This window comes from Lissotriton helveticus, chromosome 5_1 (genome assembly GCF_964261635.1).
Source record: "Lissotriton helveticus chromosome 5_1, aLisHel1.1, whole genome shotgun sequence".
NCBI classification, from domain to species: domain Eukaryota; kingdom Metazoa; phylum Chordata; class Amphibia; order Caudata; family Salamandridae; genus Lissotriton; species Lissotriton helveticus.
The window spans coordinates 1574967270-1575039358 of NC_136065.1; the positions used below are offsets into that span (position 1 = coordinate 1574967270).

The following is a 72089-nucleotide window of genomic DNA, read 5'->3' on the forward strand; positions in this document are numbered from 1 at the left end:
GCCACATGGAGACCCTTTTGGGTTTTGGACAGCAACAGGGTGTCGTGACATTAACAGGGGTATTTTCCTACCGTTTATAATTGGAGCGTCGGTAGGATAGTTCTCAAAATAATTTGTAACCCTGTTAATGTATAGTAAGAATAAAGTTGGAGCCAATACGCACCCCTGTCTAACCCCTCTTTCTATTTTGAATCTATCAGTCACCTGGCCAAACTGACCCCATCGGACTGGGGCAAAATTGCCTTCTTGTAACTTAATCAAAAATGCCAACAAGTCCCTTGGCATCCCCTGATCGGCCAGGACTTCCCACAACCTAGATCTAGGCACCAGATCAAATGCCGTTTTAAGATCTACAAAGGCGGCATAGATTCTCCCACCGTTAAGGAGGACTACATGCCAATAAATTAAAACAAATCTAAAAACCTTGTCTATGGTACTCTGGTGTGCATGGAACCCTGCCTGTATGGGGGATAAAATACTACATTCGTCGATCCAGGCTTGTATGCGACTCTGGACCTGCCTGGCGATTACCTTCTGTAAGCAATCTATCAGGCTTATGGGCCTGTAATTACCTGGGTCAGATTTATCCCCTTTTCTAAAAATAGGTAAAATCTCTGCACCTTTCCATGCATCTGGAATGGGGGCACCCTTGGTGATGGCATTTGCCAGGATCTGTATATACGTTGCCCAAACCTCAATGTTATACAGAAACAGATCAGCAGGGACACAATCGATCCCGGGGGCTCTACCATTACGTACACTGTTAAGGGCAGCTTCTACTTCCTTTCTAGTGAAACTTAAGTCAAGAGTGTCGTTATAGTTGACCACGCACCCTTGGGATGAGGTAGATTCATCCAGACCCATAACGAATAGTTTTTTGTAATGGGACACCCAATTCTCAGGGGGAACATGGTTTATTGGCGGTTTACCGGTACTGCCCCTCCCCCATTTTAGGAGGTGCCAGAAGCCTGCCATGTTCCTATCTAAGCTGGCTCCAAATAATTCTAGCCAATATTCTTCTTCCCATTCTTTTTTGGCTATGTGTTGGACCCGCTTATATTCTATACGAGCTTGTAGGATAATATCCCTATTCTTAGTACGGATGGCCTGGGATAATGCTTTATAGGCCACCCAACAGGTATTACCGTACCATGACTCTACAGGAACTTTAGCATTACATTTATTTTTAGATTTATCTACAGTAAAAAACATTTCAGTTTGTTAAAAAGATTTTTATGAACAAGTGCAACCTTGGACACATAACCCGGTGTGTCTTGACAACCTGAAAGAACTTCTATAGCTTTGGATGCCAAGGCGTTAATAGCCACTAGCTTATCCTCCTTTAGAATAATTTTAGACCACTTGACCCGTCTCATATCGTTACTTTGTGTAATTTCAACCCCCGAAGTGGGAACCACATCGGGGGATTTATTCAAACAGGCCATCTATAATAGCAGAGGATTATGGTCACTCTCTACCCTTTCCTCTATTCTCATGTCTACGAGATTTGGCCAAAATTTCGTTATTACCAAGAATGTAGTCAATTCGACTATTTCTTTGACCAGAGCTAAATGTTACAGAGCCTTCCTTATCAGACACAGTTCTACTGTTAGCTGCTCTAAGACCATATTCCACACACAACACTTTAAGTTGGATGGCCGCCTCCGACCATTTCTTTATAGGAGCCAAAGTTAGTTGGGGAATGTCCCATAAGGCTTCTTCTTCCTGCCCCAGGTCTATGTCATTTGAATCTAGGGGTTCAAACGTGCAATTAAAATCACCAGCAACCACTATGTCATTTATTCCTGTGTGCTGATTGAGAAAAGAATCCAGGAGGGTGATGGTACTAGAAGCTTTCCCACCAGGTAAACCTCTGGGGTACACATTAATGATTATTAGGTCCCTGGCTCCGGGTCTTCTAATCCTAACAGCCATTATGTCCTTCCCTTCCATATCCAACTCTTTGACTGTATACCCATCTGACATCCTAATCCAAATGACGAGACCCCTCATTGGTTTCCCTCTATGTGCTGTAGTGGCAGGTTTGTAAAAATTAATGTATCCTGGTCTGAATGTCGGATCAACTAACCACGTCTCTTGAAGGCATACAATATCATTAGAATCAATTAGGGAGTGCCAGTCCAGTGACACTAGTTTGCTCTTTAGGCCAGCTACATTCCAGGAAATAAGACATGAATTACCGGCTTCCTTTACATTATCTACACCTTGTACTGGTACACTCTGTCTTCCTGTTCCACTAGAATCGGACTCTCCCCATACTAAGGGGAGGGCCTCTTGTAAAAAATCTACGGGACGTACTACTGCTTCCAGAGAATTGGTTGAACCCCTTGCATACCGTAAGACAGTCACTTCCTTTCCCGAAGCCTGTGCCTCTAAATGCGGGTTTTTTGAGCAGAATGTAACATCCTTTACAACTGTCTCCTTACCCTTAATACCCTTAATGTCCTCTATGCTAACATTAAATCCCCTAAATTGGGTATTCTGTTGATATCCCGGCTGGACATAACCATCTTTAGGCTGACCCTTCACTACCCTTCACTACTGCCACGGCCAGTGGTGGGGGCTAGGGTTACATAACCCAGTCAATCATTAGCATCCAATGTGCTCAATCCCTCGTATCTATTAAATGTTGGAATATTGTAGCTAGTATGGCCGACCCCTAGACCCCTCTAGTTCCTGGACAGGTGCTATAGAAGTACCCCAGCGGTAAAACACTTATAGCATCTTCCCTAACTCTTGGAGGAGCGGCCTTTTCTAGGATACACCCTACTAGCTTGGGGGACCTAAGACTGACGACTATGCTGTCCCCTTCCAAGCGTTTAGCTGATTTACTCACCCAGGCCACCCTTCTAACCATCAAAAAGTTTTCAAATAGATGGTTTCCAAACCCCGTTTTAGTGTCCAAATAATGTAGGGCCTTATTTTTTAATTTGGCCCAGTGCTCGTCCTCACCTGGCCGTAGTTGGGGTACATTTGCTAGCACAATAGTATGGGGTGTTGCCTCAGGAGGGAGATCGAGGAAAACCCTTTGTGTTTTTTCTCCCCTACCCTCCTCACCTGCTCCTAATCTTGTGTTAAGTGTTGTCAATTTGGTCCTTTGGGCTTCAGATGGCAAGGATGACGGGGCGGATGTACTAATTAGTGGTGGCAATAGAGGGATACTGTTAGGGGGAACCCCACAGGCCTGGGATTGACGGTGGGGGTTCACGGCTACTTGGTTTCCTACCCTTTGATGATCTGTCATTTCATGGAGACCCCCCCTGGAAGATCCTCTGTTGGTTTTATGAGGTAATCTTCAATTTTATTAAGCCTTTTGTCTATGGCGTTTAATCTACACAGTATTGGTTCCATAAGTTCAGTGAATAGGGTTTTATGCTTTATTAATGTGGTGATACCTATCTCTCCAGTGTCCAGGACTTCTTCCCTTGTGTGTACTAATGCAGTAGTTACCAATTCAGACCCTCCCCTCCCTATATCTGTACTATTGAGTTTGGCCAATTTCGCTGCTTGCGCTCGTTCCTGGGGCTTTACAGGCTTTCCTTTTCTTATTATCTGTGGCTAAGCTAGGGGTAGGTGGTGCCTTCCTTTGCCTGGTTCTAACTTTATTTTCAGGTACCTTGGCTTTACTTATAGATCTAAGGTCTGTTGGAGTGGCTAAACGAGAGCCGCCGCTTGACATTATTGGGGAGTGAGAATACCTTGTGCTGCCTAAAACAGGGTCATCTAGTGTAAATTGTCCAGGGGGAAGGCTTAGTGGATCTAATGAGAGCCTCCTTTCGGTAGCCTGAATTTCCTGTAATAACACACTTTCCACCTGGGTAAAAAAGGCATCCAGAGTCCCTGCCACTCCAACCCCCCCTTTACGTGTTAGTTTACTCATAGGTAGGCCACTTAAGCCTAAACACCGTAAGCAATGAATAGAATTCAAATAGTCAGCTCAGAGTCTTACTTTATGTCCTTAGGGAAACGTTAGGGGGATGTTCCAGTCCAGTCTCTGTCGGGCGATGATGGGCGTGGGACGGGCCCGCCCTTGGCCCGCGCGCGTCCCGCGCTGCGGGAGGGCCGGGCCAGTTTTGAGGGCCTCAGGCGCCCTCTCGCAGCGTCACTTCCTGTGTGCCTACCCCACAGACTTCTGGGGTTTGTAGTTGGTCTGCCTTGGTCCTGCCCACACGCGGCCGAAGAACACGCCGCGCCGTTCCCCTCACTGCTTCTGACTGCTACGGTGGCGTCTCTGGTCTCTAGGCTCCCGCTTCCTTGGTCCAACTCTCACTTATTCACATTACAACTGGAGCAATTCAACAATAACAATATATGTCTTTTGAAACTGTGCACAAAAATGGAAACAGAAAACATTAGTATTTATACATGCAACCCACTTGTTTATGGGGACTCAAATAAGTCCATCTGTTTTGCTTAATGTTTCAAAATAAAGGTTCAATTCAAAAAGAAGCTCCTGCTTAAAAACTATTTCCGTTTGTTCCAAGGAATAGATTCTTCCTTTATAAAGGTTCAATTCAGAAAGACGCTCCGGTTTTAAAATAATTTCTGTTTGTTCTAAGGAATAGATTCTTCCTTTATAAAGGTTCAATTCAGAAAGAAGCTCCAGTTTTAAAATTATTTCCGTTTGTTCCAAGGAATAAATTCTTCCTTTACACCTTGTCCATTTTTTATTGAACTTTGTCCGGTCTTTAAATGTTCATCGATCGATTTATTAATTCAGAAATATTAGTTAACCTTTTCCATTATTCAGATATTTATGGATTGCTTTATAAACTCACCGAAATAAAAAAGAAATGAATTGACATAACTGAGGAATGCTTGTATAAACAGTCACAAGCCGCTAATGCTGAGAAATACCTCTTTACACCTTGTCCTCTGTTTCTTTCTTTTATTGCCAGGCGGAATCTGGATATGGTGTGGGACTCCAGAAAGTTGCCCGAGTAACTGGAGCCGAAGACAAGAAGAACGAAGAGGAAGCTTAGTCGGGAAGAATGCAGCCAAGAACTGGAGCCGAAGGAAATCCGAGACAGAGGCTTGTGTTGTGTTGGGGGCCCTAGGCCCACATGGTCGTAAATGACTGGACGCAGGCACACACTAGCTGGTGGGTTAATGAGCCTAGAGCACGTGCGCTCGGCTCCTTTTATTATCTGTGTCACGTGCCTCGTGACATCAGTGGTGGGTGGGTGCTTAGTGTAAGATTACACGCTGATCAACTAGAATGTGTCCAGCAGGACACAACATTCCTCCCAAAATTTAATAAAAATTAAGGAAAGACAAAAGTCCGAACCTGTGGGAGGAAGTACATGAATATACAATAATTACAGATTTACATTGCGTCTCTTCAGCTGTTTGCTTGATGACGACGGTGGAAATTGCTGCTGAAATATTTATTCTTCTTGGCTCAACGTCCTGGTTCTCAGTGGGCGTGCTCTTCTGCACTTGCGCCGTGGAAGTGTGTTGGTCAGTCCACTGAGATCTTGCTTTTGAGGGTGCGCCAAACAGGATGACCAGAGGTAAGACTTGAAGGATGTTGTCTTCTACTGGTCCGTCGGTTTCTTCACTGTAGGCAGTTTGGCTTTACATTACAAAGGATGGAGTGTTTGAAGGACATTCTTCTCACTAGGACGCCCCTCTCTCGGGTGTTCTCCTTCCACAAGATGTCCCGGAGGCCCTTTTCATCAGGTTTCCGCTCGATCCCAAAGGTGGGTGTTTCCAATGGTCCGGCCTGTGCTCTCCTACCGTCGACGGGTTGTCGGGGTCTTGTGAATAGGTGCCTGTTCTGTTCCTGGTGCCATCAGTGTTCTCCTGGACGTGTGGGTCACTGTACACGAGGTTGTGGTGTGTGTCACCTCTTCTTCTTGTAAGTGTGTAGACTTATCACACCTCTCCTCACCTTTTCCAGATGCTGTTCTTGGCGTTGTGCCACATGACTTCTTTCTTCATGTTCCTTTTCACGACACAGTGCTGTCACCTTTCTGTCTTTGTCTTCCTGACCAGGCTTCTTCAAGCAGCATGCACTCCGCCTATTTCCCTCTGGTCTTGTCCTGGCTTTAGGACACTATCTTCTTCTCTTCTGTGACTGGACCGGTCGTTACGATCTTTTCTCTTGCCTTCTCGGGCGACCATTTGACTGGTCGGCTTTTCTTTGGGTACGCCTCTGGCTGGTCGGATCATCCTTTTCTTCTTAGGCGATCTTCCTTGCTACCAGAAGGGGTGGACAGCTTCCTCTTTGTGAGTCTCCTTGCTGTCCGCGATCGTAGGGATCGCAATTTACTTCTGTTGCAGTGCTTTTGCGTTGGCGCAGTATTGTCTGCGCTCTTCGTGTGCTCTGCTGTTTCAGGAGGGTTACTTCACTGCTCCATGAACCTTCTCCGGTGGGTGCACTTCTCTTGCGCAATGCCGGTGAGGCTCTTTTGCTTCTTGGCGTGGTGATCTTGCGTCACTCTTTCATTGCACGTCATTGTGCATGGCAGTTGCAAGTTTGTGCTTCACTTTGTACCGTCGTGGTACATCTTCAGTGTCGCTTTGTTCCTTGCGTTTCTTTAGCTTCTCTGGCATCATCGCTCTACTCCAAGTGCGTGCTGCACTTCTGCTTCTTCCAGTACTTTGGGTACTTGCTGCGCACTTCTTCTAGTACTTGAGGTGTGGCTTCCTTACTGTCAGGCGCTGTCCTGTACCGTCCGCGTCCGGGGTACACTTGCGCTCTTCCATCAGTTGCCTTTGAATCTTGCTGCTTGCGGTAGACTTTTGACTCTCCCTTACTGTCCAGGGTAATGCTGTCTTCTTCTGCGGTTGCGGTGAGCACCTGTGGCCACCAGGCGTCACTTCAGCAGTGATGATGGGTCTCTGTCTACATCCGCGTCGCTGCAGGTTTGCTTTCCCTTTGTAGGCTTTCCCTTGGCTTGTCTTGTGCTTGTTTGCTTCATTGGCTTATTTTCTCTTGCACACTTCTCTTGGCTTGCAGTGTGCTTGTTTGTCTTGCAGGCTGCAGTGTTGACTGTTGGCCACTGGGTGGCAGTGTTGCTCGAACTAGCTGCCTGCAGCCTTGCTTTCACTCTGCTCCGTGTTTTTCCTCCGAGGCACCTCCCGGTCTTCACCCCGGATCGCGCTGGCCTTGTGCAGCTTAAGCTCCCAGGACTCCTGACGGTCTTGCAGTCATTACCCCCTGGGCGGGGCACGTCATCAGATGGCCGCGCTACCACTGAATTCCCGGTAGGTCCATTATTGTTCATTTTATCCCCAGACATGCAGGGGGCTCATTGCACATTCAGTGCTTGGGGGGGGGGCTGGAGTTGGCACCTGGGGCTTCTTGCCCCACTTGGGCATGGCTCATCCTCTTCGCGGAGTGGGGGAGCGGGCATGCACTCCTCTTTTCACGGGGGGGGGCACCTCATTACTCTCGGCGGGTGGCAGTCATGTTCTGGGCTGCGCAGTCTGTCCTCAGCGACCCGTCTCACATTGCTGCGCCTGCCTCCCTCACACGTGCAGCGCTCTCACTCCTCCAGGTTCGGTTGGGGCCAGCTGCCCCTTGAGCTATTGCCGCAGTTGCTGGGCTCGCCTCTTGCCCCACGGGCGTCGCAGATGATGCGGGTAGGCTCCGCTTGAACAGGGGCTCATTACACGCCTCGTGTCTCTTCTGGCCACAGCAGCGGGTGGGCTCCGCTTGCGATGCTCTCCCGCCCGGCAGCTCTCCTACACGCTGCGGGCGCTTCGCTTTTAAGTCCCTTCACCCCCTCGCCGCGGCAGCCTCAGTCACTCGCTGCGCGACGGGGGACAGGGGACGCTTCAGGCAGGCTCCGCTGGCCCTGCTTCATGTCAAGTTAATTTTCGGCCGCATCACGCGCGGCATAGCGTCCTGACTATGAGGGTGGGCTCCGCTTCCATCACTTTAGGGGGGGTCGCTTCATGCTTGCGCGGCCCCCCCAGGCACCTCTCTACGCCCGGGCTCACCTCCGGCCCACGGGCCTTATCATTAGCTGTGGCCGTGGTGAGTGGGCTCCGCCCGGCCAGCACTCCTCTCCGGCGGGGGTCCCTGCTGCTGCGGCCGACTCGGGTGGGCTCCGGTCGGTCCGCTTCCTTGTCCGGGGCTCATTTGCGGCCGGTGCAGGTGGGCTCTGCCCGGTCCGCTTTTCCTCCTGCACTGGGGGTCTAGGTGCGGGGTGAGCTCCTGGTCACCTCGAGATGGACCTGTGGGCCCGGGGCAAGGCACACGCCCCGCGGGCCACTCGGCAGGCTGGCGCCGATCCTGGGGGAGGGGAGGGGGCACGATGTCGCCCTGCTGTTCTCTCCCCCTTTCACCCACGACGAAAATGGCTGTGGCACGCGTGGGCACAGCCACCACCCCTCGTCGCCATTGTTGTGTTGGGGGCCCTAGGCCCACATGGTCGTAAATGACTGGACGCAGGCACACACTAGCTGGTGGGTTAATGAGCCTAGAGCACGTGCCCTCGGCTCCTTTTATTATCTGTGTCACGTGCCTCGTGACATCAGTGGTGGGTGGGTGCTTAGTGTAGGATTACACGCTGATCAACTAGAATGTGTCCAGCAGGACACAACAGCTTGAAGACACTGGATTCCAGGTAGGGGTAGAAAATAACGAGGACAAGCGCTTCTGTTCTTTAGATGCGCTTATTTATAGCCCAGGAGTGGTTGGGGTAACGCGTGGAGGGTGCGCCTGGCTGTCAACCGGCAAAATTCTCAGAATCAGCCCGTTTGCGAGCGGGAAAAGGCCTTTTGGGATGTATCATCCAAAAGGGCATCGCAAATTAGAGAATCGCAAAATTTGCAATTCTCTATTTTGCAATTGCATTTAAGGAATCGCAAATTGCGATTCCTTAAATAAAATGTATGAAGCACAGAAAAAGTGCAATTTGGCCATAAGAAATCGCAAATTACCACCAACTTCAAGTTGGTGGTAATTTGCGATTTCATTGAAAAATACAATTTTTTGCATTTTTCAAAGTGCCATGTGGTGCACATACATGCCCTTAGGGCATGTATGTGTGCCACATGTGCACACATGTACATTTCAGGGGTGCAACAGTGTGTCTTTTTGACACCCTGGCACCTTTGAAATTGCATTCTCAATTTGCGATTCTCTAAATTAGAATCGCGAATTGAGAATGTCTTCCCATTCATTCCTATGGGCCTCTAGGCATGAAATGATGAAAAATAATTCATGACATGAACAAAGTAAAGGTTAAATAAATACCCAGGTCCAATGAAATTGGGTATTGGCCATTTGTCTGTCTATGTAGATAGCAGCATTCAAAAAAGGTAGCTAACTTTCTAAAAGTTACCCCAAGGGGGCAAGATCTCCAGGAAGGACCGCCCCAACCGCCCGGGAGGAGGAATCGCCATCGTCCACAAATCCACTCTCCACCTGCCACACTCCCTGACAAGCCCACAGACCTGATGGAACACCTTCACTTGAAGATACTGGCCAGCCCCACCACCACCCTCCGAGGACCCCTCATCTACCTGGACCCTGTGGACCTTTTGCCGAATCCATCACGGACATCATCTCCCCACAGGCCATCGCATCCAGCAACTACACCCTGCTGGGAGACACCTCGACAACCAACAGGACCCCAGCACCACATTCCTCCTGGACAACCTCCACAACATTGGACTCCGCCAGATCGTGATCGCACCCACGCACTCAGCAGGACACACCCTCGATCATCTATTCAGAACAGGAAACTCCATCACCTTCAGCCACATCACCGAACTTCCATGGACCGGCCATTGATGCGTTCACTTCACCTTCAGAACACCCACCATCCACAGACATCAGCACCTGCTCCCACAAGAAATTGGACCAGAATCCCCGATGACCAGCTAACCTCATCGCTCAGCAACTCCACCCTGAACGACGACCCCAACGCCGCAGCCCGAACCCTGCACAGATGGATCATCAACAGCGCGAAAACACCCCCTCAAGAAAAACAACACCCACGCCAAGAAAGCTAGATGGTTTACCACCAAACTTCGAAAGTCTAGACGCACTTGCCGCCACCTCCAAAAGGACTGGAGGAACACCAAATCTATAGAAGCCCAGAACAACTTCAGAGCCGCGACCAAACTCCACCACCAACAACTCATCAGACTCCTCCCAATCCGGCTTCAGAAAAATCAAAGCACGGAAACCACCCTCCTCGCCGCAACAAACGACATCTGCACCCTACTGGACAAAGGAGAAACAGCAGCCCTCATCCTCCTTGACCTCTAAGCGGCGTTGGACACAGTCTCTCACCGCACCCTAATACGCAGACTCCCTGACGCAGGGATTCAAGACAAGGCCCTCGGCTGAACACGTTCCTTCCTCTCTGGCACAACGCAACAGATCAGACTTCCCATTTCCTCTCAGACCCTACACTAACCACCTGCGGAGTCCCCCAGGGGTCATCCCTCACCCCCTCGCTCTTCAGCGTCTACATGACTTTGCTCGCCCCCATCATCAGAACCTACGGACTCAACATTGTGTCATACACAGACGACACCCAACTCATCCTCTCCCTATCCAACGAACCCAACACCAACAGACACAATTTTCAAGAAGGCATGGAAGCTGTTGCAAAATGGATGAAAAACAGCTGCTTTCAACTAAACACCAAAAAAACACAAGTACCCATCATGGACCCACACCCCGATGCCTGGAAAGACACCTGGAGGCCCCCCACCCTTGGAAGTCCGCCCAGCCTCATGGACCACGCAGGCAACCTGGGAATCATCCTGGACTTTGAACTCAAAATGGACCGCCAGATCAACGCTGTCTCAACCTCCTTCTTCCACACCCTCTGCCTCCTACGTAAGACCTTCAAATGGATCCCCCTTGAACACAGAAAGACCGTCACTCACACCCTGGTCACCAGCAGACTCGACTATGGCAGCGCACTCTATGCCAGAATAAACAAAAACCTCCCACGCAAGCTACAGAACATCCAGAACGCCGCCGCAAGACTGGTCCTCAACCTGCCAAGACACTGCCACATCTCCCAGCACCTGCGCACACTCCACTGGCTTCCCATCAAAGCTAGAATCACCTTCAAGATGCTCACCCATGCTCACAAGGTCCTTCACGACACCAGACCAGCATACCTGAACAGCGAGTCGAATTCTACACACCCCAAAGAACCCTACGATCAACCCAGCTCTCCTACGCCTTGTTCCCCCGCACCCGAAAGACTAGATCAGGCGGCCGCTCCTTCTCCTTCCTCGTGGCCAGAGCCTGGAACGCCTCCTTCTCCACCTCAGACAGACAACATCCCTTCCCATCGTCACAAGAAACCTCAAAACCTGGCTCTTCAACAGACCCCGTCCTTGATGGACTGGAACCTGCAAAGCCCCCCTCCCCAGCGCCTTGAGACCCTCACGGGTGAGTAGTTGCGCTTAACAAATGCTTGACTGATGGATTGATTGATAAAAGTGGCATTTTCAGATTTGCAATTTAAAATCCAACTCTACCATAAGTTAGGATTCTAAATTGTGATTCTAGAGACACCAAACTTGAAGGGGTCATCTCATCCTATTTGAAAATGAGTCTTATATAATTTAATAAGGCAACTCCAATATTATTCTATGGGAGAGATAGGCTTTGCACTAGTAAAACATGAATTTAAGAGTCTGTCACTACCAGGACATGTAAAACTTAAAAGTACATATCCTGCTTTTTAAATACATTTCACCCTATCCTCTGGGCTGTCCAGGGCCTACCCTTGGGGTGACTTATATGTATTAAAAAGGATGTTTGGTCCATAAAAGAGGTTTAACTTGCCAGGTCAACATGCCAGTTTAAATTGCAAACACAGGCTTTGCAATGGCAGGCATGAGAAATGTTTAAAGGGTTACTTAAGTCGGTGGCATAATCAGTGTTGCAAGACCACTGATAGCATTTAATCTACAGTCCCTGGGCACAGGTAGTGCATGTTATTAGGGACTTATAAGTAAATTAAATATGCCGATTGTGGATGAGCCAATAGTGCCATGTTTTAAGGAGAAAGGACAAGCATGTTAATATTGGTTAGCATTGGTAAAGTGCACAGACTCCTAAAGCCAACAAAAACGAATTCAGAAAAAATGAGAGTCACAAAGTTTAGGGGTGACCCTGCAGAAAGGGCCATTTACAACACCCTAAAGTTAGGTTGGTGCTTAATTTGACATGGGCTTTAGTGGTTAAGTTCAGGTGTTCTTTAACTTTAAGTCAATATGCCTTTTAATGAATAACTGCAACGTGGTTTAGTGGTTAACAGAGACTGGATTCAGAGGTTGCTTTGAAATGCTCCTCAGTGTTTGAGTTGAGATGCTTTATAGAAGTTGCATTGGTGCACTGGCTTATCACTTAAGTTTGCAGTGATCGTTGGTGGTAAATTGACATCTGGAGCAACACAGAAAAAGGTTGGGTCACACCAGTATGCAGATACTGAACTGTTATCCTATGAAAAGCGGCAGTGCTTAGTGGTTAGGACACTGCCCAACTCATCAATATACATGAGCCAGCTATCCAGTGTGTGAAAGACAGTGACATGAAGAATGAAGACCTTCATGGGGTAGCAGACCCAAGCTGTTCTTGTTGTTCCTTGTGGGACAGGGATTCCAATGAATTTTAACACACATATAGTGCTGCACTCAAAGAGAACATGGTACCACATAGACCACACTGCATTTTTTTATTTTCTTTTATAAATCTTTTTATTAAACAATCTCGACATCAAGGTACATTGTCACAATGATTAATGGGTAGGATACAGCTGGTTATAAGAGAAGGTGCATATGAGTACAACAGCATATATCAGTGGAAATCACGGGGAGGGTGGATCGTCGTTGTCCAAATCGCGGGGGGGGAGTACAAATGTCCCCACGATATGCATTCCAAGGGGCCCATATCTTAGACCACTTCCGGGGCAGCCCCGGACCACATAAACTGTCTTTTCTCGTAGCATACTCCAATCAAGGTCTCTTTCCCATTCAGTAATCACGGGTGCGCGGGTGGCCCCCAGAGCTGCACTATATTTCTCTTGGCGATCATGCAAGCGAGAGTGACCCAATGAGTTGAGTGTGTGTTGAGGTCAGTTGATTCCCAGATATTAAGGAGGCACCTCAGTGCTGTGGGCTTGATTTCGACCCCCAGTGTTTCGCTCATCACTGCATGGACTGCCCGCCAGTATTCTTGGATTAAGTCACAGTGCCAGAGAATATGCATGAATGTGCCTGTCTGTGTGCATCCCCGTCTACATGATTCGTCTGCCAATCCACCCATGTGTGCTAACAGGGGCCCAGTCAAATACACTCTGTGAAGGATTTTGAGTTGTACTAGGCGGAGCCGCGCCGGGATAGCAGCAGTCCTGGGGGAGGAGACTGCCGTCTGCCAGTCCTCATCATTTAGTTCGAACCCATCCCTAGTCCACTTCTCACGCAGTGCCAGTAGGGGGTCACCTATATTGTTAATCAGCTTCCGATCGGTAAGGGAGATGCCCCACTCAGGTAGGTGTCCGTCCAGCAGTCTGTCTTCTAATGGGGAGCTTTCCGGGGGAGTAATGTCACGGGGTAACGTTGTCTGGAGTGCGTGGCGGACTTGGAGGTAGCGAAAGCGATCCGAGTCTGAGAGGGAGTATTGGGTTTGGAGCGTGGCGAAGGGTTTCATGCCCTCAGAATTCCATAGGTCTCTGATGTGGGAGATAACAATGAGGTCCCATTTATCGAAGCCCTTCGAGTTGCGCAGATAACCTTGTTTTTGCGAGTCCCATAATGAAGTGGCGAGAGTCAATTTATTGCTCCAGCCAAGGGATTTAGTTGCAGAGTGCCAAATTTTAATTGTGTGTTGTGTAGGGCTGGTGAGTGGGTACCTGTTCGGTTTAGAGTATAGTGCACGGGTAAAAGACCCGTTTGGGAGGAGCCAGCAGTCCATATTGAAGCCTGGATTATCTTGGTGGCCATATGTGCAATGATTAATAGCCGTAAGGTGTGCAGCCCAGTAGTATACAGGTAGCCCAATACCGCCGTCATACCAACCGAGCGTAAGTTTGTGCATGGCAATGCGCGGTCGTCCGCACCACAGAAGATCTCGCTGGAGCCCCTCGATCTCTTTAAAATACGTATTCGGGACAGGGTCAGCAGAGTTTTGCAGGGCATACAGAAAGCGGGGTAGGGACATCATTTTAAAAAGGGCCGCCTTGCCCAATAATGAGAGCGGGAGTGTCTTCCAATGCGTGATGTCACTTATGAGTCTTTGCAGAGGGGGGGCAAGGTTACGGGCATGCCTGATCAGCGGGTCGGGAGAGATATATATGCCTAGGTATTTGAAGCCGTCCAAGACTATGGGTATGGGGCAGTTCCGGGTAACGGAGGAGAGTCCCCGTGTAGAACATAGAGGAGAGATTTCTGCCAGTTCACGCGGAATCCGGAATACCTGCCGAAAGTGGCCAAGATGTCAAAAACTGCAATAAGGAATCTCTTGGGGGACGTGAGGTATAGGAGAATATCGTCAGCGTATAGAGAAATGCGATCCTCCCAATCCACCGACCACTGCACACTGCATCCCTCGGATCATGACGTCTTTACGGATCCATGTGGCAAGGGGCTCAAGGGCCAGAGAGTATAGCAACAGGGAGTGGGGGCACCCCTGACGGGTTCCCCGGCTGAGCTGGAATGTCTCAGATTTTCTGTTATTGACAACTACTTGAGCCATTAGCCCACTATACAACAAACGCACCCATCGACAGAAGCCCGGGCCGAATCCCATTTCCCAAGCACTGCGAAGAGATAAGGCCACTCGAGTGCGTCAAATGCCATAGTGGCATCTAAGGAGGCTATGACTGCATCCTCACGTATAGTAGAAGCCCTACCCAGCACTTTGTGGATTGTGACTATAGTGGCGATTCTCTGGTCAAGGGGCAGCGCTCCCTTTTCGAGACTGTTTTCATACATGCGTTTCAGATAAGGGGCTAGTTTGTCAGGGCGGAGCTTGTAGAGTTCGATTGGTATTCCATTTGGGCCAAGGGCCTTACCCGGGTGGAGTGTTCGTATTGCCAGCGCAATTTCGTCCGTGGTGGGGGTGCTGTCCATGAATGTTCGGTCATTGTCAGAGAGCATTGGGAAGGAGATATCTCTAATTAAGTTCGCGGAGTCCGACTCTGTGTAGGACGCAACGAGCGGTAAACTGAGTGAAAGTGTGCTGCAAAGAGGTCAACTATGGACTGAGGGTCCGAGATAGGTGGTCCGTCGCCGTCTCTCAGTTCCGGGACAAGTCTACTGGCATGTTCTTTTTTTTCAAGCCCGGCAATTCATTTCCCAGCTTTGTCTCCCTACTCAATAATACGGCCCAGCCTGCCCTGCCCGAGTAGCTTTGCACGGTCGGTGGCTAGAGCCCGATATTCGTTCTGACACAGATGGAGTGAGTGCAGAGCTTCTGATGTGGTGTTGGTGTTTATTTCTTGTTCGAGGCGGTTGATCGCTTGCTTTGCCTCTGAGATTGCTTTAATTCTATCTTTCTTTGATCCTGCTATGAGAGAGAGAGCCTAGCCCCTAACCACGGGTTTGAAGGCCTCCCACAACATCTTGGGGGACAATATCGTACCCTCGGTTTCCAGGAAGTAGTCGTCTATGGATTTGGTGAGGTCTTTACGTATTTGTGGGTTTTTGAGGTACCAGGGATTAATAGGTGCGATGCGTCCCACTTGTGTGTGGTCAAGAGTAATGTGGACCTATAGGGGGGAATGATCGGATATGCCCCTGGCCAGGTGTCGGATCTCATGAATAGTAAAGACTTGTGAAGCCGGGACAATTATGTAGTCAAGGCGTGAAAGGCTATTGTGGGGACCCCGAGTGGAAGGTGTACTGAATCTTGTCTGGGTTGTGGGCTCTCCAGCCGTCCACCAAACCCATCGCTTCTAAAAATCTATGAAAGGAATGGACGGCCTGGGAAAGTATCCAAGGAGGTTGCCTGTTGAGCGAGCCCGACAGTACTGAATTGAAATTGCCGCCCAAAACTAAGTGCCCCTCGGGCAGTGTTAGTAAAATAGCACTGAGGTCTGTGAAGGTCACGACTTGTAGCCCCGGTGGCGCATAAATGGATATGAATGTAAAAGTTGCGCCCCCCCAGGTGCCTGTGACCCCCGCTTATATCCCATGATCGTCGAGGTGTGTGGATGCAATAGATAAGGTGAATGACTTTCTCAGTAGCACGCCCGCCCCTCTTGAGCTAGATGTGAAGCCCGCATGTGCCACCATTTGGTACCCATATCTGTGCATTGCCTTGCATACATTCCCTATCAGATGAGTTTCTTGGAGCAATACAATGTCTGGCGAGAGTCTCTTGATATGCTGTAGTACCACCACTCTTTTGATTCTGTCCCCCAGCCCGTTAACATTCCAACTTAGGACCTTGAATTCCTTGTTCCGCTGTGTCCCCATGTATTCGTGCATGTGGTGTAGAAGGTTACATTGTGAACAAAAGCTGTACCATCGAGATAAAACAAAATACAATAAACGAAAAAAAACAACAACAACCCTTCCCAACAACCCCCCACCCTGCTTCCCTGCACTCTGGGCTTTGAACTGCCCATTTATAAAAATGCAGAGTGCCTGTCGCCCAACAATGATTCTAAAAGAAGAAAATGGGGGGAGGCCTTAATTCCCCATACGTCCCCCCTCCCACCGTTGTGGATTCTGGGTGCATAACGACATTAACATACCCTAAAAAAGAACATTAGCATATGAAAGTAGTCCTGTGCCCAGTTCAACGCTACCAAATGTCAAAGTTCTGTGAGCGAGATCGTGGACAAAAAGTGAAAAGGAGGTCTGGACCCACCAAAAATAGGCTAGGCAAAGAATACTTGTACTTTGATGGATATAGTCAGCCAGTCAGTCAAAAAGCTTTATTATCGGTTAAAAACCATAAAAGCACATATGGACACATTTAGCAATTTAGACAAATAGTATAAAACACACATAAAACATCCCAAGATCATATGGTATTAAAAAAGAGCACAATATTAAAAAACATGATGAAAATTGTACAAGTTAGAAAGTTAAAAGGAGGGATGTCATGCACATTCCCTGAACTATATTTTGTTTGTAAAGCACAGGTGCTCAATACAGTGTTAAGTGGACACACAGGAATAATTCAACAATTTTGCGTTTTAAGTTTGGCGCCTCTTAAGCACCACATAGACAGGAGGAATCTAGCTGTTGCAAACACAATCAGCGGGGAGGTGTCATATTTTAGAGTTCTAAGTACCTCCCTATAATCCCTGAGACCCCTAGACTTGCAGACTTGAATGATCCATTTGGATCTAGCCCTAGAGTAGGAGGGGCAGAAGAGCAGAACGTGCAGATCCGTCTCTTCGGTGGCCTCACACCCTGGGCAAGAACTCAAAGATTGGGAAGCGTTGGGCCACTTATGTGTTATAGCCCTTAGGGGCAGAGTTCCATACCTAAACTGGACGTATCATTTCTTAGCCAGTAGGGGATAGATATCGTCCGGGAACTTCTCGAAGTAGGGAATAACCTTAATATCTAAGAAGGTGTTGGTCAACTTACCCAAAGCGGGGTTTGCTAGCATGATTTCCGTTTGATGTTCCTTGAGTAACAGACTCATTTACCTCTTGGAGATCAGGGCGCAGGCTTCCTCAGGTAAAGACCACAAGTCACTTTTGCCAAGAGCATGGCAAAGCTGTTTGATGTATTTCAGCCAGGGAATTCTTCTCACGCCTACTCTGGACAAAAGGTCCCTTAGGTACTCCCTGTAGCTCGAAAGCTCAGGGGTTGACCACAGTCGCCTCCAGTACAGCAGGGGGCGATTGGAAACAATCTCCTGGATAGGGAGCAGACCTAGATCTAACTGTAGGGGGGTCAGAGGGGAACTCTTGGGTAGTTTCAAAAGGCGCCTGATAAAGCTATTCTCAGTAAGGGTTAGGGGAGTTGCACAATGGTGACCCCACAGCTCTGCGCCATATAGTGCTCCTCCTCTCGCTTGGGCTTTGTAAATCTCCACGGGCGGTCCCAACGGCTTAAAAGAACACTCGTTATGAACCTTTAGGATACCGCCAGAGGATTGGGCCAACTTCAGGATCGCCTTCGCCATGTGGGACCCCCAATCCATTCTATCGTTTAGAGTTACCCCCAGATAATCAAAGGTTGACACACGTTCTAACCCCCGACCATCCAAATGGGGATGGGGATAGTTGGATGTTCTGGCATTATAGACCATAAATTTAGTTTTGGAGAGATTAATCTCCAGATTCCTCATTCTACAAAAGGAGCAAAACGCCTCCAGTGTTCGCTGGATACCCGAGGAGGTTTTTGATAATAAAAGGGTATCATCAGCGAACATCAGGGCTGGTGTCTTACGGCCTGCTAGGGTTGGTGAGTCGAGGTCCCTCGCTCCCAATAGATGCTCAATCAGCCCATTGAGGAAGAGGGAGAAGAGCGTGGGGGCCAGCACGCACCCCTGCCTCACTCCCTTTTCCACTGGGAACGGAGCTGAGAGCTCCCCGTTCCTCCCAAACCTCACCCTAGCGTAGGTACCTTGGTGCAAGCGTTTGAATAGGTGGCACAAATAGACCGGCACGCCCATCTCTTGTAATATTACCCAGAGCTTGTCCTGCTGGACCAGATCAAATGCGGAACGGAGGTCCACAAAGATCAAATACAAACTACCCGCCCCCAGAAAAACCGTCTTCCAGTATACCAACTGTAATCTGAACAGTTGGTCGATGGTAGAAATCTTCGCACTAAAGCCCGCTTGCAAGGAGTAAAAGGTGGGAATATAGTTTCTGGAGGATGTCAATAAGACTAATGGAGCGGTAGTTGGCCGGGTCGAGGGGGGAAGCCTTTTTGTAGATGGGTATAATTTCTGCGCCTAATCAGGTTTCGGGGATCTCCATACCCTGTAGAATGGCATTAAAGTATAACCAAAGATAGGGGGCCCAAACTTCTGTTTGTTTAGATATAGGTCTCCAGGAATCCTATCTAGCCCCGGAGCTTTCCCGGTAGTTAAGCTTTTTAAGGCCACCTGGATTTCAAGCAGGGTGCAGGGTGGACAATCAAGGTCTAATTGTGGAAGAGGTGTGGCGCCGCGGCCAGGGCGACTGACGCTGGAATCTGGGGACCACGGTTCGATCCCCGGCTCCGGCGGCAGGTTAGCCCAGCACCATGTGACTCTGGGCAATAGCTCGCTTAATCTTCCCGACGGCCCCCAGCGCCTAGAGACCCTTACGGGTGATTGTGCGCTTTACAAATGTGGACTTTACTTTACTTTAATGCGACCGGCTGGGGTGAGCCAGGGATGTTCTTTGGTGGGGGTAGATCTTCTACCGCTGTGCTGTCAGAGCGAGAGTAGAGGGGCCTAGAGTGAGCAAGCCAAACCTCTTCACTAAGGTTAGGAATTATCGCTGTCGACCCCTCTACAGAACCTGATCTAACTAGGTTCCAAAAGGCTCTGTAGTGTCTTCCGTCCAAGGCTACTTTTAGGCTTTCCCACCTTAATGCCTCCCACTCTGCCCTAGCGTCCGTGGTCAGTCTTTTGTAGTTCTGCCTAGCTGATCTAATGCTCGACAGAGACCCAGATTTTACTTCCTTTATGAGGGAATTTTTTGCCACCCTGCAGTTTTTATTAAACCAGTGCGCCTGGTCTTTTACCCGTGGCCTCAAGTTGTCCGTTTTGTAGAAATAGCCCGCTAAACTGGAAAGGAGCTTATTATGAATATATCGTAGATCCTGGAAGTAGGACGAATCATGGTTGACGCCCACAAGGTCACCTACCTCTATTAAGGAACAAGCCACAAGATGATATATCTCCGCTAGTTTGTCTGGGGCTAGCGCAACCTTTGCCCACTTAATGCGTCTGCCACCCGCCGCTGTGACTAGATTCAGGTCATTAATAGACTCCAGTACCCCCAGATCATTTTGGTGTCCCAAAGTATAGTTCAGTTCAAGTGATAGGAGGTTATGATCGCTATCTACCCTAGGGATAACAGTTAAGGCTCTCAATTGGGCCCAAAAATCCACGTTGACCAAAATATAGTTAATGGATTATCTTTTCCCTGGTCTATTATATGTACTTGTACCTGGTACATCGGGAGGTATCCTGCCCTTGCAGGCCCTGAGGGAGTAAGCAACTGTCAGTTTATTAATCTCCAGGGCCAAAGGAGATATACGCTTAGCCGGGTACATAATACACTCCGGAATATACCAGTTGGAGTCCTCCTCCGCCGTTACAGGGGGGGATCCCAGCAAACGGCTCAAAATGGGAATTAAAATCACCCCCGATGATTTTGTGGGACGATGGAGGAAACATAGAAAAAAGTTCCTCCAGCGCCTCCAATTGAGATAAGCCCAGCTGAAGAGGAGTGGGACGTAGATATATATTGATCACTACCAGCGTCAAACCATCCAAAAATGTAAGTAAGATACAGAGGATGTACGGGGAGTGAGAGTCTATTAGCTTGGCCGAACACCCCAGATGGGAGGCAACCCAGGTACACAGTGCCCCCGAAGGTCCGAAGGTCTTCCCCTGGGACCCTGCACTGCCATTTTGTAGAATGTTGCGTAATCCACCCTGGCAGGGTCTGACACTGACCAGGTCTCTTGGAACAAACACAAGTCATGCCTATCCACCAACTCTCCCCATTCTGGATCATCCAACTTAGACCCAATCCTGGCTACATTCATGACCCAATCAACGATCTACGGGTATCTGCACAGGCCGGAATAACAAATGTCGATTGAGAAACAGAGGGAGGGGGCGATACTCTGTGGGTGTGTATGTCCAACTCTCTACCGGCTCCAATGGGGCTGGTAACCGAGGATGGGTGGCAACTTAGAATACCATCTGCCTTAATCCCAGTACCCATCTCAGATGGCCCCGCCTCATCACTCACACCCTCCTCCACCTTGCTCCCAACTTGGTAAGTTCCCAAAACATTAGGGCCCGAGAAAGGGGATAGTCAGTCCACGTTGTTCAAGAGACTGTAACTGTTAGCTACGGGGATATTATATTATAGGTCCTGTCCTCCCTGGAAACAATAAGATGGAACAGGGCCACCCTGTACTTGAGCTCATGAGTAGAAATACCCCAAATGTAGAGTGTTGATTGTGTCCAGATTAGAAAGGCCACCATGATCCAGGATATAGTTAACCACTCCTGGATCCCTAAAATTGACAATTACGCAGTCCCCCATGATATCCTTAGGTCTGGTCCCCAACCAACTAATTCTTCGAGCGAATAGAATTCCCCCCTGGCCTGCCCCCATAAGGGGTCTATGTTTGTTAAACCAGAGGATAATTTTATTCTTCAGCTCAAGGAATGTTTCACCTCGCTCGCCTACCAGCGGGGGCACTCCGGTCAAAACCACTACGTACGGAGATGTTTCAGGTGGTAGCTGGGGGCAAGGGGAGATTTTATAGGCTCCCTTCTCAACGTTTTTCTTGGTGGGATTGACTTGAGCTCTACCCAATTCTGGCCGCTCTTTATCAGTAAGCTTTCGAATGGGTAAAGAGTCACTTGGGGTCAAGCTAGTTGTATTAGGGCACCCCTTAGATGTTGTTGCTGGGCCGGACACCAACATAGCAGTGTGACTTTTCTACCTATTTAGGGAAACTGGATCCTGTACAGGGTTATCCAAGCGAACGCCTTTGCTTGGGTTATGGCTTTTATTGGCCGTCTTGGTTGTGCCCGATGCCGCTTTCACGACGTTGTTCCCAATTGTGGTCACAGGCTGAACACCGCTTGGACATTTGTTATTTATCAAGGTAACTAGTTTATCAATCCTACAAGATAAAGATTTAAAATGCGAATTGATAAGCTGTTCCATTTGGGCATAAAAATCAATTAGTAGGTGGGTAGCCCAGACGGGAGGTGCCAGCGTAGAAAAAGAGGGACCTGGGGCCGGTTGAGGAGAATCAGGTATAGATTAAATTCTCCTAGTGACTTTTTTAGCAGGTTTCACCTTAGTTCTGGGGTGCGGTTTAGGAGCCTTTATCCCTGACTGGGGGGCTGGGGACGTGGCAAGGTCAATAGAGACACTATCGCCCGGGGCGGGCTGTGAGCATGGTAACTCAGCAAAGGAGGGCATCAATGTTAACGTTAATTCTGGGGAATTAACTATAGCTAGGGAAAAGTCTGCAGTAGTCAAAGAGGGGGGCATGGCAGGAGTAATAGAAAGTCGTCTTTCAGTATTTTCAATAGCCGATGCCACCACCCCTATTGTTTTTGTCAGCAATTTATCAATAGCTGTTAAGCTCGGCAGTGGCTGACTCATTGCTGCCTTATGCCTAGTTAAAGGGTGAGAAGTTGAGGGGTTTGGTTTGCCCATGCTGATCACCAAGGATTCTTAGTAGATGGTGTTTTCCAGGGACTCAAACTAACAATCAAAAATAAAATTATAAAATATTTAAAACATTTATAAAAGATAATAAAGCCCAGCAACAATAAATTTCTAGGCAGCAATACTAGAAACAAAACGCTGTATGGCGAAAAGCCTTGACTGAGTGAATTAGTTAAAATACCACATCAAAGGAAGGCAGTCCCAGACGTTCAGTTGCAGAAGGGGTTGGAGGGGTGGCTCAGCCCGGCCTCCTTTGGCCCCTGACGGCCACAGGCGGTCCTGCCCTTGTCCCGGGCTTCTCCCAGTGCCACCCGCGCGTGTCCCGCGATGCGGGAGGTGTTCCGCTGTTTTCTAGCACCTCCGGGCGCAGGCTGTGGCGTCACAGGTGTGCCGTGGACCCCGGGGCACCTGGAAGATGTAGTCCTGGCCGTTGCCCTCGCGGCGTCGGAGGGGACACTGAAAATGGGAGCCGTTGCCCTCACGGCGAGAAAAGGACTCTGCTTGGTGTAACCATTGCCTTCGCGGCAGGAGCTGCAAGAAAAAAGGTCAGACTCTGTCCAAATGCGCCGCCCACGAAGCGCTCGGTGCTCCGCTCTTTTCTAGCACCCAGAGAGCAGGCAGTGGCGTCACAGGTGCGCCGTGGACCCCGGGCGCCTGGGAGATGTAGTCCTGGCCGTTGCCCTCATGGCGTTGGAAGGGACACTGAAAACGGTAGCGGTTGCCCTCACGGCGAGAAAAGGACTCTGCTTGGTGTAGCCGTTGCCCTCACGGCAGGAGCTGCAAAAAAAAAGGTCAGACTCTGTCCAAATGCGCCGCCCACGAAGCGCTTGGTGCTCCGCTATTTTCTAGCACCTCCCGGCGCAGGCGGTGGCGTCACAGGTGCGCCGTGGACCCCGGAGCACTTGGGAGATGTAGTCCTGGCCGTTGCCCTCACGGCGTCGGAAGGGACACTGAAAACGGTCTGAGGTCAAGGACCAGGAGGCTGAGTTTTGATCAAGGTCCTGTTGCAGCAGACCCACCATGTGCCATTATCTCTCAGTACTGATCTTGAATTTGATTATATAGCGACTAGTCTTAGCTCCAATTTTCATGTGCTGCAGCTGTACTTTGAATTCCTTGCTTAAATATGGCACCGCATTCAGTCAGTAACCTCTTGAATTTCTGAAAATAGAGCGTCTGCTCGCAATTTCTTACGCCTTAGTCATCTCGTTTTCTTTCTCAAGTCTGAAGCAGCCTCTCAGTCAAGTTATCACTTTAATTAGCCAAAGGAGAATTCTTCCCATGGCATATTTCTAGAATTAATAACAGCCTCTAGTGGTAGCAACTCCACTCGCTGGCTCATACTAAATGTCAGACGGTTAGCTTTCGATAGATATAAGGACTTCACTCCGATGATGGTTTCAGGGTGTCCAGCCATTCAGATGCGACCTCCGGCAAGTCGAAAAATCTGGTTTTGCCCTCAACCTCCACGCACAAACGGGCAGGGAAGAGCATAGCATATTTGAGACCCTTTTCCCGCAATCGTCTCTTAACATCCAAGAAGGAGCGTGGGCGCATCTGTACTGCTCAAGTGAAGTCGGGAAAGAAGGTGATGTCGGAGTTGTCCAGCTGGACCCGCGGGGCGACCCTGGCTACCTGAAGAATGGTGACCCGGTCTCTGTAGTTCAGCAATCTAGCCAAGATCAGACGAGGTGGGGCACCCGGCTTTGGACGGCTCCCCGGGATCCTGTGCGCCCTCTCGACCACAAACATCGTGGACAGACCCTTCGGCTGCAGGTTTGTCTTAATCAAGTTTTCGATGAACAGTTTGAAGGCAGGCCCCTCCGCATTTTCTGGCACTGCGAGTACGCGGATGTTGTTGCGTCATAGGTGCCCCTCATAGTCATCCAACTTGTCTTCAGCGAATCTCCGGAATGCCTGGAGCTCCCTTACGTCGTTCTGCAATTGCGATGTGTCTCACGCTAGACTAGCGATGGTTAGTTCCAACTTTTTTACCTTTTCTCGGTTTTTGAAGAGATCAGCCCTGATCATCAGTCCCGAGGGATCCAACGCTCCTCGTTGAAAGCAGCAGCCCCAGACACGGGGGGGGCAAAGGCTCGCAGGGCCACCAGACCACAGGCCTTCCCAGGTGTCGCTCACACCCAGGCCGGTGTCGGAGCAGCTCCCCGGTCAGAAGCGGCACCTCGCACTCGAAGGGGGCAGGGCCCCTGATGGCATCGCCGCGGCTCCGGGCAAGTCCGCCGCCGCACCGCGAGGCCCAGCCCCATGCAGCCGACAGTTACACCGCTGTCCCAGGCTTGATGATCGGGGCCCAGCACAGGCCCTAGAGACAAACACTTGAGTGCCGGCCACTAAGCAACTTCACTAATAGATGCATTTTATCATTCTGAGTTCAGGCATACTTAACTTGACTACCATGTTCCCTGAGTCAGTTAGGATTATAGGATGTTATAATCAAAATTACCCACTCTGGCCTTGGGGAACAGGTAGCTTTGCAGCAGTGTAAAACGAAGTAGGCTGTAATTCACTATCAGGACATGCCACACACACCAGGGCATGTGCTACCTATCACATACAATGCACCCTGCCCATGGGGGCACCTTGGGCCTACCTTAGGGGTGACTCACATGTAGAAAAGGGAAGGTTTAGGGACTTGCAAGTGGGTGCCCTTGCCAAGTCACCATGGCAGCCCCAGGCTGCAAGCAGGCTCTGCAATGGCAGGCCAGAGTTACACTTTAAGGGCTGTTTGCGTGGGTGGCACAATCCAGTGCTGCAGCCCACCAACAGCATTTGATTTATAGGCCCTGGCACTCGCAGTGCACTTTACTAGGGACTGACACATAAATCAATAAGCCAATCATGGAAATACCAATAACACATTTTACAACAGGAGCACTTGCACTTTACCAGTGATCAGCAGTGAGGAAAGTGCGCAGAATCATTATACCAGCAAAAACAGAGTCAAACCCGGGAGGTCAGAAAACCAAAACTTTGGGGAAACACGCCAAAAGATGCCAAGTCTAACAATATGTATAATTTTTTTAGCTTTGCTATGGACTCCTAGAATCCAAGTAATAATAAAGTGATGGTAGCAACATTCCCGTAGAGAACCTTCTGTTGAATCAATAGGTATCTACAACATTAAGGTTCTGGTTCTAAGTTGGATGCAGTTTTCCGACCCCTGCTAAAATCCCTATAATTTCACATATGAACTAATGGATAAATTGGAAAGTTATTTAATGGTTAAGTGTTACGTTTATTTTTATTGAGCATTTGGTCTTCTTGGAGTTTACCTGCAAAAATAAACTTTTCAAATAACCTGAGTCTGGTGGTGTTTGCAAAGAGACATGGGGCTTGATTTTGAGTTTGGCGTTTTAACCATTGTATCGCTGCGGCAGGGGTCTCAAGAAGATCACTGAGCCGGTGCTCTTCTGCCTGCCGTATTACGATGCATGCAGTCTGAACCTACGTCAACAAAGTGGTTCCTGCCTGGCCTGCGGCAGAAAGCAATGTTGGTGATGCATAATCTGTTGTCATCGGGCTGTGGCTTGCCACCGAGCCGATTTTAAAATACACAGTTTTACTGGTGTTCCCCTTGCAGAGGTTCCTCCATGGCGGTAGTCCATCGCTGTACGCTCGCAGCAAAGCATCAGAACAGTGCCTATTTGATGGATACAAAAAAACACATCTGGTATCCATTGGCCAAGTGGACACACCTGCAAATAACTCTATAAAACACACCCCAGACCATTATTCTTTGCCTCTCCACTGCAGCACAGCAAGATAGACACCACCATGTTTTATTGAAATTATCCTTTGGTGTTTTTATTTTCTTTGTCACACACTTTAATTTAGAGTCACGTCGAAAAAATCCAAATTTTTCAGCGGCTGAGTTGTCAGTCGTAGTGGATAAAAACATAAAAGCAGAGCCACAAGTCCAGCATACTTCTCTGAGTAGGAAAAGGGAAATGTGGGACAGGATAGTCAACAGAATTAATCCTGTAGGTACCACCCTAAGCACAAAGGAGAAAATAAGGAAGAGGTGGAATGACGTGAGTGGAGAGGTGCATTCCCTGGCCTCCAAACAACTCTTAGAGGCCCAGAGTACTGGCGGCAGTCTTCTCAGTGCCCCAATACAATTCTTTCCCTGGGAGGAGAAGGACTTGCCATTCTACATTCTGAGGGCTTCACCGGAATAGCTGGGGGGGTGGAATCTGGCAAGTTACACCTCATTAACTTTCACAACACTTCAATGTCCTCTATGTTCTCACCTCATTTCAGCTTTTGCTATTATGTTGTCTGTCTACTTTCCTAACATGTAAAGACGTATCAGAGATGTTTGATTGTCAGTGTCAATGTGTATTGCTGAATATAAAGTCACATATATCAATCTCCATTACATGCCACATGTTGGAATGCTGCCTGTTAGTGTATTACTATTAAATAATCATCCCAGAACCCATGATATGTGTCAATATGCTAATGTATGGTCCAGCCCAACTGCATTTTGACAACAGGTATAATCCACTAACCAATTTGCAAATGTTGAGATGTAGAGATTGAAATGACTACATCTACCATGGGGTCCTGTTTCTGAGACAAAAAACACAATGCAACAGTAATTTTGCCCAGTCCCAGTTGTCTGACAAGTTACAACTGATGTTCAGTTCTCACAGAGTTAACTATTTGTCAAATATTGGGAAGTAGAGATTGAAATGACTACAACTACCATGAGGTCCTGTTTCTGTAGCAGAATCCAAGATGCAATAGTGATTTTGCCCATTTGTCTGACATCTTACAACTGATATTCATTTCTTATGGAATGGGCAAAAGTACATACAATGCTCTACTCAGAGACATGTCTGCCTACTTAGCTTTATGTTGTTCTTGTCTCCTCAACTGTAACTATTGATGGCATGAGCGACACCATACCAAGTGGGTGCCTCAATTTTTGTAAGGCATGAAGCTTAGTCAGCTGATTAGAAGTGGCAGGTGACCCATTGACTCTGCAATGCTCACATGATGACTGATCCAAAATATGCAACCAATGTATGTGTTTGCCTGCATTGTGCACAACTAGGCTTTGTTATCTCTCCACTGTGTTGGCTTCAGTGTTTTTGAGATGTCATGTTCATTCCTTAATCCAAAATGCACCATATCAGAACATCTAATGAGCTGTGCAATTATAGTACATGTATTGAATGTCTCCAAATGCTTTGTTAAGAAGTTCAGTACCTTGGAAATATATCAGAATAGTAATCTCTACCTATTTTGTTTATCCTAGGTCTCTACGTACTGTAACATAAAACATGTGTATGAAGATACATACCAAACTTCCACCAATAACAATGTTCTCTATTTCACAACTGGCCGATCTGGCACAGCACCTAGGCAGAGCTTGTCCAACGAACAGACTCCCACTCCATCCCAGGATGAAGCCCTCAGTAATGACAACACTCATGGACATGTGGACGTGGATGATGGCCCTGGCACATGTGGTCAGCCTGGGCAGACAGCGAGTCTCACTGTGCCCACACCAACACCTCCCACCCCAGCTGCAACACCTCATCCAACCCTAGTCTTCCCAACCTGTGTACCTAGCACTGTCACTATCATCTTGTGCCTCCCAGTTAGGTGACAATCACCAGCCCAGTCACAGAGGCACCAGGATTCAGTAGGAGAAGCCACGCTTGGCCAATGGCATAGGCCTGTGGGGGTAGGGGTAGTGGGAGGGGTACTATAGGCCAGCAGAGTGAGGCCACTGGGGGCACTCACACCCAGGCCACCATTGACCATTTATTGGGAGTCTATCGGTATTCCCAAGGTTTTATGGGACAAGTATTGTCAGAAATTCGGGAGATTAAGCAGTTGCAGAGGGTCATACACAAGCAGCTGGCCACCCACAACACTAACATGAGCCAGCTCATTGGGGTGCTACAAGGCATCAACACAACCCTGTGTAGGGCTGTACCACCCCCATCTACCTCTTCCTGTGGTACAACTACATCCAGGCCATCTACATATGTGGCAGCCTCAGGAAGGGAGGCCCTGCCAGAGAAAGACATGCCTGCAGACACCCCTGTCTTTGCAGCAGTGGATCCCCCGCGGTTGCAAGTGAGGATGTCCATGCAAAAATCCAAGAGATGAGGATGGCAAGACACCCACTACCACCAGCAAGAAACCTCAACCTTAATTTCCTCCAGTGTGTGTAACTCCATGGAGTATTTCTGGACACCATTCCCTTTCTGATGGGAGTAGTATTTTGGACTTTGGACTTTAGGCATCTTCAACTATGGTTTCATTAACCATGACTGTATAATGCACTTTTCTTGTTCTGTTTGTTTTTGCACAATGTATCTCTTCACCTTTTCCACTTTAATAAATACACAAGTCATAACCTCATTGTCTGCTGTAGTAAATCTTACATATAACAATGTATATATGCTCTCCCATGTGAACTTTACAATGCCAAATAATCTATTTTGTGAGCATTGATATGTTGCATGTACAGAATGTTAATGTTAATGGGATTTATAAAGCGCACGAATATCCGGGGATGTCTTGGCGCTGAGAACACAGTAAGCCCAACCAGGCCTCTAATTCTGGAATAGCCAGGGATTTAGCCCTTTCCTGAAGATGGTGAGGGAGCCAGCACTTCTGAGCTCACTTGGGAGCATATTCCAGTGTTCAGAGTTTAGCTCAGGATCACAACCATGTCACACCAACACATACATACAAGTGTCTTGTCCCATACAATTTTCATTCCATTGTTCCAACATGGAAGGAGGAAATACATCAGGCAATGTCCTATAGAATAGGCAAAAATAAAATTGATCTATATCATCAGCTGGAGCATTATCGCCTACCTCACAAAGGAATCCCACATCATTTGAACCAATAAGACACATGGCAGAACAATAGTATCTGATCATAGGGTCATTAAAATTCACTATTTCTGCATTTGGTAGAATCTCACAAACAAATGTCAGGGATGTGCCACAAGCACTTTGACCTACAATGAGGAGACACATCAACTGTTGCATACAGTTCATATGCAATGAAGATTTAGCCAATTTGAAGGGAGACTAGCATGATTTGGCCCCACAACAACATTTTGTTGGAGCACATGATGGCACACATACTGCATTAAGACTAGCACATACCGGAACAAGTCCAGTGGATTCCTCACAACTTCGATCCTATTGCTGTGCAAGCTGTCTTGGTACTGGTTTTGTACACCCAAAGTCTGTAACAATCACTCCCAGGAAACAATCCATGTCCACTTCGTACATCCAAACGGTCTCACATACTTGTTAACGTATCAATTCTCAAATGTCCAAGTGAAGATGCCATGGTGAAGGTACCTAAACAGACCAAAACACAGATTAGCTATAAACCATACATCTGACACAATTGACATAGTCAACTTCTGGAGAACACAGTCCATGACGAAAATCTAGGTTAAACAAAGCAACACAAAATGATGTCCTATTGCAGGGCGGTGTTGTGGAGCATGTAGCAGGCCATGGGGATTTGACAGACCTTCCTGGGTGAGTAGAGGAGGTCTCCCCCAGTCTTTTCCAGACTTTTAAATCTGGCCTGACGTACCCAAAAGCCCTGCTCCACTGGCTGACATTTTCTTCCATGGGCCTTATTGACTCAGACTTCCCCTGGTGTAGTTGGATTTCTCAGTGGTTCCAACAACCATAGACAGTTGGGATATGCTGAGTCTACTAAATGGAAGGTAGACATAGGTGTAACAATAAGTTACACATGTTTTGATTCTACCACCTGACATCACCCACACAAAGGTAAGACAGATCAAACTCTCTGTTAGTAGTTGTGACATCAGCTGGGGCATGGTGCTGTTCTGTAGTATGAAGGCTGATCCTGGGTACCGGGCACAGACGTTTGAGATACACAAATACGGTAAACAGACATGCACATTGATAGAATGGAAGTTCTTCCTGTTATGGTAAACGTGTTCCCTGGCTTGCAGTGGCACTAAGGAAATATGGGTGTCATCAATGGCTCCAACCACATGTGCGATGTGACCAGATCCATAGAAGTTAACCTTCACATTAGCTAAATCCTCACATCTGTGGAACTGGATGTAGCTGTCAATGTGTCTCATCGTTGCTGAAAGCATGTCTTGTAGTACACCACTGAACAATGGTTGCTACATACCACCAGATATAGCCACAGTGTATTGAAAGGAAGCTGTGGCCAGTAAATGCAATACTGGCATACGTCTCACAATAGGTGAGATACATATTGGATCAGTGTTTTGAGGAAAGAGATGAGGCTCCAACTGATTACGTAAATAAACAAAGAAGAGACTGGTCCAGACTTGGTTCCTTCCGTCAGCTGCTTACAGACGTTTTTCTTTTTATTCTATGGAACCTGTAAATTAACACACCATTAAGTAACAACTCACTTACTCCCTTTAGTCTACTCTCCTGACTAACTGAAATTTATATGTCTCACCCACCCTGGCTATGCTGGACCTTTGCTTCTCTTCTGCTTCTAGTTGGCGTTCTAGTTTCCTCTTCTGATTAGTTGTTACTATTTTAAAACAAATGACACATTAGTATTTAATTCTCATTATCTACACTAGCTCTATTGTTTAATTGTAGTAAGTGCACTTACTTCACTAACTGGAAGAGTTGTCTTCTAAATGGGGGTTCTTTATTTCTGGTGTACATTCATGTGCTGCCACTATCTGCAACCAATTCTTTTGACTCAATTATTATTCTTGCAGGTTACAACCAGTCGCAGACTTCGACATGCTTGGTAAGTATTTATAAGTGTCTCTATTAAGTTTTCATAGACTGAACGTTTCTGTACCAATTTCCACTGAGCACTAATATGTTTCTTTATTTCTTTTTCCTTTGCTTTCAGACTTCCAATATATACTGTAAACTCTATTCAGGTAAGTTCAAAAGACTTTCATTATACAATGTGAGAGTTTTCACTTAGCTCTGTTTGTCGTGCAGTTCACCATAAGAAGCTCGAATTTCTATGCCAGCCTCTCCCTGTGCTCCCGATATGCTGTCACTCTTCTCTCTCGGCAGCGGCTCGTTTCTACTTCAAGCTTCTTTCATTCTTTACAAGTCTCTGACTGAATGCGGACTCGCGCTGGGATTAGTGCGCCGAGTCTACTCAAATTTATCGGCACTGATGAATTTCCGACTCGCGCTAGAACGAGAGCGCCGAGTCTCCTCTTCAACTCCTAACTCCACTATTCACTGAATTTCCTTTTTTAAGGCAACTGGAAACTTCCTCACAATGAGGTGAACTCTGGACGTCCTCGCTGAATCCTGGCTGAGGTGAAGTGCGCAGTCGATAGAATGCTCGCGCATCACCTAGTCTTCCTGTCATTTGCTCAAAAGACTAGACTGTTAACCCGGACCATGCCGTGGGCACGTGGGCAGCCATCTCAGTTCTCCTGTGTCTCACCAGGTCGGACCAGGAATAAAGGTTATAATCTCCTTGACATGTTTTGCCTGAATTGACAGTGCAGAGAGCATGAGCGGCTGTTAGGGTCCTGACAGTACCCCCCCACAAAGCAGGTCCTCTCTCCCTGGGCTTCATGGGAAACCGCCGTTGGAAAGACCTGATCAATCTAGGGGCATGAACATTCTCGCTTAGCTCCCAAGATCGCTCCTCTGGACCATAACCTTTCCAGTCTATTAAATAGTACAATTTTCCTCGGGACCTCTTTGAATCCAAAATTTCTTTTACTTCAAACTCGGCTCCAGTTTCTAACTGGATTAGTTTTGGAGGAGAGTGGATTCTCAAATCTGCGGAAGCTTTCTTTAACAAAGAAACATGAAAAACTGGATGAACCTTTAACCGAGAGGGTAACTTCAATCGGTAAGTAACCTGATTGATCTGTTCTTCCACTGGATATGGACCAATAAAGCGGGGCTGACATTTTCGGTTCCCTTTTAATCTTAAATTCTTGGTGCTTAACCAAACTTGATCTCCCCTTGTCAAAGGGAGTCCTTCTCTCCTCTTTCGATCTGCGTAATTCTTGTACTTCTCTTTAGTTGTTTTGAGATTGTCTCCTGCTTTTTGTTGGATCTCATGCAGATGGGAAACTATCTCCTTGACTGCTGGGACTGATATATCAGTTTGTCTAATAGTAGCATTCGGATGTCTGCCATAATTTAAGAAAAAGGGGGAGAAACCTGTCAAAATATTCTTTGCATTATTGTGGGCGAATTCCGCAGTCCACAAATAATCCGACCATTCACCCTCTTCCTTCAAAAGAACCAGTCGCAGATACTGCTCTAATTCTTGATTAACCCTTTCGTTCTGCCCATCAGTCTCGGGATGATAACTAGTGGAAAATCTAACCTCAGTACCTAATCCATCCATAAAGGCCCTCCAGAAATGTGACACAAACTGAGGACCCCTGTCTGAAATTACAACCTTGGGTATTCCATGTGTTTTAACAATTTGGGAACTGAAATGAGCTGCTAATTGCTTTGCTGTAGGAACCCCTTTTAAAGCTGTAAAGTGAGCCATTTTAGAAAAGGCATCCACTACTACCAGAATGGTGTCATAACCCTGACTGTTAGGTAAGTCTGTAATAAGATCTAGAGTGACTGTGTGCCATGGGTAGGGAGGTGTAGGTAGGGGTTGCAACAGACCCTTCGGGCCTGCCGTTCTGATTTTCCCTGAGCGCAGATCTCACATGACTTAACATACCTCTCAATATCCGAAGTCATCCTTGGCCACCAATAGTGTCTTTTAATTAGCTCTTCAGTTTTGGCCTCTCCTTTGTGCCCGGCCATCCTGTCGTCATGGCATTCTCGCATCACTTGTTGCCGCAGCTCGGTAGTGGGGATATACAAGGCGTCCTGGTAATAAGGTAATTGTCCTACAATTTTTCTGTTTGCGTCTTCTTCTACCCACTTCTGCATCTCCTCCTGACCCATGAACTCAGCGATATTCTTCTCCAAGCTGATTGAGGTCGTGGCTCCGATAATTCTAGCACTTGGAATGATTGGTTGGTTCTCAGAGAAGGTTCTTTGGGGTTCTGTGCCTATTCGGGATAATGCATCCGCCTTCCCATTCTGAGTTCCTGGACGATAGGTAATCACGAAATCGTAGTCTGCAAAATACAGGGACCATCTTAATTGTCTAGGAGTAAGGGTCCTGGCAGTTTTCAAGAACTTCAAATTACGATGATCCGTGAATACCGTCACTTGATGTTGGGCTCCCATCAGATAATGTCGCCACTCCTTAAAAGCATCTTTAATGGCCAACAGCTCCTTCTCCGTGATGGTGTAGTTGATCTCAGCTTGGGTCAATTTCCTGGATCGGTAAGCAACCGGATGCAATTGGCCTGTGGTTTTATGCCGCTGGGACAATACTCCACCCACTGCTTGATCCGACGCATCGGTTTCAACATAAAAAGGTTCATTTGGATCAGCGTGTAGCAGGACAGGCGCCGTGGTGAAGGCTCTCTTTAATGACTGAAAGGCTTCCTCCGCCTCCTTTGACCATTCGAATTTGATTCCTTTTTTCAATAGCTTAGTGAGCGGAAGTATTCTTCTGGAAAATTCACTAATAAACCTCCGGTAAAAGTTGGCAAATCCAATAAAACTCTGGACTTCTTTTACACTTGTTGGAGAGTTCCAATCAGTAACTGCTTCCACTTTCCGCTGGTCCATCAGTATTCCTGTTGGTGAAATAACAAAACCCAAAAACTCCACTTCTGAAACGTCGAAAGCGCATTTCTCCAATTTCACGAACAACTTATTCTCTTGGAGCTTCCTCAACACTTCTTTCACTTGCACATGATGTTTTGTGACATTAGAGGAATGTATCAAAATATCATCTATATATACAATTGCGCACTGGTAAATAAATTCTTTCAAGATGTCATTAATGAAGTGCTGAAAGGCAGCTGGCGCATTGCATAATCCATACGGCATGACTTGGTATTCAAAAAGCCCAAATCTGGTCCGGAATGCCGTCTTCCACTCATCACCTTCACGCATTCGCACCAAATGGTACGCTCCCCTCAGGTCCAATTTCGTGTAGACTTGAGCTCCCTTCACTTGATCCAAGAGTACCGAGATCAATGGCAGGGGATACCGGTTCTTCTTAGTTATCTTGTTGATGGCCCTGTAGTCGATACACATGCGTAAGTCCCCCTCCTTTTTTGGCACAAAAAATAATGGAGAAGAGACTGGGGACTGAGAGGGCCTGATAAAACCGTTTGCCAAATACTTATCCAAATACTCCTTCAAATGATGATTCTCTTTCTCCGTCAAGGCATAGACACGACTACAGGGCAAGTTCGCTCCTGGCTCAAACTCTATCTTACAATCATAGATCCGGTGAGGAGGAAGCTGTTCCGCTTCCACATTGAACACTTCCTTGAACTCCCTGTAATCTTCTGGAATTTCCTGGGCATTTATCACACACATGGTATGCCCATTAGCACACAGGGACAGGGCCGGATTACTCTCCAAAGGTTTCTCTGTAACACCAAAACAATTTTCATGGCAATAACTTGAGTCCATTGCAACGGTTCTAGAACTCCAATTGATTGTTGGGTTGTGTTCAGTAAGCCATGGAAGACCAAGAATTAATTGAAATTTTGGAGCATCGATTAGGTTGAATTGAATCTTTTCCTTATGCCCATCACTTGAAATCAGTTGAAGTATTTCCGTGTGACTCACTATCGGCCCTGACGAAAGGTTTTTCCCATCCACAGCCCTGACGGCCTCACTCCTAACCTTCTGGATGGCTTGGATGCCCATTTTGGTTGCAAATCTTAAGTCGCAAAAGTTCCCAGTGGCTCCTGAATCTATCATAATTGATACATCTGTCAGAATTGTCTCCCTGAACCTCACCTCCATAGACAGGTTCAAATGCGGGGCCGCTGATTGTAGTGTGTTTGCTATTTGATGTTCCGTTGGAGTCTCTTCTGTAATTGCACCCACCCGTTCAACTCCATCCACAGGTGGTGCCGTTAGTTTTCCTTCGGCTTGAAGGTGTTTTTTGGTTTCTTCGGACAATTTCTAACAAAATGCCCACTGGATCTGCAGTACATACATAAATTACTGGCTCTCCTCTTGTCCTTCTCTTCCTTGGATAGGGGCCCTCTTATAGTTCCAATCTGCATTGGTTCTGATCCCAAAGAGGTGTCGGAACTTCTTGAGCCTTCGGATTGAGCTCGATCGAATCTGGGGGTAATAGCTCTATAGTCTTTCCTCTTCTCTCCTTTTCTCTCCCCCTGACGGAAATCAATCTCTAAGACCAAGTCTATGAGGGCTGAAATTTCTGTTGGTCTATTTGGAATTTGGGCCAAAGTATCCTTTAATTCGTCTCGTAAACCGCGATAGAACACTGCCGCTCTCTTGCTCTCTGGCCAGTCAGTCTCCACCACCAGCTTGTTGAACTGGGCCAGATACGCAATCAAATCTCGATTTCCTTGCCGAAGGTCAAGTAGTTCATTATCTACTACCTGAGATATCCTCCGTCTATCAAATATCCGCAAGAATTCTTGTTTAAATTCCTCAAAGTTTCTCAACAAAGGATCATCCCGGGTAACTAGGGGCATTGACCACGAAGCTGCGTCTCCACTCAGATATGAGAGTATGAAAGCCACCTTTGACTGCGCATGAGGGAATATCGAAGGGCGGCACAAAAAATGTAAGGAGCATTGGGAGAGAAATATTTGCGCCTTCTGCGAATCTCCATTAAATCTCTCTGGGGCAGCTAAGGGTATAACTGGGGATAGGGAATGAATGACCTGAGTGGTTGATTTATTTGCTTCTAGTACAGGATTCATTGCCTCCCTCTCTAGACTACTAGTCTGTCTTAATCTCGACGCTAGTTCTGCTGTCTCCTTCCTAGTGCTGATCACTTCTTGTCTAAGGGCTCGATTTTCTTCTCTGACTGCTCCTAATTCTTTTTGTATAGCATCTAAAATGGTTCCTAAGGATTGTACATCAATTCTTTCCGCCATCTCTGTTCAGGTGCGAAGGCAACTTGGGCACTTCACTCTGTCAGAACTTCAAACTGATTATAATGTAAGCTTACCGGTTCTTGCACGGGAACAGAGATGCTAGGACCCAAATCCCTCTTAGCAATGCTAGGAGATCTTTTAGCAGAATCTCCAAGACATTACCTCAAGGGACGGGGGAATTGGATAAAATAATAAACAAAGAAGAGACTGGTCCAGACTTGGTTCCTTCCGTCAGCTGCTTACAGACGTTTTTCTTTTTATTCTATGGTACCTGTAAATTAACACACCATTAAGTAACAACTCACTTACTCCCTTTAGTCTACTCTCCTGACTAACTGAAATTTATATGTCTCACCCACCCTGGCTATGCTGGACCTTTGCTTCTCTTCTGCTTCTAGTTGGCGTTCTAGTTTCCTCTTCTGATTAGTTGTTACTATTTTAAAACAAATGACACATTAGTATTTAATTCTCATTATCTACACTAGCTCTATTGTTTAATTGTAGTAAGTGCACTTACTTCACTAACTGGAAGAGTTGTCTTCTAAATGGGGGTTCTTTATTTCTGGTGTACATTCATGTGCTGCCACTATCTGCGACCAATTCTTTTGACTCAATTATTATTCTTGCAGGTTACAACCAGTCGCAGACTTCGACATGCTTGGTAAGTATTTATAAGTGTCTCTATTAAGTTTTCATAGACTGAACGTTTCTGTACCAATTTCCACTGAGCACTAATATGTTTCTTTATTTCTTTTTCCTTTGCTTTCAGACTTCCAATATATACTGTAAACTCTATTCAGGTAAGTTCAAAAGACTTTCATTATACAATGTGAGAGTTTTCACTTAGCTCTGTTTGTCGTGCAGTTCACCATAAGAAGCTCGAATTTCTATGCCAGCCTCTCCTTGTGCTCCCGATATGCTGTCACTCTTCTCTCTCGGCAGCGGCTCGTTTCTACTTCAAGCTTCTTTCATTCTTTACAAGTCTCTGACTGAAAGCGGACTCGCGCTGGGATTAGTGCGCCGAGTCTACTCAAATTTATCGGCACTGATGAATTTCCGACTCGCGCTAGAACGAGAGCGCCGAGTCTCCTCTTCAACTCCTAACTCCACTATTCACTGAATTTCCTTTTTTAAGGCAACTGGAAACTTCCTCACAATGAGGTGAACTCTGGACGTCCTCGCTGAATCCTGGCTGAGGTGAAGTGCCAGTCGATAGAACGCTCGCGCATCACCTAGTCTTCCTGTCATTTGCTCAAAAGACTAGACTGCTAACCCGGACCATGCCGTGGGCACGTGGGAATCTCATTTATGCAATTCTATGTCCATGCAATTTGATATATGTAGGCCAGACAAAACAAAAAATTAAACAACGGATATCACAGCATCGCAGTCGCATCAGGTGCAAAACTGCAAATGCACCCCTGGTTGAACATTTTGAAAGCAAAGGACATACTGAAAATGAGATTCGCTGGATGGTCATCACGCAAATCAGAATACCACCAAGAGGGGGCGACCTAACACGTATGCTGAACAGAGAAGAATTAAAGTGGATACTGAAGACAGACAGCCTGAATTCGGGCTTGAACCTTCAAGAGGAATGGACTGCTTTAATTTAGACTGGTCACATATATTTACAAGACTCTGGAATTAGTGCCGCGCACTTTATTGTTCCAAAAAACGTTTTTTGAAAAACTGTAAATTTTGAAATGTCACTCTGCATGGATATCACCTTACACCTCACCAAAGATGGCTCCTGCAACAGGCACCCCTCGTTTATTTTTATGCCTGTTTCCTCACGTGCACTGGCCAATCACAACACACCCGCCCCTTCTTCACTTCCTGGTCTGAGCACAACAGCACGCCAGGGAATACCTCCATGATCGCCGATTCGGGTGAGTTATACAGCCTTGCTTAGTTTCTGACCTTGTCAGACATTCCGTGTTCTACATCCTGAAACCTTTTCCCTGGTTCCCATAGGCTTACCCTGGCGTCGTCCGGTTGCGACCCTGTAACACGGATCCCGGCAGCCTTTAATTCGGTAAGACTAGCCGTAGTATACTTTCACTTAATTTCAGTTACAACGATGCCCGACCTCTAACACCCAGACTATCCCTTTACAGAGGTTTGCTGGTCCGGGCCATATTGAGCATCGACTTGCCCTTGGTCAATCACGCACTGCCTCGGTAAGCAGAGCACGCCTCGTGATCCCCCCCTTTTTTAGCGGGTTGTCACCATTTTTCCAAATAGGCACTTCGCCCAATGTGCGTGCTCACTGCATTCTGCATGTCAGTCATCTCGTTAAGAGGCACCGGTTTACGTTAGGATGACAGACGAAATTATATTCTCATAGTTCATGGCCACCACCACCTTCTCACCCACAGAAACGGCGTAATAACTTCACTCGGCATAAAAAGGAAAACGTTGTTACACCCTGCACAAAGAGTCACTCCATTGTAATTTTTAACTGTTATTGTCCTGTTCTAAAAAATGTTATTTCTTATCTTTCCCTATTTTTCCTTTAGGCAATTTGAGGTTTAGTGTTATAAGGCAATTATTTATTTTGTCCTGATGATGGTTCCAATTATCCTTTAGGGGAACCGAAACACCGTCGACTTGCTCATGCACCGTATACAAGCATAATTGGTTGTTTAATCTGATGTAATGGCGCTACTTGATATTTTCTGTGCAATGAATGTGTAACCAGAAAAACGTTAGTTTGCCTTTTAAACCTTTCCTATCTTTTCTCCAACTGTACTCACCCCGTAAGTGCTGGGCACAGGCTTGTGTACCTCACAGGGGCATTGTGGAAGGTATCCTTGTTTTATTCTGGATATTCGTTTATTAAGTAAACTTGAATGACCTCTGTCCGGCTGGACATGTCATTCTAAAATATAGATTTGATTTTCGTCTATGTTTATTGATATTGTACTTGATCCTTGCATGGGACCACTGTTGTTTTAGAAAAGTGGGCACGTCGGCAGCCATCTTAGTTCTCCTGTGTCTCACCAGGTCGGACCAGGAATAAAGGTTATAATCTCCTTGACATGTTTTGCCTGAAATGACAGTGCAGAGAGCATGAGCGGCTGTTAGGGTCCTGACACCGTCACCGGCGATGTATAGTGCACTGTGGTAATATAGCTTTTATGCACAGTAATGCACTACACTAATGTTTGTGGAAAGGAAATTACAGAGCAATGGAGTAATACATATCTAAATATGTTACAACACATGTGTAGTGGAAGTGACGCACTTAAAGGTCACCAATACTATAGTTCCAACCACTAAAATGGCGGAAACCTGACCTCACACAAAGGACATTCGGAATCTACCGCTTCCAGGAGAACCCGGCCATGTGGTGGGTGGTTTTATCCACGGGTAACACAGCCATAAGCTAACATTGGTGATTGTGACGGTAGCAGGCCCATCGCTGTGTCTGTCTGTGATGATGACCACATACGTGGCATACATGTGCACCATGGTTTGAAAAATAACTCACTTGACTCCTGACACAGCTGCTATGGACTTTTGGCATCTACAACTATTGGAACCCTCTCTCTGAGAGGGAGGAGCTCATGGATGTTCTCGGAGAGGGGGTTGTAGCCGGATTGCAACTAGGTTCGCAATGCGAGGAGGTCTCCCAATGATGAAGCATACCACCTACTGGTGGGTGAGGGGAATCATCTTGTAAAAGGAATACTCCAGCACTCTCTTGTTCTATTTTTCATTTCTATTTTTAGACCCAGGGGCCTTGCTGTGTTCTGTTACTTCTAATTTTGTGGAGTTGGTCTCTGCAGGTCTTTAAACCTCCTCAGGCTCTCTTTTGTGTGTTATTTACTTTTAAAAAAACACCAAAACTGTACACCATTCTTACAGGCTGAGGTGGAGCTCATGGAAATGCAAGTGACTTCCCCTCTACTTCAGTACTAAGCAGCAAAACGTCTTTCTGCCCATTGCTGAAACACATTCAATTAAGGTGCAGCTACTGATGTACTGAAGTTAAGCAATTTGCCATCTGAATTTTCTTACCTGAGTTCCTTTCAGGACAGGCAAAATATGGGTACCATATTTTACATCCAACATCGTCGGTGTGGATTGTTTGGGCAAAGGAAACACTTATAAATTAAAAGACAAGTAATTCAAGGTAGATCCTAAATTTATCCCTCACAGAAGGTGAACAGCCACAGACAGAAACTCACCCCACCAGTGTCCGTTCAGTACCTAAAACCAATGCTCTTCCTGTGTGGAACATGTATGAAGGATGCCTGTTTTATGTCTGTGATTTTGCTTGTTAAAAATTGACTGATAAGTACTTGGGTCCCACGTGTGTGTGGTGCACATGATGGTGGTCATATTTGCACCAGGCTGATGATGTCCATCTCGGACATTCCAGCCAGCACCAACACACTTTATGCATTTCCCTGAAACCTAATTACTTGGTGGGTGGGAAAGGCCTCTACCCATTCCATTGGGCCTAGAGTAGGTTTCCTCTACCTGTGCTGTTACTATGTACCCTGACAACAGAGCCTCCAAACATGACATATAAGAGGACACACACTGGTTTTGATATGGACACTGAGCAGGAACTACAAGAAAAATACTAGGAAAAATACTGATTCAAAAGTAGATTGGCTTCAGACTTTTAATATTTGCAGGCCCTTTGGATGACTCCAATAGCCTGCATTGGTCACTCATAAGTACTGGCTCCTCAACTCGACACAGATGATGCCTACACCTTCTGGAAAGCCTAAAGAGCCTGCTGCCAGACCTGAAGAAAGAATGAAAAACTACTAGCATGCAGGAGCTGAACTCTGCCTAGCAGGAGTAACCCAATCCCTAGACAGTACTAGGTCCAACTAACTTAAAGGTCTGTTTTGAGAAAACCTAAAGGGCATAAGCCTGCCCAAGTCCCACATGGTCACCCCAGCCCAGCTTACCATGAGGAAGAAAGGTCATTAAATGTCAGGGTCTATGATCAGATCTATCACCTTACCCATGGAGAAGGGTGAGCCTCCCCTGTACCCAGAGGGACAAGGTAGCAGGCGATCTTCACATCACTGGCATTGGAAGGAGGTCTTCATGAATCTAGAAATATTGATCCAACACTTTAGTCATTACAGTTCCAGGGATACTACTGGTTAAATTTCGATTTCCTGTTCTTCCAATCTGACTAGTGGCAAGAGGCGACTAGTGCCGCAGTGACCTGCATCAGGCACATCAAATATATGTGCGTGCTACCACCATGGGAAGACAGAATTCATGGCCTAGAATCTGGAAGCTGAGGGGGTCAGGCTTTCAAAGGAGATAAGATATTTAGGAGTAATTATAGCACAACATTTTAAAGAAATGCCCAAAGTAAACCTAATGAGAGCCTGTATGGAAGTAAACATATTGTTGAAGAGATGGCAGAGTCTCCCCCTCACACAGTATGGGCAAACAATTTGGTTAAAATGTGTGTTGTGCCTAAGTTTGCTTATCTGTTTAACAATATGCCCTTGCTGTTTGATAAGAGGCTTCTAGTGATAATCCAGGAAAGAATCTCTGCATTTTTATGGGCTGGCAGTGGGATCAGGCTATCTTGGAAAAAGTTAAAACGAAGGCTCTCACACAGCTGTTTGGGTTTACCAGACCTCCAACTATACTGTTGGGCATGCCAACTAAAGAACAGTAGGATGCTTCTCCTCAGACCAGACAACACTTTGGTTGTTCATGTCTAAGGCTATGTTGGCAGACAGTCCAGATGAGGGTTTTATGTATAAATTTGGTACTCACAAATTCTTTTCAAAAGTTCATCTGAAGGTCTTACATGCTGCTGCTAAATTATGGTTTGATTGCTGTTCGTGTTTAGGCATACCCTACTACAGCGAATGGACCCCCGTGTGGGATTCCCTGGGTACACCTGAGTGTCTTTTAGATGCCTTAGCAAAGCCATTGAAATTAGCGAGTGTCACAAGTTGGGGGGAGATAGTGGAAGGAAATAGCTGTTTGCCTTGGGATACCTGGAGAAACTTGACCAATTGTACGTTATCCAGATTTAAATATTCTCAAATCTCAACATAGTGTATGAACCAGCAGTGGCACTTTCCCTCTCACAATTCAATTTGAGGATGACCTACAAGACTCAAACCCAAGGAAAAAAGCAGTATCATTTTGGCACAATCATTTACTCAACACATCGGATAGGAAGCTGAACCACCCCCATCTGGTCTGGGAGAATTGCTTGCCCGACGAGGAGCTGAAAAATGCATGGCAAGTATCTCTAGACAAGCTTTAGCTACTGATTAAATCTGCTGCATTAAGGAGAAACCATTTTCTTACACTCCACAGGGTCTATTGGTCCCCACTCAGGTTGTCTAAAATAAGAGGTGGTGGAGAAGCCAGATGCACAAGATGTAGTTCCCAGGAGGTGGATGATATCCACATGTTTACCATCTGTCCGCTGCTGAATGAGTATTGGGCTAATGTGGGTAAGACCCTGTCAGATGCATTGGGTGAAGAAGTTGAGGTAAGCCCTTCTTTAATCCTGTTTCGTATTGTGCAACCTGCCATGGGCACAGCTGGCCTCTCTGGATTACAGAGCAAACTTGTTTTTTACCTGATTTGTTTGGCAAGAAGGGAAATTTGTAAGAATTGGTGCCAGGCGGCCCCTCCAAAATGGTGTGGCTGGTGGAATTCAGTGGGATTCTTTAGGGACTTGGACCAAAAGGTTCATTGTTTTAGAAAAAGAATAGAGCTTGGGCTATTTTGTAAGTTATTAGACTTTGAACAGTAGGTTGTAGTTGGAATAATGTGTCCAATGATTACACCTCTTGGTCAGCTTATGATGTGCAGCGCAGGCTGGGTCTTGTATGAACATCAGCTGAGATCAGACCCCAAGATATAAGCAATTGAGATGGTTAAGACCAAGAGGATGCTTATTCCACAGAGTTTATATGAGGACTTTAGAATTTTAAACATAAAAAAAACTTGAGGAGGTTTACCTTATTTTGTTGGATCCTATTACTTTCCTCAAGACAGAATGTTGCGTTGCCACTATCTCACTCGGGTGTAGAATTGCTCGCTGGGTGGTTGGAACCTTAGATACATAGGGGTCTATTACAATGTCGGGCAGATTGCCACCGCCCGCATGGCAGTGGCGATCCGCCCGACATAATCTCCCGCACGCCTCCCATTTACCCCCGCCATATTCTGATGGTGGGGGTACTGCAGCGGACGGGAAGACCATGTGGAAAAGGGTTGAATCTTGTGGCTGTGGGAACCAGCCTTTCCGTGGTGGCGTTGCTGCCACGGAAAGGCATGCGATTTCTGCAGTTGGGGGTCCTTTTGCTGGCCCCCAGGATGTTGGGGGGGCACATGTGGGGGAACCTATGGTACGCCCCTGCATTTGCATGCATGAAGTGGCAGGCACCGCGTGGTGCCTGCCACGTTGTGCATGCAAATGCACAGATGCCTTTTTTGCTTTGGGGCGGGTGCTGCTGACAGCACCGCCCACCGCAATGCAAAAAATGTGGGATGCGCCCGCCGGTTGTGCGGTTGCATCCTAATTGTACATGCAGGACCGCCGCACATGTAGCGGGCAGTCCCATCTCCGTGCACATGTGGGGGAACCTATGGTACCCCCCTGCATTTGCATGCATGAAGTTGCAGGCACCATGCGGTGCCTGTCACGTTGTGCATGCAAATGCACAGATGCCTTTTTTGCATTGCGGCGAATGCTGCTGACAGCACTGCCCGCCGCAATGCAAAAAATGCAGGATGCGCCCGCCAGTGTTGCGGGCGCATCCTATTTGTGCATGCAGGACCGCCGCACATGTAGCGGGCGGTCCCATCTCCCGGTCCGCCCACCATCGTAATAGACCCCTAAGTGCTTCAAGGAGTGTCGCAATAGGCTGCCGTAGCTAATTTTGTTGGTTTATATGCTGCCTGAGCGGCATGAGAGAAGCATGTGCATTGGTAGAAGGGATATGCTGGTTGGGTATTTGGGCGCTTATGAAGAGGTTCGTTAAATGTTTTGCTATGGTTTTATAATGTTCAAAAACGTAGTATAAATTTTGCTGCTTTTTATTTTAAGATGGATTTATTACATTTGGGTAGGGGGTCATGGCCTTAACATTATATATTTTTTATTCATTTTGAATTTACATGAAATATGCTGTGCCTTGTCATGTTCAGAACCTTTTCCTCATTAAATTCCTGGGCATTCAAATATCTGATTTTGATATATTGTCCTATTTGTATCTGAAATTGTGTTGCTTCTCTCCATAAAGTTATTTGTATTTAGTTGGTGGAGTCTTTTATTGTAATTGATTTTAGTTTAGTTTCTTGTCCTCCAATTAAGACTTATTTTTATGGCATCCTCTTTTAAAATATAAAATCGTAAATGTTAATTTTTGAAGTTATTTTTATTGTAATGTAAGTTGTTACAGAAAAGCATGAATTTGTAGATGTTTTGTATATTTGGTGAAAGTGTGTAAAAGTAGTGGGTTAGATTGGAGTAGAGCGGTGTAGATTGGAGTGGGCTAGAGTGTAATGTTATAGTTTAGAAAGGAGTAGAGCGGGGTGGAGTATATTGTAGTGAAGTAAAGAATAATGTAAGGGTTTAGGGTATTTTAGTTATATTGGAGTGGAATGTGGTGTGGTTTTCTAAGGTGGGGTGGAGTAGATTGTAGTGTATTGGGGTATATTTGAGTTGGTTTGTTTGTGGAATAGTGTTGCTGTTTGTGTTAGATTTAAGTTTGGAGGGGTGGAGTGGGGTAGATTGTAGTGGTGTAGATTGGAAAGGATTAATTTAAATTGTAGTAGAGAAGAGTAGAGTAGTTTTGAGTGGGGTGGTGTATATTTTAGTGGTTTATAGTAGTTTGGAGTGGAATTTGTTATATTGGAGTGGAATGGGGTGGAGTTTATTAAAGTGGGGTGAAGTGGATAGGAGTCGATTAGACTAGAAAGTAGTGTAGTGGGTTAAATTGGAGTGGGTTATATTGGAATGGATTTGGATAGATTGGAGTGGTGTAAATTTGAGTTGATTAATGTTTTGTGAGTTTAGTTGTATAGATAGGAGTTGTTTTTGTTGTATTGTGGGAGTTTAAGATTTGTATGTAGGGGTACATAATGGGTTATATTGGAGCAATATTTATTGGTATGGATTAGAGCAGTGTTGCTTGTTGAAGAGTGTTGTGTTTTTTTAGTGGGATGTAGTGTATTGGGTTAGATTGGAGTGTAGTGGTGTTAATTGGAGTGGGGTATAGTGTTAGTTTGAAATGTAATGTGTTAAATTGTATTAGACTAGCATAGTTTATAGTGGAGTGCGGTACACTGTTGTGTTCTATTGTTAGCTTAGAGTGCTTTTGTTTATATTGAAGTGGGGCTTATAGATCTGGGGTGTGGTTTATTGGAGTGGTTTAGGGTATATTGAAGGTTAGTGAGCTATATTAGATTGAAGTGAGGTAGATTGGAGTGGAGTAGGGTACATTGTAATGTTCTATATTTGGGCTGATTTGTGTTCTTTTATGTCGAGTGTAGGAGTTAGGAGTTGCTGTGGTTGTATTGTGGGAGTTATGATTTTGTTAGATTGGGTACATTTAATTAGAATGGATGGAGGTTTATTGGTATAGTGTGAAGTGGTGTTCGTGAAAGTTTGTTGTTATTATTATTATTATTATTATTATTATTTATTTTTATAAAGCGCGATAGTCACCCGGAGGTATCCCAGCGCTGAGGAACCCTGAATTCACCAGTCAGCGGGGCAAGAAACTGAGATAGGAGAAAAGGGAGGATGAAAGATCAGAGACAGGGGGGGGGGGTGCACAGGTTAGGGAAAGAGATGGGTTTTTAACAGCTTCCTGAAGCGCAGGTATTGAGGTTCCAGTCGTAGGTTACGAGGAAGAGAATTCCAAAGGCGGGAGGCTTGTACCGAGAAACGTCTTCCTCCTGTTCGGGTTTTCCTGAATCTTGGGGTGTTGATAGGGTTTCTGCATTGGAACGGAGGGATCTAGAATTTCTGTAGGGGGTGACAGAATTACTGAGGACAGGAGGGCCTTGGTTGTGCAGCGTTTTGTGGACGAGACATAGGGCCTTAAATTTGACTCTCTCCCTTATGGGGAGCCAGTGGAGGAGTTTGAGAGCGGGTTTAGCAGATGATCTGGCCGAGGTGTTAGTGATGATCCGGGCGGCCGTGTTCTGAATTATCTGCAGTTTAGTAAGGGTCGCTTCGGGAGCACCCAGGTAAATCACATTACTATAGTCCAGCCTCGATATTATGAGACCTTGGACTAATAGTTTTTGGGATTTAGGGGGGAGAAGGGGCAGGACTTTCCTCAGAGATTTTAAGAGACCAAAGCAGGTCCCCGCCACCTTCTTAGCTTGTGAAGTGAAAGAGAGATCGGAATCGATCCACACACCCAGACTTTTCACCTCTGTTTTTGGGTCAGGGGGCGGACCCAAGCAAGCTGGCCAGCTGTCCAGGGGAAGTGAGGTTCCTTTCGGGCCCAGTATAAGGACCTCAGTTTTTGTCCCATTAAGCTTTAGGGCTGATCTGTTCATCCAACGATGGACCTGCGTAAGGCAGTTGAAGAGATCGGCTTTCTGTTGCTTGGGATGGGACAGAGACACCACTAGTTGTGTGTCGTCGGCGTAGCTGACGACGCTCACTCCGAAAGGGGTGATAACCTCCTCCAATGTGGACATATAGATATTAAATAAGGTAGGGCTCAGGGAAGAGCCCTGAGGAACACCACATTGGAGGGGCATTTCGGAGGAGCGGGCGTTCTTTTCCCAAATCTGGTAAGACCGTTGGGCCAGGAAAGAAGAAAGCCAGGATAGGGCTGTACCTTCCACTCGAACTCTAGCCAATCTTTCGATGAGGAGTTGGTGGTCTACGGTATCGAACGCTGCGCTAAGGTCGAGGAGGATCACTGCCACTGATCCTCCCCCATCCAGTAGCGCTCTGGCCTCCTCTACCGCAGCCAGGAGGGCGATGTCCGTGCCCTGTCCAGGTCGGAAGCCCGTCTGGGAGCTTTTTAATTTGTTATTGGCCTCTAGGAACTGCGAGAGTTTCCTGTTGACCAATTTTTCTGCGACCTTGCTCACTCCAGGCAGTAGGGAGATGGGCCTGTAATTAGCCAGGTTCTCGGGGTCGAGCGTAGGTTTCTTCAGTAGGGCTTTTACCACCGCCTTCTTCCAGCTTGAGGGTACAACTCCTTGTTGGAGTGAGGTATTAATTAGATGGGTAAGGGAGGGGATGATAGTAGGGGCTACCTCTTTAAGGATGCGGAGAGGAGCAGGGTCACTAGGGGAACCGCTCTTCATGGAGTTGAACGTTGTTTGTGTAATTTTTTTGTACGGGGTGTGCAGTGTGTTAGAGTGGAGTGGTGTATATTTTAGAGTTGTATAGTGAGAGGGTAATTGGGAATGTAGTTATTTAAATTGTAGTATAGTGGGATTGAGTTGTTAGGTGAGGGGTGGGGTATATTGTAGTGGTTTTGAGTAGTTTGGAGTGGATTTGCTTAGATTGGATAGGAATGGGTGTGGTTAATTGGGTTGGGTGTGGTAGATTGGAGTGGATTGGGGTAGATTTGAGTATAGTGGGTAAGACTGTATTGGGGTGGTGTATTTTGAAATGGAGTAGGGTAGAATGTAGTGATGTATCTATAAATTGAGTGGAGTTGTTGAGGGGGTTATTGGGGTAGATAGTATTTTGTTTGTATTGTGGGAGTTTATATGTTGCTGTATTGGGATAGAATAGTGTGAGATTTCCTGTTATAGTTTAGAGTGGTGTTGTTTGTAGGAAAGTGTTGTGGTTTGTTCTAGTTTTTAGGGGGGTTGGTTGAGTGTGGATAGATTATAGTAGTACACTTGAAGTGAACAAATATTGTGCACGATAATATTTAATTTGTTGCTGTATGTGCTTTTTTGTGGTACTGATATATGTAATGGCATTTCTGTTAATAATCATTGCATTTCTTCCTTTACGATGTACAATCATTTTTTTCCTCCAAGTTTTGAATGTATATGTTGTATATTGATTTTGCTCTACTTAAAGCCACATAATGCAAGTGATGTATTTTGCTATTGTTAAAGCGTATAGAAAGTGCCTTAATCATTTGACCTTGTGTTCTATGTATTGTTTGTGCTTATCCTTGGTGCAATGGAAATTGCTTTCGTATAATAGTTATACATTTTTTGTGTATTGAAATTGCCTTGTTATTGGATGCATAGGTGTCCAATTAGCTGAAATATCTGTGTGAGATATGTTTGTTTTCTGTCCTTGTTACTATGCCAATTCTTTCATTATCAAATGCTATCTAAACTATAAAGGGTGTATGTTGATAGTTTCTACTAATTCTACAGCACAAGATGCTCCATTAGATAAACCATCATTAACAACAACATTACAAGTTAGATAATAGAATAGTTTTAAAGCAATATGTAAGGAGTGTGCAAGTCCCATAGTTTTTGTTGTATCTGTTGATAATTGTTTTAACCCCTTCCATGCTCATGACGGAACGGTTCCGTCATGAGCTACGGTTGAGCTGTGCTCATGACGGAACCGTTCCGTCATGACCACGCCCGTTTCTATTACCGCCCAGCACCGGAGGGGGAAACGCGGTCGCGCTGAAGAGGTTAATATTGTTTGCTTTACTTTTTCTGTAAGATCTTAACTAATTATCATTTGCTATGGTTGTGAAAATTGAATATTGTTGTATGTGTTTACATTTGAATTTTCAAATATTTGTGTCAAAAACTGATTTTAATTGAAAAATGTCTCCAATAGCTGAAATGCAGATGACTTCAAATGGCTGATATGATACTTTTATGTCTTATTACAAAAATTGAAAATTTTTGTCCCAACTATTGACATTTCATCAATTATTAGTACTTTAGGATTGGTTGACATTGAAGAGGAGTCCTGTGTTCATGAGTAGTAAAGGTTTGTGACACAGGTATTTTAAATGTGCTATGTAGTGTTTTCCCATTAATAAAATGTGCTGCTTTATCTGTTGGTGCTGAAACCAATATATAAATGTTGTCTGGATTTTCACCTGCTTTAGTATTGTAATAACATAATTATGTTTGACAAAGTTCTGTAATAATATCATTTTTTCCAATTCCTGTCCCACCAGTACATAATGTATAGCATGGTATTACTTTAGTTCTGATCCAATGCAAATGATATTAAACAAAGTTTAGTTGTTTGTCTGTTAACTTATGCATGATATTAGATTATTTGTCATTTGATAGGAGAGAATTAGTTAGTGTTTCTTCTTTAGCATTGCCTCTAATACCTAAATCTAATGACAGGTCACATAAAAGTTTAGTTCTGTATATTGTTGATCACTTGATGTTGCATCTGATGGTGTTGCGTTGTGTGTGCTGTTAGTAATTGGTGATAGTAGAGGTGACAATGTTGTTTCATTGTTGATGTTTATACTTAAATTAAAAACCAGTTCATTATGTTTTGTATACTTGTCATGATGCTTATTAACAATGTCTTTAAATTGAATATATATTTCAAAGTATGTTTTGTTCTTTAAAAGGATTTTGTTTTATTCTCTTCATAGATAGTATAGCATTAGTAGGTCTCTATAATAATTTTCTGAGTCATTGTTTTTGTTAAATCTGCAGTATGTATAATTTTGTTAAATTAGTGTTTAATTATGGTGTTGGTTCTTTCCATGTCTGTACTGTCATTTCCATGGTTTAAGTTGTCTATTTCAATTTTCTCCTCATCTGAGCTGTAGAGATTACAGTACATTTTCATTGTCATTTTGATATTTTGTTTGCTTACCTGTGCTCTTATGAGTATACATAGAAGCATAATCTGCTAATGCACATTGTTCCAATGCTTTTGGTCGCTTGCTATATCTTAATATAATATTGTCAAATTCTATATTAGTTGATGTTATCTGGTAATGAATTTATAGTATCTAAGGTTTTCTTAAAATATGTTCTTTTTTCTGGAGGGTTAGTATTATTAAATACAAATGATCATGAACTTTTGCATAATGGAATTCAAAGAATGAGGTGGGCAGCTTCCTGAGAACTTATGTTTGTACAATTTAGGAATTGTTGCCACTGTGCTTAAGTTGTTCTTTTATATTGGTCTTAACATACTTCTTTTGCTAACTGTGCTATTATTTTACTCATTCCTCTTTGTGATTTACTGATATGTGAAATCACGTAGACAGCACAAGCATAAGCTTCTAATACACATTGTAAATCTATGTTTGCTTTCCAAGATTGTAAAATAGTTGATTTACAGCTATTTATAAAGCATTCTGCTGGGGTTCTTTTGAACAAATTGTAGTTTTTTCTAATATTGACCTTATATATGTAATGTATTTTTCTCTATTTGAATGGATAATTTGTAAACATTTCTCAAAATCTAAAGTATTAAAATCTGGTGTATTATTCGGTCATGAATGTTTTAAATCTGTTCCTGCAGCTGTTCTGTTGGGTGACAAAAGGTCATGGATCATAGTTTGGTGCATTGGATATTTGGGATATTGATATTTGAATGTTCTTGTGCTTATTTTTGACAGCAGATTTGCTGTGTGTGCATGCCTTTGTAGTAGTATTAATGGTTCTAGTTGTTGCTCTTTTTATTTAGCACATGCGATATCTTTATCAATAAAATGAATTATTTCTTCTATGTTTGTTGCCCCATACTGTGAAACATTTTCAATCAGTAATAAAGCATGCATATGTGGTTAACCTCTTTGTTGAAATTCTACTTTATAAAAGTAGTCAATTAATTTGCCAATGTGGTTGCTTTCTTTTTTTTAACAGAGGGTACATAAAAAGAAAATATAAGTCCAATAAAGAGGAGAATACAGTAAAATAGTTATAAAGAAAAAGCAATTGTGATAAGTACTAATATTGTTATCAAATAATATTTACCAATGCATATTAACTAACTAAACATAATAGCAAAACAGTTATAAATGAGCCCATATCTGCATACAGTAAACCCCTCTGAATTATTCAAAATATTTCCATATACATAACAATTTTTGCATTGACCTTATAGTTCTTGTTTTGGCTAGTGCTCGTTCTCTTTCGTAGATATCATTCATTATGATGAACCAATCAATACAAGAAGGAGGTTTGAGCGAGATCCATTCCCTCACAATACAAAGCCTAGCAGCAACTATTGCGATAGATATGAAGCTCGTAGCAGCAGTACTGTTGCAAACCTTATATCCCAACATGACCTCTTTAGTAGTAAAGTCTAGGTCAAATTCCAGACATTGTCCTATATATCTTATAATATTCCCCAAATACTCAGACAGTGTTGGACAACATATCTGTTGTAGAAAGTAATCTCTAATTTGTAAGTATTTATGAAAAAGCTGGTGGGGAAGTCCATTTGATGTTTGTAAACACAAAAAAGTAATAAAGCTATTCTGATCATATAATTGACCTAATCTTACAATTCCATACTTTGCCCATCTGTTTGCAGTATAATAATGAAATATTCCAGGGAGAGAAGGATTATTCCATAGTTTAAAGTATGTATGTTGTTTGGGATCACTAACCATAAGTGAAGAATATTCAAGTATTTCGTGCCATATGCGAACCATATCTCTAATAGTCTTGAAGCGGACTCTCTTATAGTAATTAGGATCATTAATCCTATAAAGAAACATTTGGCTATCCATGCCGAGTGTCAATACAATGCCGTAATACAGCGTTTTACCAGTTAATAAATTTTGTGATCAGTTCGTAAAGACTGCCCAATAATAGAGCTTAAAATCAGGAAGTTGTAGGCCTCCTAAATTATGAGGAACTTTTAAATAGCAAATAGCACGCCGTGCCTGTTTATAGCCCCAAATAAAGCGACTAATAGCTCCCTCTAATTTCTGAAAAACCCCAATTTGGGACTAGTAAAGGAATAGCTCGAAAACAAATACAAAAATGTAAGCAGGATCAGCATCTTAATTATATTCACTCTACCAATAGTAGTTATAGGAAGGTTATTCCACTTTTAAAATTTTTGAATAACTGTCTGAAGTAGCGTTTCATAGTTAAGTCTCCATATATACTCAACTCTAGTTGAGATCCTAATCCCCAAGTATGTTACTACTGTGCATACACCAGTTATAGATGTTGGCAGGTTTAAATTATGAAGAACTTGTGTTTTTTGTGGATTTCAGTTGTATCCTGAAATTCGACCAAAAATATTTGCTTCTTTCTGAATAACACATAATGCTTTAGCTGGATCAGAAGTAAATATTGCAATGTCATCCGCGTATGCGATTGCTTTAAGTTAATAGTTCCCATTTATAAATGGGGTAATATGAGAGTTCTGATTTAGTATTTTAATGAACGGCTCTATGTATAGTGCAAATAGTAACGGGGAAAGTGGACATCCCTGCCGGGTGCCACGTTGTATCCTAAATGGAGCTGACTACAGGTCACTATATATAAGCTTTGCCTGTGGGCTGATATACAATGCACGGATCCATTTTAGAAACCTAGGTGGTATGCCATTATTACCCAGTATCCTCCATAGCGCATCCCATGCTACCCTGTCAAATGCTTTTTCAGCGTCTAACAAGATCATGACTACCTTACGAGATGTCTTGTTAGCGACGTGAAATGATGTAATAGCTGTTTTGCATGTGCTGTAGTATCCCTACGCAAAATAAAGCCATGTTGGTGTTCTGAGACTAATCTGGGCATATAATGAGCCAGACGATTGGCCAAAACTCTGGCATAGATTTTAGCATCAGAATTAATGAGGGATATTGGGCGATATGACCCGCAATCGTGTGCTACCTTCCCTTTTTAGAGAAAAAAATTATATTGGTCATATCCCAAGATTTAGGTGTTTGCATGTTTTCCCCAATCTGGTGTATAACTATGCATAATAACGGTAGAATAAGATTTTTAAATGCTTTATAAAATTCCATCGGTATAGCGTCGTCTCCTGCAGCCTTGCCCGAGGGCAGCTCTCCGATAGCCGTTAAAATTTCATCTACAGTGATATCTTGTTGTAGATAATCTGCTGCGTCTGAACTTAAAGTTTTAGAATCATCTAGTCACAGGTATTGCTCAGCTAGAGCTTCATCCATATAGTTGGTGTTAGTGTAAAGCTTGTTATAAAATTGAGTAAATTGTTTCAAGATTAATTCCGCAGTCTTATATATAAAGCCATCTCCACCCTTAATTGACTGAATGCGTGTTTGAGCTTTTTTTTCCGCAGTTCGATAAGCTAAAATCCGCCCTACCTGATCTCCATATTCATATTGATTGGAGCGGGTTTTGTTGTAAGCAGCTGCGCTCCTCTCTTTACGCTGTCGTGTCAGTGATAGCTGTGTATTTATTAGAGAAGAGTATATAAAGTCAGTGTTCGATCCATTAGACATGAGTTCAGCTGCATGTGGAAGCTCTATTTTTTTTAGTGTGTCCCGAGCTTCAGCCAGTTTTTTAAGTTGAGTTTTATTTAATAATAAACATATTGCTGCGTAGACCCTCGTATAAAAGATTTCATTGCATCCCATACATAGAAAGAAGAGGAAGTATCAATATTAGTTTGTAAAAACTCTGTGACAGCTTTTTGTATTCGTGTGATAGATTGGGGGTTTGATAAAAGATATCTTGGAAATGAAAATAATCTACTGCTCTTAACTTCAGCTGAAAGCAGATCAGTAGCGGATTATGATCTGAAGTTATCCTTGGGCAAACCTCTATTTGTGCATTAGATAACATGTTGTTGCTTACAAAAGCTAAGTCAATCCTTGAGTGATGTTGGGGTGGCCTAGAGTAATATGTAAATCCAGGCAGAGCAGGATGCATAGTCCGCCATAAATCTATCAACCCATATACCTGTGCTAGCTCATAGATTGATTTACGGACCCTACAGATTCTTGGGGTTGCAGATCGATTTGTAGAGTCAATGTTGTAGTTTAAGGTGCAATTGAAATCCCTCATTACAATTATTTCCTCCTGCCAAACTAATAAGTCCAGCATTACTTTTTAAAAAAAGAGAGGGGTTGTCCAAGTTTGGCCCATATATTCCACAAAACACTTTTTTTTTTGTAAACCTCAAGTTGAATAATGACCTATCTGCCACTTGGGTCAGAAGTTTTTTTGATGATGTTACAAGTAAAGAGTTTATCTTGAAGAATTGCCACCCCTCTGATAGTTGCCCCTTGTGAAGTACATTCAATCAGTTCCAGCCCCAAGGGTTTAAATAAGCCCCTATCCTTGTAAATCAAGTGAGTCTCTAGCAATATTACTAAATGTGGTTTATACATTTTAAGCTCTTCTTTAACTAATTGCCATTTAGTTGAGAAGTTTATCCCGACTACATTCAAGCTAATACATCTAATTACCCCAAAACTGAGTATATTGTAGATTGAATGAGTCAAAAGTAGTCGATAAAAAAGCCATGCTCTACATAATTACATTTTAAGACACTGTAGTTTACCCCCCCCCAGATGCTCATAAGTATCAGTATTAGTCAGTTGATTATCACCTCCACCCAACCACAGAACCCTCCCACCCAGTGTTCTAAGAAAGGAATCTCCCCCCAGAGCAAGCTGGCGATCTAGGACAGCTAGGAAGAACAGCGTTCCCACGAGAAGCACCCAAAATTAATTTTAAAGCATTGACTTGCTTATTATAATTTTGATTTCCACATTTTTTCCCCTTTTTTTCTTTTCTCTCTTTCCCCCTTCCCTCCAAAAGCAGTGATAATATTCCAAAAAGGTGGGAAAGAATAAACTGATATACCGATAAAAAGAAAGAAGCAAAATAAAAAAAGGACCTATACATTTGTATTTATATAAATATTACCCCTTAATACCCTTTTTAAGTTTTCCATCATCAAGATATTGTTTGTTACCGCCAAAATCTAGCAGATTTGTTTTGACCGCACATTACTTATTTGAGTTTTGTTGCAATTTAGAAAGTGCTATTTTTGCCTCCTCTTCTGAGTAATAAAACTGTGTATTGCCATCTTTAATAACTTTTAGTCTTGCAGGTTCTTGTAAGTAAACGACAGCGCCAAGTGCTTCCCAGGAGTCAATACGTTCTCATTTTCCATCTTTTATCCATGGTAATTTTGCATAAGTCTGATCTAACAGCAAAAGAATAAGTCTCGGCTGTCACAGGTGTCGTAGGGTGAGCTTTAATTGCGATGGCCTGACGAAGTAAAACATTACCTACGTACACAAGGATTGGTCTGGGTCGACGTGTAGCATACTGGTTTGCTTGATTAAAAAAGATTGATTAACGATTAGCACGCTGGATTTGAGAGTCCCAGTCTGCCAAATCTGGGAAGGCTTTCTGAAATACTTGAAGGATGCAGAACCTTCCCTGCCCTCTGGTATTCCAAACATTCTCAAGTTATTCCTTCGCTGTCGATTTTCCATATCCTCCATCTTTCCTTGTAAGTCGTTGATTTTAGAGTCATGATCGTGAAGTAGGTTAGTAGTATGGGTCACCGCTTCTTCATTGTAATACAGTCTTTGTTGCAGCGTTACGACTTCTTCTGTTAGATCAGACACTTTCCCCGTTACTGTGGCGAATGCCTGTTGGAGCACAGAGTTATCTGCCCTGAGCAGTGTATAGTGGTCATGCGCCTCAGATCTGTGTGCTGCTAGCACATGCATTATTGCTGCAAGAGAAGGTTCAGTTACTGGTTCTGATATTGTGCTCTGCAGGTGCTAAACTTAAAATATTTATGCTATCAATGATAATAGTTTGATTTGTTAACATGGTATCTAGATTACCTGGTGCTATGTTGGATCAAGTATAATATGAATAATTTGTTTCTAATATTTCACTGCAATCCTTTATTTGTTGTGGTATATGCTTCTAATCTGGATTAACAGTGACTCCATATTCTTTGAACATGATACTATTTATTGCTAACCATAGTGCTGCTTTTTTACTTTATTTGGTCTAACATGTTTAAAATGTGCATAAGATTTATAAGCTAACTTTCTTTTCAATTTGATGGGAATTATCATTAATTTGACTTAGTAATATTGTAATTATTGTCACAACATCTGCAGTTAAATTAACTACAGCACTTCATAATGATTTCTTAAAATCATGCTGTAATGCTCTAGTTTGTAGGAAGGGAATTCTTGGCGAAACTTATCTTTCTTCCAAATTGTGTAAATGTAATTCTGTTGGGATATTGAGAAACTTCATCCCATTATTAAATGAAAAGGGTGATATTTTAATGTTGCTAATGTTTGTATAGCAGGTGTTGCATATATAGTCTGTTCAATTTGGGGTTATGTTGTATAAATGTGGGATGTGTGCTAATGTTATTGATATTTTGTAAGGATTTCTTATGCCATAATTGATTCCAAATAGTACAAATATTTTCTGGTTCATAAATTATTGCTTTATGGAAGTTGTAATTTTTTCGTTGTTATTGTATTTGTTCTTTTTGTGTTCATTTGTATGTTTGACTGATTGTTTTTTTCCCCTTGTGTTTGCAATAGGACCCCATCATTAGTCTGTAATTCTAATATGGGGTATGTTCTTTTTCTGTTTTTATTAACCTCGCGAGTAGCACCCCCGATCTGTCCCCCTGCATATGTAGCCTCTGCCTGTACGATGTATATGTGAATTTTTCCAACCAGACCCGCCATTCCCCTAGTGTTCTAACTAAGTAATTTCTAAGTGTGTGCCGCCATTATTGTCAGTTTATGTAATGAGGTGTGTCAGGATAGACCTGTCCTGTTTGTCCCATTTCTCCTGCCTTGATGTACCTCGCCCAGTGGCTAATTCCCCCAATGACCGTGTACCCTCTTAACCATGAAAATATTGTAACTTGAACTGTCCTGTTTCCCTTCGCTCGCCTTCGGCAGTCGCGCGAGTTCCGCTGCTAGCAATGAATCAGTGCAAAATTCAACACATACAGCTCCAAACCTCCCACCCCCGATCCCTCAAAGTATCTTTTAGACCATACAAAGCTGTAACTCAGACTCTAGTTCGGGCCCGAATCCAGCCCTGGGAAATCGTATAAGACTGAGTGCTGTGCAAGCGATCTGAACCCAACAAAGTTGCAAGATTGCTCTCAAGCGTCCTTCATGGGGCCAAACTCAGGTGGGGGCGTCGCTGCCCGGCCACCCACCCCTCTACATTATTCAAAAAGTGAAAAGAGCCCTTAATAATGAGTCTCTTATAGCCCTCAACAACCCCTCTGTTCATGCGCAGCTAGTACCACAGTAGTGCTTGTTTGCCACCAGTAGCACTTATCTTTGCTTCCGTTCCATCGAAGACGCGTGCCATCATTCCACTCCCCTGCTCTCGGATGTTTGTCTCCAGGTCCTGGGTCACTGCAATAGATTCTGGAACAGTCTCAGTGTCAGATGTGTGCAATGTGCCATCTTGAAGAACTTTTATACGCCCAGGGCCCCTCTGTGAGTCTATCTGTTGTTGTCTTTGAGACCGTCGACAGTCGTACATTGTATCTGGCACAGTATGATTCCCAGAGGACTCTGTAGATGATGCCAACCGTCGTCCTCTTGGTCCCCTGGCATCCAGCCATTCAATGGTGTCCCCTGCTGTGTAGAAAAAAGTATGCATCCTTCATTTTCAACCCTCAGTTATGTGGGAAACATGAGGCTGTATTTCTAGTTCAACTCACGCAACCTGCACTTGACCGTTACGTATGTTCTTCTTTGATCTTGTACTCTCTGCGTATAATCTGGGTATATTGAAATGGAATGGCCCTCGAAAAGGAACTGGCCTTGATTTTGCGACAGCAGCAAAAGGAAGTCTCTGTCTCTATAATTAAACAATTTGGTAATAATGGCCCTCGATGGTGCTCCTGGCCTGCAGGGCGGAACAAGCGCCCTGTGTGCACGCTCAATGATAAAAAAAATTGAGAGGGTCTCACCTTAGTGAGCTAATCCTCCAGGAATAGCTCTGTGGAGGGGCCTTCTGCTTTTTCAGGGAATCCCACAAAACATAAGTTAGTCCTCCGCGATCTCCCCCCTGAGTCCTCTGCCCTCTCATCCAGTTTTATCACCTGCCTTTTAAGGCCAACCATTGTGTTGCTGAGGGTCTTCACCTTGGATTGTAATGTACTCACGTCTTTTTCAGTAGTGGCCACTCCCTCCGACACTTTCCGCAGATCAGCACGTAGCAAGTTGACATATATAGCCACTAAGTCTATTCTATTGACCACATTGTTCCTGGTCATTTGAATGGCTTGGATAACATCCACCAATGTGGAGAGACCGTCATCTTTTCCACCTGGAGGTACCTGGTCTCCACCATTATTGTCTTCACGTTGTTCCAATCCCAGCACCAGTGGCTGTGCATAGTTGGAGATCCTATTTGTTTGTGGCTTGGGGATCCTATCCTTCCCCATGTTAGTCATCGAATGAGTTGCATTCCCCTCCTGGATGAATGTTCTGTGATGCCCTGTGTAGGAGAGTAGGGTCTGCTATCCTATGGTCATCCCATAATTTTGCTTTTTGCTTCACTGGTTTCTGACTTAATGTGGCTGTGGGCCTGCTAATCAGACCCACAGCCTGCTGTTCTCTCTCTAAATTAATGCCAATGCACTCTAGGTGCATTACCAATTGGAACTGGTTCACCTTATAGGCCCTGTAACAGTGTACCCTAGGTACCCAGGGCCTAGGTGTATCCAAGGCCTACCAGGGGCTGCAGCATGTATTGTGCCACCCCTGGCCTAGCTATTTGACACAACTGGCTGATCACTCAGCTGGGGTAAGTTGGTGTAATCACCTCTTACTTAGGTATAGTATATCTATATCTAACCTATATGAACACATGTTAACCTATGAGTCACTCCTATGGAAGGCCTCAACAATCCTGGAGGCAGAGTGCTTGGTTTCATGTGAGATGGTGCTCTGGCATGAGCTGAGCCTGTCTGCAGCTTTCGGAACAACGTACTTCAGCTGTTCCATGATATTGCCATACAATATACTCTTAAGTGCATTATGAACCTCGCAGTTAAATGCTATCTTTGGATTGGCTTTATCAAAACATGTCGAGTACGGTGTCATACGAATTGGAATACTACCCCCTCGCCAGTTCTGGTGACGGGGGTAGCATTCCACCCTTCTAGAGGGACACGACATGTACCTAACCTGAAACCCGGGTAAAGTTAAACACGAGCCTCAGCATCACAAAATGGATGCTGCCACCAAAGACACAAGTCTGACCTCCTGCTGCTGGGAGTCCTTCCAGCTTGGGAGGCTTGGACAAAGGGTTTCCTGTCAGGGGAGGTGCTTGCACCACCCCAGACAGGATTTTGTGTAGTAGGTTGGGGAGGGCTGAAAAGAATGAGACATGCCTGGGGCACACAAGGTGTCACTGTGCATATGCCAGTTCAAACCGGTCCTGGGGCTCTCCAGCCCCAGTCCTGGTGTGAAACTGGACAAAGGAAAGGGGGTGTAACCACCCCCCTTCCTGGTCCCACCCAGAGGAGGGACCTAGTAGATGATCCGGCCCCTAGATTTGCTGTAAGAGTAGGAGCTGTGTCCTAAGACTTCAGATCATCCTGAACTCGACTTAAAACTAAGAAGAAAACTGGACTTCGACATTCTGCTGCACAGAAGACTGAAGAGCATCTCCCTTGTGGCCAAGGAGTGACCACCCTGTGAATACAGGCACCATCCAGCAACTCGACATCTGCTTTGCCGCCACCGTAGCCCGAGCCCAGAGCCCGACAAGACCTGGATTCCCAGACATCTCACAGCCCGATCCATAGTCCCTGAAAAGAAGAGACCCGTTGATGCATCGAGAGACGTGGGACCGGCCATCTTGAAAGACCCCCAATAAGCTGACTGTGCTGCACCCGAGGTACCCTCAATGCTGTGCTTTGGGGTTTAAGAAGCCCCACTACAGAGCAGCATCTGCACGGAAGATCAGCCCCCCAACATCTCCACGATCTGCGTGGGACCCTTTTGCATTTTGCCACTCGACGCGTCAGCCCTTTGGCTAGTGGCCATCTTGGCAATGAAATATACAATCAACACCGCTGGTCTGGTTGGTCCAGACTGGCCCTCGCTCCTGTAAAAAGGAGCAGCCCCTCTGACCTTGCTGGTCAGAGTAACAAGCTTTCTTCACTTCCTGCGTGGCTTGCTTTTGCCAAGGCCTGTTTGCTTCAATCAAGTTGCCGACACCGACATCAGCGAGAGCCTGCGTGGGACAGCTCGTGATCGACTCCTGGACGTCGCTGACCTGTGTGGTGTCCTTTCATTTGGTATTCAAGGAGAGTGTATATGGTAAAACTGCTTGCTTCACATGCCATAACGAGTTTAGCCTAAAGACTGCATCATATACCAGGCCAACTTCTCACACCCTGGGTTGGAGAAACTGAATCACAGTTACCTCCCCGTGGTGATTAAAATGCCCACCAGTCACCCAAAGGACAACGTTCACTCTCCGTGTCGCGGTACCTCTAGTGGGGGCGATCGTGCCCTCACTGTCCGATGGTCCGTGCTGTTGCCTTCATGAACCCGGGTGCGCAACAGTATGCCCTACAAGTTGTCCCAAGCCCCGCGTGCTCTCAGGAACAAGAGGAGCCCCTCCGGACTGGAAGCTCCCTTCTCGATATTTGAAGGTGTCAACCATCACTGTAACCTCGACAGTGAGGTATCAGTTAAGTTGAGCGGCTTCACATCATTATGTGTCCGGGCAACAATTCAAGGCCCCACCGTTGCCCCTGCCAGCTCTGATCGTTTCCCTCCAAAGTTTAATGGCCACGCGTGGACAGCCCCAGTAGTACAAATACCTTCTTGGCGGGACGTTAATAGTCTCTTGCTTTCCAGATGGGGCCCAGCACTTTCTGACAGGGCCCCTCTATTGCCACCTGCCGCTGCCTATTGTTCTCACCAGCGGCCTGGGGAAAGACGCCGCGTGTGTGGACTCACTTGTTCTCTCCGGAGACCAAGAAACACATTTCCGGATGTGTCCGGGCCTGTAGAGCCCCCGGCGCTCTTTCTCACTTACCCTTTTACCCTGGTGTGCCGCTGGGGAGTACCTCCATCTCCCTCTGTGATGCACAAGGTTGGTCGCAGCTACCGTCGGATTTCTCTGCTCCTCCTGGTTTCCCCAAGGAGCCTGGAATGCATCCCTGTTGGACCCCTCTCTCGATTGGAAATTGACTAGTAACCTTACAATCTCTTGTGTACCGTACCTCCGCTTTGGTATCCCCATGAAGCTCAGGTAAAAATAAGACAATCTCTTTATCTATGCCCATAGTCACTATGGTCCCCCATAAATTGTTTCTATTTACACGATCAAAAACAGAGGACAGGTCTATGAAGGCCAAATATATCCTACCTGATCGAGCAATGGAATATTTACTGACAACCATGTATAAATGCAAACATTGGTTGACTGTTGAAAACCATATTGGATATCAGTTAAATGTTGTTAGCATCCGCCCAGCTAGATAACCTATCCACCAGGATGCGTCCCACCACTTTAACAGAAGAGTCAAGCAGCGATATGGGCCTGTAACAGAAGGTGTTGTCCCTATTTCCCATTTTGAAAACTGGGACGTTGGTAGATATGAACCATGTACTGAGTGGAACATCCCTGATTGATGCATTTCTGACAGTAGTAAGGACTGGTACCCACAATTTTGGGTTATATAAAAAAGGTCCAGGGGGATACCATCGGGCCTGGTGCCTTATTCCTAGATGAGCCTGCAATACTTTTGCTGACTTCCTCTGCTGTAATAGCAAGGACCGACCTCCCTCCACCACTGGGAATGTTGGATTCAGATGTGCTTCTAAACATTTCCTGGAAATGAGTCACCCATGCCTCTTCAGTTATGTGTGCATCGAGAGCCTGTGCGTGTTCCCCCGCCAAAAAAGGACTGTTGACAACACTCCAAAACTGGGTGCTATTTTTCGAGGGACAAGTGTGTATGTACATTTTTGTGGGACTTAGTAGTTCTGATTGGGAAATATTTCTTTTTCTGTTTAGTTAATGAGCAAATTTGCTAATTTCTGAATTAGTGAATTGATTTATTTGTATATTTGTTTGTGATATAGAGATTGGTATTGTTGCGTAGTCTATGTTTAAATTATATTAAAGCCAATATTTATATTTAAGACATTTTCTATTTGTGTATTAGGAATGGCTATATTGTAAGCATGGGCGTAAAATCCGTTACGCTCGCGGATTTTTCGTATTTTCGGGGAATCCGCAATCCGCGAACTCTCGCGGATGCGGCGAGAATACGCAAAATCCGCGCGAAGCGGATTTTTTGTTTGTGTTCGCACTGCTCGCGCTGCTCGCGGTCCGCGGCGCGGGCAGGAACAATCTCGCACTAGCGAAAGTACAAAAATTACTTAGTAAAGGAAGTGGCCCAGTCTCCAACTTCCTGTTCCTGTCCAGCAAGCTCCTCCCATAGGGGTGGGGTGAAGGAAGTGCCCCAGTCTCCAACTTCCTGTTCCTGTCCAGCAAGCTCCTCCATTTCCTGGCCACTTTTCGATCATTCTTGACTGGGAAGGATTACTTTTTGTGGTTGCTGCTGGATATTTGGATTTGAGGCTTTTTGGATTAATTTTGGATTCGAATTTTGATTTCACAAAGAAGTAAGTTGATGTTGTTTGTTTGTGGTGATTTTTGTGTGTGTTTTTTTTTTCGACTTTTTGGGGGGAAAATCTGCAAGTTCGCGAGCTGAGGATGTTTTTGCTTGTGTTCGCACTGCTCGTGTCCCGCGCAGCAACAATCTCGCACTCGCGAAATTGTAAAAATTACAATTCTGCTGCACATGAATTGAAAACCACCAGGCTTATTTATGGGTGCATGGATGATACAACTGTTTTGTTGAAATTATTTTTGTTAACATGATTCTGTGCTCTGATGTCATCCATTATGCCCAGGGGGGCCCAGAATCGGTCTGTTCGCGAATTTTGTGGGTTTTTGCCACGTTCGCGCCGTGAAGCAACAATCTCGCACTCGCGAAATTGTAAAAAATGCAATTTTGCACCGGAAAACCACCAGCAGGCAGCATAAGCCTTCTGAAAATGGATGGATGGCATTGGATTGTGGTGATTTGATTTGTGTTGTGTGTTTTCACTTTTTGGAGTAGGGGTTGGGTGCTGGCTATGTTGGTGGTGGCCATTTTGAGGCATGGTCCTGGCCATGTGGATGGGGGGGTCAAGCGGCCATTTTGAAGGCAGGCAGTGAGCTATGAGACATAGGCCTACACCCATTGTGCCTTGCTTTCACCCATGGTGCCCAGGCGGAGTCAGGGGTACATGAAAGCACAACCCTCTGTGTGTGTGCTCTCTTGGATCATTGTTAAATTCCTGTTTCCCAAAAATTTAGCAAATCCTAATTATGAAAATTCCATATTGTGTGGTGTGCACGTGTGTATTCATAAATGCCTACTTGCTAACTGTTTATTCAAGCGCTAGATATGCAACATTTATATTTACTGATGTTCCTCTGTCTTCATTTGCGTTTAGGTGCACAAAACTACGCATCATCATTGAGCATCAGTGCCAGGAAGAAGTGCTGCTGCGGCCTGTTGTTAAGACATCTGAAGAAGATGGCTCCAAAAAGAGGTGCCCGTAGGTCCTCTTCCAAGAAAGATGTCTCTACTAAGGAGAAGAAGAAGCAAGTGGCACCACTTACCAAGGCGACTGGTTGCTCAACCAAGACATTTTTTGGGCAACAACAACCAAAAAAACAAAGGCCCACCATGAGTGCTGCACAGGTAGCCTGTTTAGTTGTTGAATCACCAACGACCAGTGATGTTGGATCATCGCAAGAAAGTAGCAGCACGCCATCAACACAGGTTTTAACTCATCTCACAAGTACTATTCAACAACCAAAGCCGCAACAACAACTGCATGGGCTACTAGTACAAGCAGAAGTACATGCGCAAGGAGCTGTCCGAGAAGGAGCTGTCCGAGAAGGAGCTGTCCGAGAAGGAGAAGGCCGAGAAGGAGAAGGCCGAGAAGGAGAAGGCCGAGAAGGAGAAGGCCGAGAAGGAGAAGGCCGAGAAGGAGAAGGCCGAGAAGGAGAAGGCCGAGAAGGAGAAGGCCGAGAAGGAGAGGTCCATGGAGACTTGCAAGTAGAGGTCAGTGAAGATGGCCATGGAGCGGTGCAAGTTCCCACAATGGTTGTTCTTCCAGAAGTAGGGGCACAGGAGGAAATTGACTTTGGAGCCGGGGTATCATGTCAGGAAGACGAAGCCACTCCTCCTGATGATTCATTTTCTCCCAGCTCCCCAGCAAGGAAAAGATCAAGGAGGATGTGTAGAAGTTCCTCTTCAAGCCCCGCTCCATCAGACGATGATCTGGATCTGGATTGGCAACCATCTCCGATGTCTGAGAGGGAGGCACACCATGAGCTGCGAAAGGTATCAAATGTTAAAAGGAAGGGCCCCGGAAAGCTTATACTTATGGATCCGAACGTCGGACTTGATGAAGTGGTGCATTCTGATGTTGTTGAAGAGGATGACAGCAATGACCTAGTCATCACACATGTCAGTCCAGCCACACCGGCCATGCAGCAGACAGACATTTACACCCTATCCCGACGTCATGCTGAGCGTGACCCTGGCGACGTGCCACTGGTAGCACCACCAACGCAGTCAAGTAGTACCACAAGTTCAACAAAACCTACAGCTCCCATATTTTCTCCCCGGAGGGGGACTCCATCCCGCTCGACTCCCTCAAGTAAGGTTGCTGCAATAATTGCACAACCCAGTAGATGTCTGCAAGGCTCATCCACCACTGCTTCATCTGGCATTGGCAGCAGTATCACCTCGTGCGGCAAAACCAGAAGTTTCCAGTCCCCAGTTTGGAACTTTTTTAGTGTCCATGAAAAATATGATAACATAGCCGTTTGTTGCATTTGTAAGACTAGAGTTAGCCGTGGTAAGACTGGTACCAACTATGGAACCGGAGGCCAGATAGGTCATCTTGAAAGAAAGCACGCTGTCGAATGGTTTCCGCACCTAGCAAACGTCAAGGGAAAGCGATCCCAAAGGGCAAGTGGCCAAAATATACCCATAGTAGGTGTTTCATCTGAAGATGATGGGGAGGTAGAAGAAGCGTCAGACATGTGTCCGGTTGCACCCAGTACCCCTTGCAGCATCACACCCTCCGTAACACATAGCAGGCACACTGAGAGTCTGGGAGACACACCAATGCGGAAAATGTCAACACTGATCAGAAGTGGGTCGAAGAAGGCATCCGCATCATCCCGTAAATTTGTCCAGCGCACCATTTCAGGCATGTTCTCCTCAGATGCGCAATTTCAACGCAACCACCCAACTGTACGCCTCTATAACACTAAGCTGGCAAAAATGCTAGCGGTGGACCTTCTCCCTTTTTCGTTTGTCGAATGTGTGGGTTTCCTTGAACTCGTGGCAACATTGGCCCCTAAATGGAAGGTTCCTAGCCGGTACTATTTTGCCAGGGTTGCTGTTCCAGCACTACACAAAGAGGTGCTTGAGTTGGTGGGGGCAGCTTTGCAGAAGAGTGCTGTTCACACTATACACCTGACAACAGACATGTGGACCAGTTGCCAAGCCCTTGATTACATGTGCATCACTGCACACTGGGTCTCTTTTTCAGGGGTTATTAAACAGATAAATGCAGGTGGTGATTTGGTCGAGATTTTTAAGGGTGCTCGTAAACATGCAACATTAGCCATGTTTGGCATGGAGAAAAGTCATACTGCAGTCAACATTTTGGCTGACTTTAACAAAAAGGTCTTGAAATGGCTGCGCCCAAGAAATTGCAAGGTTGGTTATGTTTCTACAGATAATGGCAGGAATGTAGTTAAGGCCATGGAGGACGGTTTCTATATCAGAGTGCCGTGTTTGGCGCACTGTATCAACCTTGTTGTGCAAAATTTTTTGAAAAAAGAACTTGCAGTCGACAAAACACTGACCATCTGCAGAAGAATATGCACACATTTCAACCATTCTTTTAAGGCCCGGAAGGAGCTGAGGCGCAAGCAAAATGAACGTAGAATGCCAGTGAAAGCACTTATCCAGGAGGTAGCAACACGTTGGAACTCAACCTTCTACATGCTTGAGCGTCTGCATGAGCTGTTTCCAGTAGTCAATGAGTATTTCTACAACCTGGGTGGTGATACGACAGGAATGATGCTAGCGGTGGAGCAATGGCAGCTAGTTAAAAGCCTGACAGACATGCTTCGGCCTTTTGAGGTCTTCACGCGTGACGTGAGCAGGGAGGACTGTTCTTTGAGCAAAGCTATCCCACTGTTGCTGAAGCTCGAGCACCAAGTCAAGGTGGTGTCTTCACAATTAAAGGACGTTGGAAAGAACGAAGCACATGAGTTGGCGCAGAGATTATTACAACGCCTAGTTAGCAATGAACGGCTTGTAAATATCAAGAAACAACAGCACTACATTTGTGCTACTATTCTGGATCCACGTTACAAAAAGCCATTGTTTGGCAAAGTAATAATTCCTTTTGAAACATCGGATGTTACAGAGTACAAAGGTTGGCTAGCTCAGTCAGCCATTCGTTTTGAAATAGAACGGAAGGAAACTGTAGGAGAAGACAGTACTACTAGTGAATCAGCAGGCGATCAGGCGTCCCAAAAAAGCACTTCACCATCTGTGCCTGTGGCAGAAGTGAGTGACTTTCCCTCTGAGCCGTTAACCACACCAGCAACCGTATCATCTGCACCAGGCACATGCGATATGTCTGAAGCGAGTTGGCTAACTCAGCTAGGGTTTCCTGGTCCTAGAAAGGACACAGAAGTGCAAAGTACAGGAATCCGGGAGGACATTCTTTCAATGGTGCAGGCCTATCTGGATGACTCAACAGAGGTCAATATTACTGAGGACCCATTGGCGTATTGGCATGGGAAAAGAAAAATATGGCGAGAGCTCACCAACCTGGCTATCAATTACTTGTCTTGCCCACTCGCAAGCGTGTCTTCAGAACGTGTTTTTAGTTCTGCTGGTGGCATTGTGACTTCCAAAAGGTCCCGCCTCTTGCCCGCAAATGTGGAGCGGCTCACCTTGATAAAGATGAACCAGCACTTCATACCACCAGATTACAGAGTACGAGAATGCACGCAGGAAGAAGAGGACACCGCCCTACCCGAGGAAAGTTCTCCTCAGTTACCAGAAGTAACCCCGACTGATGATTTAGCAGAGTATGAGGACGAGTTCTGCTTCCCTGACAGCGAGTTCTGAAAATGACTCAATCAATCATTCATTAATTGTAAATAGTCCTCCTTATTCACTTTTATTCCTGTATGTCTGTCTTTCTTTAGCAAGTGCTTCATCACATTCCCAACAAAACTGTAATCACCCAATCAAACAACAAGCACATCAGCAGAACTGTCTTGATTTTGATGCAGCAGCATTCCACCGGTTCACAACAGTTAGTTGACAAGAACTCAGTCCTGGTCGTCTATCCTGAGTCCTCCTCCTCCAGACTCACCCTATCCATTACCCATAATGCTGATGCCTGGATTCTGCACAATGAAGAAATGAAGAAATGAAGGAGCCAGCCCTCAAACACAAATTACAGGTAAGATAAGCTTTTGGATGGGAGGTAGTATAAAGGAGTATTCGGAGAGGCGAGAGAGTGACAGTGGTACTAGCAGCAAAGTCCTAGGGCTCTTGAATTAACAAAGTCTGTGACAGGCATTTACTTAGGAAAAAATGTGGCCTATTGCACGTGAACGTGTAGGCGTTCTATTGCTCGCTTGCCTGTCTCAGGGGTGCTGTCTCTGGGGTTTCTAGGTTTTAGGGTTGTGTCAGCACCGCTACCACATTTCTAATGTTGATTGCTTTTGATTTGCAGAAAATCCACGCCGGGAAACTCCAGTTGTGGCCCTGCTGCAGAACGCGTTAGGACTCTGTGAATTCCAGGTGGAGCCAGCCCTCAAACACAAATTACAGGTAAGATAAGCTTTTGGATGGGAGGTAGTATAATGGAGTATTCGGAGAGGCGAGAGAGTGACAGTGGTACTAGCAGCAAAGTCCTAGGGCTCTTGAATTGACAAAGTCTGTGACAGGCATTTACTTAGGAAAACATTTGGCCTATTGCACGTGAACCAACACGATGACAGTGTTCTGTTAAATGAAATTACTGCAAAACCACCACCCACCCAGCTCAAAAGTAGTAAAAAAACAGGTATGCTCAGATAAAGTTTGAAAAAGTATATTTATATCCCTAACAAAATAATCTCCCGCAAGACCCTCCCTAACCCCAACAAATAGTCCTCAAAAGTCCCCAAAAAACCCAACTCCCAATTCCCACCCCCCAAAAGTCTCAAAAAAAGGGGCAAGGGACACTCTATGGATGCAAGCTGGTAAGTTTGGCCTCCAGGGCATCATGCTTTAGGGCCAGGGCATCATATTTTTCTTGGAGGATGGCTTGCTCTAGGCGGAGGCCCTCCACCACATTTTGAAATTTGTGCCATTTCTGGACCTCCGCCTCTAGGTCTGACACTCTGCGGAGTGCACGGCGCAAGCGACCTTTAACAGTGCTGCGAGGTGCAGCTTTTGCTGCTCGGCGGTGGCGTCTTCCGGCACGGCTCCGGTTCGCTGGAGCACTGTGCTTACCGGCAGAACGTGGGGTAACAGAGGAGGATGTAGACGATGTTAAGTTGGATGCACTGGAGTGCGTGTCATCCCCCTCGAGTTCCACCAGTCGCCGATATTCCGCAACAGTTGCTTCCAGCCTCCGTTGCCGGGCCAGTACAGCCAGCATACTCCTCGTTGGTTTGGAGGTTTTAGTATTGCCAACTATATGAAGAAAGAAAGACATAATCTGTAAGCAATGCTCTTTAGGAATATGATTAACACAAAATGATTCAGCAGGAAGTTGTGTCACAGTACAACTAGCAACTAGCCAGGGCAGTACAAAACTATTCAGGCCAGTATCATGGGCGTCCGCAGGGAGGGGCGCTTGAATCACCATTTCCCTTCCCACAACTCTCTTGTATCCTTGGTTTGGTGCTCTTTCATATGAAAGAGATCTGGCAGAAGTGAGTGATTTTTCCTCTGAGCCGTTAACCACACCAGCAACCGTATCATCTGCACCAGGCCCAGGCGATATGTCTGTTTCCCTCCCTCTCTCTCTCTCTCTCTCTCTCTCTCTCTCTCTCTCTCTCTGTCTCACTCTTTCTGTCTCCCTTTGTCTCCCTCTACCTCGCTGTCTCTCTCTCTCTGTCTCCCTCCCTCACCCTCCCTCTGGCTCCCTCCCTCTCTATCTCTCCTTCTGTCTTCCTCTCTCTCTGTCTCTGCCTCTATCTGTCTTTCGGTCCCAGCCTGCTGTAATTACCATATTGTAATTTGTCACTGGGCCACCACTGGATACACATCATATCCTATCTAAGAGTCAGATAGTACCATGATCCAGCTTACCTGTACTCGCCACCGCCACTGTCTCCTGCCTCACAGTCTGTACTTGTTCTTGGTCCGACTCCTCCCCAGATTGACCCTCGGACTCCGAGTCAATGATGACCACATCCGAGCTGGCCCCGCCACCAGATGTTCCACCTACAAAGTAGATTTAAGAATGTTAGATTACACCACTCCACTAGTATTTGGACTATGAATGAAAAAATGTGAAAACAACTGAAAAAGTAATTGACTGTCTACTGTAGTCTAAAGTAAATGTCCCTCCTTCCAGGGAAAGCTGTTGTCTTGCTTAATTTTTTTGTCACAATTGTTGAATGCTTGCTTAATTTTTTAACACACATTATTTTTCTCTGAACAGACAGAAACTGGACTTCTAATGACAAGAGAGGAACATCAACTTGAAACCAGGTGAAAGCTCGGCTCGACCACAACAAGAAATGTGTACCATTCCAGAACTCATCAAATCAGCACCAAGCACTTTTCCATTTCCAACTAACTTTATTTTAATATATGTGTTTACTTAAACTTTTAATAAAGCTTTTAAACTTGAATTGACTCTGTAGTTTTTCCTCTAGAGAGTCCGGACTAGAGTGACTGAGCGAAAAGTTTTGCAATTTTTGGAAGGAGGAATCTGTGCTGCTGACACTACCAGGTTTATTTATACAGTGTGCCAAACACGCCCCTCTGAAATATTATTACTCTGGTCTTTGGTGTCCATAGTTCGGTTTGTGGAGAATTGTCCCTGCAACAGTAGGATTATTGATTTTGCTCCTATCTAAACACTATTTCAAAACAATTAAATTAGGAATGCTTGGACAACAATAGGTCCTCTATATTTAAAAGAAAACTTACTGGGGCCAGCAAAGGAGCACTCGCCGCCCTGGCCTGCATCCTCCTCCTTTGGAGCCACTGCTGCAGCAGATTTTTCGGTCCGCTTGCCCCTGGGCGGACCTAACGTACAACATGAAAGAAATAACAGAAAACATTGATGATTGCTGCTTGCCGATGTCCTTGTCAACCAAATCAAACATTTAGAAAGAACAAGAACCTACTATTTCATCCAAAAAGAGGGCTACAAAGGAAGGACTGCACCTGAGCCTCTACTCTAGGGGCAGATTTACAAGCCCCTTGCAGCTCTTCTGCTCCATTCTTGCGTCAATTTTGTGACGCAGCGCCACAAGAGAGGCGCCATGGTGTGGCGTATATTAACAACGTGGCGCATATGGGAGATGCATCCCATTCTAAAACCCTGCGCCATTAGGGAGCGTTCCAGCGCAAGGGAGGGCGTTCCTGCGAAGGAACGCATGCTAAAAGTGGCTATGGGGAATATATAAAATTTCAATCAGTCATTTAGGACAATGCTTATTAATGCTTAACGCTTCGGTGACGTTTTGGGACCATGGTGTGCCGCATTGTAAATACGGCGCACCATGGGTGGTGCTGCCGTGCCACACACTTTGCAGGGATGCGCAGGTAATTGCTAATCTGACACTTACGGGCATACTTACGAGTTCTGAGCTGCACACCTCCAGATGTGCACCAGAACAAATACGTAACACAAAAATAACCTTGCGTCACGGCAGATGCGCCGCTATTACAATGCGGCAAACCCTGGCGCAAGGGTAAGCAGATGCGTAACGCATCTCGTGACGAAATAGGGGCGCATCTCTAGAGTCGCTTCGCGGGCGCAATGCAACTATAGCAGTGCTCAGGGCTGCCCAATACTCTACATACCGCATCAGTCCTTACGCCTGCTTCAAGCAAGCAGGCATAAAGAATTGACATAGCAGCGTCGCGGAAGTGCCTGCGTTAAATCTTGTAGATTTCACGCAGGCACTTTTGCGAGGCACACATCTGCCTGACCGGCACCACCCACCCCCCACTCCCCCCCTGCGTGGGAACGCACCCATTGAGGCGCAGGCCCAGGCATTCACGTGGCGCATCTCCTTAGATGCATCACGTTGTGCATGACTCGCAGGGATGCGCCACGTTTACGTCGCTGTGCATCAGGTAAGGCAGTGTAAACGTGGAACAAGGGGCTTGTAAATCTGCCCCTTTGTGTCTAGCATTACGCAGTTCTGTAACATACACTCATACTCAGCCCAATTAAATGAACACAAAATAGATAACAAATAAGCAGTGGCACCGGCACAGAGAAGGAGAACAGTGCACATGAAATGCACAGAAGATTTTGAAATATTAATGAAAAAATTGCTACTACTACTCACCAAGACCGGGGACCTCCACTCCCAGCACGTCTAGCAGGTCACGCTCTCGGTCAAGGATGTCGGTCCAGTGGTGGGTGACCTGATTGTAGGTGCGCTGGACCCCCGTGATCTTAAAAAGGGCCCGGCACACCTGCGCCCACCGCTTCCGTCGCTCCTGGCTGTTGGTGTAACCAGCAGCAATCCTGCCGCCT

The 72089-nt window shown here is 45.5% G+C and overlaps 1 pseudogene; it reads left to right on the forward strand.

Moving 5' to 3' along the window:
- The first annotated feature begins 13490 nt into the window (after positions 1-13490).
- On the forward strand, positions 13491-28493 carry LOC144752700 (uncharacterized; annotated as a pseudogene).
- The last annotated feature ends 43596 nt before the right edge of the window (positions 28494-72089 follow it).